This window comes from Ascaphus truei, chromosome 1 (assembly GCF_040206685.1).
Source record: "Ascaphus truei isolate aAscTru1 chromosome 1, aAscTru1.hap1, whole genome shotgun sequence".
NCBI lineage: Eukaryota > Metazoa > Chordata > Amphibia > Anura > Ascaphidae > Ascaphus > Ascaphus truei.
In genome coordinates, this window is record NC_134483.1 from 448,445,619 (window position 1) to 448,517,707 (window position 72,089).

Genomic DNA, 72,089 nt, shown 5'->3' on the forward strand with positions numbered 1-72,089 from the left:
GAAAGATGCCCTAACTCAGACGCTTCAAGCTGCACAGAAAGCTATTGATTGTCTTTATGGACGTTTAGATAAGGAGCAAGAAGCCAAGGCTGCACTACAAAGCTGTCTATCTTCAGCAATTGCTAAATGTGTTCTCCAGGAGAAAGAAAAAGAGCAGTTGGAGAGGGACAGGGTGATCCTGTCAAGCAAGCTAGAGAAGGCCTATGCTGATAATGCCCAGTACCAGAGTTTCATGGCTCAAGTTGGCGCAAAACTGGAAGCCTCTGAGGAGAAGAATTGCCACTTCAACACAGAACTACGTTCTTTGAGAGAGATCTTCGAAGGGTTAAATAGCAGTTTTGAAATGGTAACCCAGGAGTGCAAGAATCTCTATGTCCAAGTCAGTGAAGGAGATAAGAAACTCCATGAATTAGGAGAGGAGAAGAAACAGTTGGCCCAGGAAAAGTTAGACGCGCAGACAGCACTACAGAATGCAGAGAGAGTGCTGCAAGAAGAACGTGTCTCCCTGGAGCGGCGCACACAAGAAGAAAATATGCTGCAGAGTCAGCTGCAAGAACTGCATGGACATCTGCAGGACACCAAGGAGAGATGGGTGAATGCTGAAAAAAAGCAGCGAGTTCTGCAGGAAGAAAGTTTCCAGACTGCCTACAAAATAAAGATGCTGCAAGATTATTTGAGTACCCAGTGTGTCCCCAAAGAACAGCATGAGGAGCTGAAGGCCACACTGAGCATAACCAGAGCCTCGCTGGAGGAAGAGCTAAAGCTAGCAGCTGAACACACATCTCAGCAGCTCACAGCGCTGCAGGCGCAGATCGCTGAGCTCAAGACACAGCTTGCCAAAAAGGAGGAGAAAGAGAAGGTGTCCGTCTGTCAAGTGGCTGGCCTGACAAGGCGCTATGAGGTCAAAATGGCCGATGCCTGCAAATTATTGGACCACACAGCCCGTGATAAGTTCCGGCTGCAGCTGGAGCTGGACAATGCCCGGGAGGAGTACCGGCAGCTGCAGATCAGAAATGAAGAAGATGAAACATATTTAAGCTTTACTCTGAGTCAGCTGGGAGATATGGAGTCGCGACTCAACTCCAAAGAAGCCGAACTGACAACTGCATTGAGTGGGAAAAGAAGTGCAGAAGGACAGCTTCTAGAGCTGAAAAATCAAATAGCTGGTCTTAATGAGAATTTAGGTGATACCACGAAACGGCAGTCACAAAAGGAGACCATGGAGCGTGAATTCTATGTTCCCATTTACCCATGTGAAAAGTCTGCACCCGTCCTTGATGCCCACATTCCTGATATCCATGACTCTGCAATGGAGTTGAACGTATCCATTGGGATGTTCCAGATTCCAAAACTAAAAGAGATATATTGGTCATAAAAAGAGACCACGGAAAGTGAATATGTCCCCTCTGCCGCATGTGAAGAGCCTGATGTATCTGTTCCCGATGCCCCTGCTATGACGTTAGACGGATCCCTGGTGAAGTTCCTTGCTATGCCTAATATTCTTGATGCTGATGCCAACGCTCTTGTGATGAGGATAAATACACCTCTCACAGATTTCCCATCAGCACTTGACGTACAGATTAAGTTGGCCTTCCATCAAGATTTCCCTGAAGAGCCTGGAGGGTTGTCCGGAGTTGTTGCTGATCCCTATGTTCCTGCAAAACATGGAGTGTTGTCTGAAGGCCATCGTGAGTCGGCCTTCCATCAGGGACACCTTGCTAAACCTGGAGGGTTGTCAGGAGGATCTACTGGCTCCTCTGCTCCTGCTGTGAAGACAAGCGCACGTTCTTCCGTTTATCTACGAATATCTGATGCGTCCTCTGCTGAGCCTGTGACCTACTCTGCAAAGTCAAGCTTACTGCTCACAGATTCTCTGGCGTATGGGTTGATGCATCCTGACATTCAAGTGTTCCGAGAGAGAATTGAATTCCTCTGTCGGCTTTCTGATGGACTTTTTCAGTCTGTACCTGTGGAGTACTCTCTGCCCGCTGACAAACCACCAGAGGTGGGTCACCTTGAGTCCACTTTTCATCAAGGCCTCCGGGAAGAGCCTGGAGGATCGTCCAGAGAACGCTTTTGAGAGGGGGGAGTAATGTCAGGGTCTCCTAGACCTCCTGCCTAGCCATAGTTCTTCTTTGCCCACTGGGTGTGCTGCTGTCTTCTGTTTCCTCTGGGTTCCTCTGTCTGCCTGTCTGTCTTCTTGTTGCTCCTGTCTCTGCCCTTTATAGCTTCTGCTTCCTGGTTTGTTCAATTGCCTTTGCTTGAAGTCAGACTCCTAATGCACATGCCTCTGATTCCTGATCTGTTTCTGTACATGTACCTGTATTATAGAAGTCTGTTCACAGTAAAAGCCCTTGCTGGTAATCTGGCTTGTCCCTGTTTGTTCCTGTTCTCAGTCCCTGCCCCCAGACCTGTCATTGCTCCCCTGTCCTGTTCCAGTCTCCTCGTTGCCGACCTCTGCTTGTTACCTGACTTCGCTACCTGCCGCCTGCCTCAGACCTCTGCTTGTTTCCTGACTTCGCTACCTGCCGCCTGCTTCGGACCTCTGCTTGTATCTGACTTTGCTACCTGCCGCCTGCCTCGGACCCCTGCTTGTGACCCCTACTACGCTCATGCTGTTCCGGCCACCGAGATCATACCCGCCACAGGAGTCTCCCGTGACACAGCCAATGCAAATGCCCCAGCCAATGCAAATGCCACATGGAATGTTCGAAGACCTGGCACAGGCCCTGGGACTGGCACACCCAATGCAAGTGCCATATCTACATGAAATGGGAATGCCACAGCAGCCAAATGTACATGCTGAAGCAGCGCCAATGCCACAGCAGCCAAATGTACACGCTGAAGCAGCGCCAATGCCACAGCAGCCAAATGTACACGCTGAAGCAGCGCCAATGCCACAGCAACCATATGTACACGCTGAAGCAGCGCCAATGCCACAGCAACCATATGTACACGCTGAAGCAGCGCCAATGCCACAGCAGCAAAAATTACACACTGAAGCAGCTCCAACCAACCAAACAACTGTTGAGGCCTCACAAATGGAAGGTGTAGCCGAAATCTGTGACACACCAAGCACTTCCACACCTACCCCTGACAATGCCACCAGACAAAGGCACAGCACACGGTCTTCAAACAAAAAGTTGAGCCAAATATAGTCTATCAGATCTTAGTCAATGTCCCATTATATATTCTTTTTGAGCATACAATATTTAAACATGCTGACCCCTTAAATTATGAACTAAGCGTATCCTAAATATCTAATATTAGCTCTATTGTTGTTATTGCGAAGTTTATTACAAACACCTTTAAGGGACTGCATGGTATGATATGTGTAATGAGAACAAACAGTAATTAATCTCCTGATTGAAGCATGTCCTGATTAGGTTTAGTGTATATCAAAATTTGATTTGGTAATATTATTTGTGATACTTCATGTATGACTGATAGCTTTTAAGTGTATACACAGTGAAGTGTTCAATGCTCACTATTTGACACATTAAAGATTCACTTACTTGACAATTGTATCATGCTAAAGACACAATTTATGTCAAATCATTCCATTAAGATTATGTCATATTTCATGTGCACATATGTGAACTAAACAGGATAGCAAGTCATGTCGATGATAATTATGTTGACATGTGCAAGATGTAATGATTCTGAACACAGATAAACATAACCATTTTGGAAGATCATTTTCCATATTTGCTAATACAATATTCTTAGTCAGAAATGTATGTGTCTGAGTTTCTGTGAAAAATTGAATGTGTGTGAGAAATTTAGGCAGTAGCCTGAACACCTGTATGTGGGAGAAGATATCATGGACACTTATTCCTTTGTGTAACGACCTTGGACCGTGTGTAACACATCCCCAGCAAATTTGATACTTTTGCACATAACATTAATTGAAAGTATGATTGCGTTATTTTACACCATTCCATGAGAAAACATGCCGTTAGAAATGTCAACTCTAAAGAAACCTCCATTCTGCTAGGCCTATTTAATATATTGCGCTATTCAATCCCGAACACAGAGAAGAGCTACTGTATCGGACATATTTGATCATATCTCCTCAAATGATCCTTTTTATAAAAATCATCCAATGCCGAAAGTTTGGCACAGTTCGATCAGACAAACTTTATCAACCAATGATTATTTTATTTGGAACCCACCAACTGGCTGAAAAAGGGGTGGCTGTTGGGCAGTGCATGAATCAAGTATGCGTATGATTGCAAGTGGCAATTTAAGAAGAAGAGCCCGAAATCGCAGACACAACTACAATGATATAGGTTCCTGCAGCGGTGCCTTAAATGTTCAGCAAAATGGATCGTATTTTCAACCGGAGGTGTACAACATATACAACAACAATGCCGGAGCTAGCTATGACGCAAACATGCATACTAACTACCTTGCTGAAGCACATGAAATGCCAGAAAGTAATTATCTGTATCCGCCTCAGTACATGACACAATATCCAAACTTTGACGGATTAAGCTGGAAGACCAACGAGATGAACACACAGAACAACCAATTGATTGAAAACACCATCTACCTCGAAAACAGCATTTGCATGGCAGCTCCGAATATGAATGCTATATAATGCAGGTAACTATATACGATTCACTTTTAACAATATGTGATTCTCTTGTTTCACAATGAAACGCATATGTGTTCCACCCATAACGCATGCGCGTACCATTGCGAAAAGTTTTTTTTTTTTGTATTTCTATTTCCGTTTTACCTCTTCTTCGTTATGTGTTCATATTACAGAAATCGTGTCATCAAGCGCAACAGATGTCGGGACATGTTTGTGAAAGAAGGCAAGATACACTTAACGATCTCCGTGCCAGATAGTGAAATGTTCATGGCAATGTCGCTTGCAATTAGAGGTAGTCCTCCATTAAATGTCATGACACAAGGAGTACGCCCCAGTGTTGTAAAGAAAAAAAATTACGAGATTTGCTAAAACAATTCAAGACATGGCATATGTTACCAAATGGTGTATATAGTATTAAGATTTGAGTACTTTGTCTATGTAAACATGAGGATATGTTTGATCCGCTAAATGTGTTAGTCAGTTACATAAATTATGATTAAAGCGCCAGAATCACTGCTAATATGTAACATTCTCACTGGAAATGAATGTGAGCTTGCATTGTGTTTTGATAACTTATGCAGTGTTAGTATATGTGATAGAATGTATTTTTGTACAGGCATACTGTTATTTAAAATTGTTGTAGACTTGCATATTTTTAGGACATAAGGTTAATATGTATTTTTAAGATATTATCTAATTTGCGTAAGATCAAAATGTGTCGTAACACAACTGTTACTAAAAAGTAACACGTATGATGTCTGTTTAGATGCTTGATTAAAAATTATTCTATAACATGTACATTTATAATTAACATTCCATATCTACTTTCACAAATGTTCACATCTCCATTCCAGTGCCATAAAAACATGTGAATGGAAGGATCCAAACACACATAAAGTGAAACCCTTGACATCCTGCAAACATCATGAAACTTTTTTTTTTTTACTTTGTCTCATAGCATAAGTGACACCCTTCACTTGTAGGAAAATTTAGTATTTTACACGGGCAAACATTTATATCATGTGTATTAGAATTAGTTTCACTAAACTATGAACGTTACTTAAACAAATTACAATACATACAAATTACTTCGGTCACTTGTCACAACATTAGAACATTGTGAACATAGTTTATGTGCATTATTTCTGTTCGAGATGATGTTTAACTACGGTGTGTGAACAATTACACAATGTGTTAGCCTCTATATTTAATGTATTCATGAAAGATCAACAAGAGTAAATGTGTCAAGCTTTCACATGTAATATGACTATTGCAGTGTGTGAAATTAACATAAAAATTGTTAGTAACACATAGGACATTCGAGATACAACATATGAACATGTAATTAGCTCACAGTCCTGCAGCTATCTAGAAGTAATGTATGTTGTAATTTTTAATTGTGTCATTTAGCCCATTGAAGTTCATCATGTGAACAATAAAATGTTGAAACATATTTACAAACACAACTCTAAATATTTGACGTGACTTTTTGGGGTGTATTTTTAAGTGTCAATGGTGATAAACATTTAATATGTCAATGTTCAGTACTTGCCAAGTCCAAATCTAACAACACTCTGCATTGCATGATGCACACAAAGGGTGGTTGACATTAATTTGAGATGGAAAAATAAGTTCAACACTCATATACCGTGGTCATGTTACGTTGTGTGAATTCTTGCGACAATGGCCTTTCACATTCATAGAGCAGGATCCTATGATTACATACACACAATAAAATGTGACACACATCATGAGATGAGGATAGATTGTCTTACATGAAAAAAATAATAATACATGTCAATAAGAATCTTACATGTAAAATAAGTGTCAATGACAGATCGGCGGGTCTCCACCCCACTGGCTGTATTCTCCCTAACCCCTGCAGGAGGCACGGGAGGATCCTCCTCTATATCTTGCCTAATGTTGGCAGGAATATTATAATTTATTGCAATGTTGTGCAAAATGCAACAACAAATCACTATGTCTGCAACCTTCTCTGGCGAATACTGAAGAGCCCCCCCCAGATTTATCCATACATCTAAAGCGACTTTTTAACACACCAAATGTCCTCTCAATCACCGAACGTGTGGAGACGTGGGCCGCATTATAACGTTCTTCTGCAACCATTAGCATATTGCCCAGTGGTGTCAGAAGCCAGGCCCGGCTTCCATATCCCGAGTCGCCTATAACACAGTTAAAACACATGAATGTTGAGATAGTACTTGAAGAAACTACAGCACATTGCCTATTGACTTGTAGTACTACATGAACAGGATTCAACTATGTACAACACAACTTCACTATTGTGTGATGAATCATTGAATAAAATGCTAAAGTGCCTAACATGGATTATATTTTGTGTATTGAAAATAGAAAGTGAACATTTGACATATAATTCTTGTAACATGACATGTAAATACCCCAAAAAATACATATGGATGTGACAAAAAACTTTACATATTAGTGCAATTAGTATTACATTGACTGACCCAATAGCCAACCGTCCTCGAATTGGCCTGATTCAAATGCATGGAACACTGACGAATTAAGCAGCATATGTGAATCATGGCAGGCACCTGGGAATAGGGCTACCACACTCATAATTGTCATGTTTGCGTCACATACAATTTGCACATTCAGCGAGTGGTAATGTTTCCTGTTACGGAAATTTTTCTCAACTTCACGTAGCGGGGTCAACTCAACATGTGTGCAATCTATAGCACCCATCACATTGGGTAGCCCTGCTACATTATAAAATGCAGTCTTCAGTGCCTGCCACTCTGTTTGCTCACTAGGAAAATGTATATAATCCCTAGCGCGTCTAGTCAGTGCACATAGAAACTGGCTATGGACCCACGAGAATGTTGGTTGCGAGACCCCGCCTACTATGCCCACAGTTGTCTGAAAAGACGCAGAAGCAAGAAAACGTAATGAGCGCAGCAATTTAACAAGGCCAGGCATTGCATGACTCCTGTCTGTTGTTGGCTCTAAATCTTCTCTTAACACTTCATACAGTTCCAAGATAGCCGCTGAGCTCAATCTATAGTGACGGATGACTTCCTCCTCACTTAACTCTTCTAGGGAGCATCTTTGGCGGAAGTTGCGTGGCACCAATGTCCTCCTTACTGCAAAGTTGCCTCTCCCTCCTCTCTCTCCTCTCTCTCTTCTCTCTCCTCTCTCTCCTCTCTCTCCTCTCTCTCCTCTCCCTCCATTGTAACAGAATCTCGCGCCTTCTCCTCACTTCAAACTCCAGCAGCGTCAAATTGCCAATGACCTCCATTCGACCCACGAAGGGAAGTGATTGACATGTATCCTTTAAATAGGCGGTCAATAACAAATTAGTGTTAACGAGAACACGTGATGTATAGTATGTAGAAAATGTTTCTGTGAATAATACATGCAGACATTTTATTTATATGGAGATATGTCGTTCAAATTGTCAATAATGATGTAATCATCCAAAAGCGATGATGCGAGCCAATATGTAACATTTGTCAGAGAAACGCCATAAGCATGACATTTGTATGTTACATGTTCAGTCATGAAGGTGTTAAATCACAAAAAGTAATTGTTTGTTTCTCTCAAGGTGGGACACAAGCCTTGATTGTAAACACCTGAGTATTGCCTTCACAATGAACACCCTCCTAAGATTTAAGGTTACACATTGAAGTAGGGAAAATAGATGTCATACAATGATTATTAATTTAGAATCATTTACGTGTTCTCCTTCGATTAAATTCATGCGAATGATCTCCATATCTCCTGGGTAAAGATTAATTATTCAGGGGAACACACTATGACATTCAGACACCCGTGGTCACCCCCTGGGGTGCAGTGGGGTGCCTGCGAACACCTAAACTTCTCACAGGGACCTCCCGTACACATATATTAAAATTCGTATGTGCACTAAAATACATCTTTGGTTGATGTGTGGGCACAGGTGTTGTGTGGCTTGTGTATTATTAAAACCAAAATAGAACAGTTTTCATTGTGGTCCGAAGAGGTGGTTAATGGAGTAGGGATCATTAATCCATTAAGTACTATAGCAGTTATTAACCGATAATGTGATTAAGGGTTATGGGATGTTAGAATGTATCTTGTTATTCTTATGTATTGTTTGTAACAACGGAGGATTTTTACGAAGATAAGGATGAGGAGGCCCTTTATCGTGGCAACATAGCAGGGGTAAGTGTAAAATGTATGAAATTATTTCAAGATGCTTATAGTTGTATGTGCAAAGGCTATATTATCTATATCTGTATAAGAGTTATTTTTAAAATTAATGCACTGTATATCTTAGGGGGGAGTGGGGATGTATTAATTAAAAAGATTTTTTGGGGGGTCAAAACACTGTTACAGCAAGGCCGCGGGGACACCCGGACAACTGCGGGGACACCCCTAGTCCCGGGGGGATCACCCGGCGAACCCGGAGACACCAGCGGCCCTATTGTATGGATGTAGTGCCAGCAGAAATGTAAACAAAGAAATATTTTCTAAGTCCAACTCCTTTTGCGCCTGCCTTTAGCTGGCGCGTTTGTTTGGCGTGTTTTTTAAGACCGAATCAGTTAGCGCTGCTTTGTGAATCTCTTGTACTGGCAAAAATCAGCGCAATAGCCTGATCATGTGCATTTTGCGCCGAGAGCTAAAAAAAGCCCTTTTAAGAGCGATAAAGCGCAGTTATCACTGCTTAGTGAATCTCACTGCAGCCTTATCGGGCTTAAAGGGTACTTTGCGCTCTTAAAGCCACTTAACGGAGCTTAGTGAATCGGCCCCAAAATCTCTAACATAGCCATAAGCTTTTAAACCCTGAAAAGCACAGTGAATTATTACAATGAACAAAAGGTTCACTAAATTGAAAAGTGAAAGAATATATTAATGATAAGCAAATAAATATATTAGAGCACAAGCAACATTCATAATAACTCATGATGTCACATCAATGAGGAGATGTATATTAGTATCTACTGTATATAGTGTTGTTATAATGACCTTCACAGAATCAATATAGACAAGTAGTATCATATTCTAATTAGAAAAACAAAGAAAATATTTGAGGTCTGATGGAAAACCCTTCAGGGACTATAGTATCAAGAGAGAAAATCCAATATGTTACTTCATTATAAAGGATATTAGTTCTATCACCTCCCCTGATATGAATATTGATGTGTTCAATGGCAATGCCTTTAAAGTTCTGAAGAGATCCAAGTTGGCATTCATTACAATGTTTAGAGACTGGATGGATTAAGTCTCTTTTAAGGATAAGTCTTAGGTGCTCCATAATTCGGAGCTTAAACATTCTTGTAGTGAGACCAACATATCTCTTATTGCACCCACAAATCAGAATGTATATAACAAACTCAGTGTTACAATTTATAAAAGACACAATGTTATATGATTTACTATCCTCCATATTATTAAAGATTTTTGTTTTTGATACATATTTACAAATCTTACAGCGCCCACAGGGGAAGCATCCAGTACATTTTGGAAAGAATTCCTTTTTTGTAATGTATCAGGTTTAATCATACTTGGAGAAATTATATTTCCCAGGGTCTGTGTTTCTCTAAATACGAATTGAGGATTAGCAGATGTTAAGCCACACAATAATGGAAAGATAGAGAGAATACTACAATGTTGGTTTATGATATGTTTTATTGCATAGGCTTGATTGGTAAACTGAGTAATAAAATATGGAGGGTCCAAATCAGAAGTATATTGTGTCTGACCAACTCTCCTATTCTTTCTATGATGATTAAGGTTTATTCATTCATCTCTTTGTTTTTCCAAGGCATTGAGATAAGCATCTTCAAAAATTGTTCTGTTATATCCTCTGGATATAAACCGATTGGTCAACTCTACTGCCCTGGACTTGAAATTACAACGTAATCGAATATATTGATCAAAGGGTATACCCTTTAATAAACTTTGATTATGTGCACTTTTTTTGCGTGAAGAAGTGTATTTCTGCTGTGTTCCTTTCGAAAAATGTCTGTTTGTACTTTTTGGTCCAATCAAACAAACAGATTTAAATTGACATAGTGAATGTGATGGGAGGGATATTGTGATGTAAAGGAGAGATTAAATGGATTGTCATTAATGTACTGAATAAACAATATAAGGTCATCCTTAGAACCACTCCATATAAGCAAGAGACCGTCTCTACAGCGACGATAAAGGTGAATGTGATGAAAATAAGCGTTTCTATCTCCAAACACGTAGGATGCCCTCCCACCAACACATAAATAGGTTGGCATAGGAGGGTGCAAAGCACGTGCCCATGGCAGTCCCACATGTTTGGAGATAGAAACCCCCAGAAAAAAAAGGAAATAAGTGTGTGGTAAAAGAAAATTAATAGCATCTAAAAGAAAAGTGACATGTGCCTGTGAAAGTGAAGGATCATGTTCCAAGAAATATCTGATGGTTTGGAGACCTTGTGAAATAATAGTGTAAAGAGAAGATACATCCCCGGTGACCCAAAGAAAATAAGGTAACCATAGAAAATCGTGAAACAAAAATAATACATGTGATTATCTAATAAATATGAAGGGAGTGTTAAACAATAGGTTGTAAATAATGATCTATATAAATAGATAAGTGCTCACCCAGTGACCCAATGCTGGAAACAATGGGATGCCCCGGTGGTGAGTGAAGGGACTTGTGTATTTTAGGAAGGTGGTGAAAGATAGGAATTATAGGGTGTGAACAGTGTAAATAATCAAATTCCTTAGTGGACAGAACTTATAGATCTTTGCCTTCATCAAGTAATTCATAGAGTGAAGCTGTTATTTGACAGCCTATTAAAAAAGTTACACAGTATCAAATGTGGTGGGAAGGGCATAATTTAGTTATAAGAACCTCTTTTTTACCGTTGAATCTGAAAAAAAGATATGTTGATCAAGCTAAAAAAAATAACAACACATAACGATGGATTTTAATGATGAATTGCTTCAGAGAAAGGTGTACATTTCGTAACAGTTACTGTTGCATTTCTGACTGTATAGTTCTTTATCAATTTTAACTTTTAGGTGATATAATAGAATATTATGCACATAGAGAAAATTATTTAATAAAAGTGAGATAATTTTGGAATTTGTAAAAGTGGACATGCACAAAGATAGTGATACTGTAGCTTTGAAACATCAGTATTGACAGTGATGGTAGGATTCATAGTTTATGGAGAATAAATATAGTCATATTGTGGATATAATATATCAAACTTGTTTTTGTCCACAGGTTATAATATCCTGATTGAATAACTTTGCAAATCTTACAAATTCTAGTTTAAAAAAAAAAATATATCTTTATCAGAATCTATGATTGTCTTAGTAAAATATAACAGCAGGACTTAGAGCAATATTTAGTTTTGAAATCGTACCAAATGTTTTATTCTTATGGAATCAATGAACAGTAGATCGTGTTACCTAACTGCCTTCTAAATATCCCTTCAAACTAAATTAAAGAAATCTGTCAATTTAGTTCAGGCCTGAAGTGAATCGATGTTATTTTTGGATCTTGTAAACTGATATACAGTACAGTATTCCATGTCCTTCACAAACAGTGTTTCCGTGGAGTTCATTATGCTCTACTGTCAGCTTTCCTCCACTCAACAGCAACTAGCAAATAGCTAGTATCAATCCCGCTGTACCAGTCTCTATAACAATTGCAAAAACTTCTGAGCTTTATAGTAACTCTGATAAATAGTACTGTACATTGGCATTAAATAGTGTGAAACTAATCTATCCAAAAAATGTGCGTGTAGTTAAGATACAACTTTAAAAGCATACACAAACACCTAATGTAAAACCAAATTGTATTATTTATAGAACCGTGTAATTTACCAGGCAGTGGTAATTTGCCCACACCAGGGAAAATTCTTAGGGGCCTATGCAGTAAGCGTTCATAAGCCACTTATCAAGCACTTATCACCCAAAATGCCTACTGCTATTCAGTAAGCGGTGATAAAAGACTGAATCGCTCAAAAAAAATTGCTCATAAAAAAAATCAACGAGGCAGCAGTGATAAACACTTCGGCGTGTTCATAAACTCGTGCAATTCTAGTAGCAGTGATTGGCTATGAGCGCCTATCGCCGCTCTAGAATGGTGATTTTATCACAAAATCCTCACGCCAGAAAAAGTTGGCTTAAAGGTGTTGGAAACGTGCAGAGATGCGGCGAGATGGGACTTAGAAAAAAAATGCATTTTTCCTGCATAGGATTGATGCCGGGAATCTCTAGTGATGGTATCCATTAATATTATCACCAGAGACCCCTGGCATGAACCCTATGCAATAAAAATGCATTTACAGTAAACTTCATTAACATAGCGGAGAGCCTCAGAGACCCCCTACTTCCCGAGATACAGGCCCCGTTATGGGGTGCCGGTATCTCCTATGCATTTAAATGTCCGCGTCACGTGACCATGGGAATAAAATTCATAGGAGATACCGATACCCCATAACGAGGCCTGTATCTCGGGAAGTAGGGGGTCCCTGAGGTTGAAACCAATGCGGTTCAGCTCAGGAGACCCCCGGCTCATCTACACTATTAACACAATTAAAATGTATACACATACATTTCGGGCGAGATTTGCACAGGGAGAGACGGCTCTCTCAGAGCAGCTCTCTCTGCAGCAGATACAACTCGCCGGGTAAGGCCTTTTCAGAGGGTCGTTCATCAGATCACCGGCTTATTACCCGTTTTGTGAATTTTGCTATGACAGGTAACGAAGGCTTTCTGAATACCGTGATAGCAATGCTCATAAAACCGGTGATTTAAATGGTCCAGTGATTTTTTAAATAAACCTTTAGTGCATGAGGCCCTTAATGTTTATGTAGAGAATGTCATTGATACAATGCAGTGCAGAGAGGTAGGTAAGGTAGGTAAGTATTGTCATTGAATAGTAATCATACAGACAAAAATCTGTCTAAATAAATTACAACTTTATTCTCTGAAGAGTAAACAACTCCTGGTCAAATAGTAACAGAAACAGGATGATAGCATTTAAAACATTACCTTTATTCTTACCATTTAACAGTTTTATTTAGAAAACATTGATCTTCATGTTACGACAATCTCCTACCTTATATATAACTCTAGCTCCAGGGTTTTGAATAGATTGGGAGGGAGAATGCTGACAGGAAGAAAAGCAAGGAAGCAGATTATGATTTTAGAGATAATGTAATGCACAGTATTTTAACTTTTGGCTTTTGAGAACTGGGTGGACTACAATGCCTCTAAATCTAATAAATCTCTTAAAAAGTCATAATTAAATTACAAAAGGGAGATTGAATTTTAATAACATTTGAGTTCTCAGTTTTCTGACTGCAAAACATCTCAAATGACTTGACAATTGATGATGGAATCTATTCTCACTCTTCTAGTTATGAAAATATACAGCTGCTAAAAAAACACTTTTTAAAAACCAAAACATCTCCCTTTCAAAACTTGAAGCCTTACTTTATAGGAGAACCCTAAATGCAAGTATGGATGTACAAGTAAATATAACCTTGCAAACCATAGTTTGATAGTGAAAAGAATCCTGCCACTGGAATACAGAACGCATATGTTTACATACAGTTCTGGATTTCCAGCATACCTGGGTCAGTCAGAACCAAGTGTACTGACCTCCTGGATTAAGAGCAGGGTCTGAAACCGTGCATAAAGCAGTGTACCGTATTAGCACTCTATTACTGGCACTAGAAGAAGAGTGATAAATTACACTATCCTGTACAGATGTAGCAGACATTATTAACCCAGCAACCACAGTGCAATAGCAAAAAAGACGGTGTGAAACAGCGCTACAGACAATATAAAAAGTGTACTTAATAGAATATTGAGTAAACAAACACTGGCAGCCAGGTAAATACTGACAATACAGTCAGTCAGGGAGCATGGAAAAAAAAGAGGATACCGACGCCACAATAAATGTAAAGCAAAAAGTCCAAACCATAAAGTGTAAAGTCCAAATGGAGTCCTTAAATGAACTGTTGATGAAGGAAACTCACATCAGAGGGCAGTGCAATATGTGGAAAGAAGAAAAAAACAAATTATGGTGCAGTATGCCAATCACTGTTGACTAAAATCGTATCAGACTAACAACACAACACAAACATAACAGACAAACGTGAACACACTAGCAAGGCTGAAAATATTAAAACAAAGCTAATTTATTAAGACTAATACTGGATTCCTGGAGGATCACTGAAAGCACAAGCATCCGGAGGGGTAAAAGTGAAACCCTACTCACAAGATGCTGGACAATATCAGGCAAAACAGACTGGAATCGCGCAGATGATCTTCAAAGATGGCAACCGGAGCACTCTCACAGGCGTCCCCATGTGACAGGGGTGGAAGGCGAGTCCCACGAACTGTGGGACTTCTGGGCGGATATGACATCATGCCTCACGATACTCCCAGAGAAAACGTTCCTCCTTCACTCCTCTTCTCCCACGGCCTCACCACGGCTTAACCAGCTGTAATACAATGTCCTCCACGGGCCAGATGCAGCTCTAAAACACACAAAAACCTCCCGACGCGTTTCGTGCGCATGCGCGCACTTCTTCAACATTGATTTCGATCTAGGCGTCTTTCTTAAATAATTTAAAAATATATTTTAAAATGTATTTTTATATAAAGTTGAAATAATGGTTTTTAAAATGTTTTTCATAACTATGAGTCTTAATACTATGTTTTTAAAATAAGGTTTTTAATAAATTGAATTTTTAAACATTTTTTAAAATATTATTTGAGTATCTTGTAAAACAATCATTTAAACTCATAACACAATCTCTTAAATCAATTTTAAAAGATGTGTATTTATAATGGTATCAAACAGCATCATCTGTAACTTGTATCTGATAGTGCCATCTAGTTCTTAAAGTGCAAACGTATGTCACATCGATATAGGATGGATCAGTACATTGGCAATATGTCATAACTGTATGTCATAGATATAAGGAAGACAAAAAATCTTTGTCAGTTAGGATATTTAAGGTATGATGTGTCGTTCTATGTTTTTTCGTGTGTTTTTTTCATGTATTATATGTCTGTATTATATGTATGTTAGGCTGCATTTGCACAGAACATGACTGACAGGAGTTCTAACCAATCATGGCCATCAAAAGTTTATTCAAAAAGGCATTTCCCCAACCAATGGTGTTCTCCCTGTCAGTATATAAAGACTCCATGAACTGTGTCAATTAACCCCTGAAGAAGTGCGCATGCGCACGAAACGCGTTGGGCATTTGAGAGTTGCATTTTGGTATTGAACTTTAGAAAGAGCAGACCTCTACAAGAATCCATCGGGCTAGAGCAACAGGAGAAGTGAGTTCCGGGAATTGGTCCCACCCACAGTGACGCGTTTCCGGTCGCGGACGGACGGCATCATGAGAAGCTGCCTGCAGAGACGCACAGCCTGGTATCGATCAGAAGAAGTGCCTGCAGTCTTCCCCGAGCGCCACGTGTCCACCAACAGCTGCCGCCGGACCACGCTCACAACATACACCTGCCTGTACCTTTTGTATTTCTTGTAAGTAGGATTCCGGTTTTACACACCGGATCCCAGACCTGCTCTTCACTGGTTCATTGCATTTTATTGTGTTAATAAATTCTCTGTTATATTAGTCAGCCTATCTGTCATTGTTGTATGTGCATGTTTGTCTATGTCTATGTGTTATATGTCCAGTTCATACCTTATTATGCTATGATTTTCCCTCTTGTCTCCCCTGCACTACTGCACCGACACACTTTATTCGAGCAAATACCCAGTATGTACCTGGCAGATACCTGGAATGTGCCGCTCCTCACCTCTGACAAGCCCCGTTGCGTTTGCCTTCCCAGCCTGGGTTCATGCCTGGCTGATGGGCGGCTTATCTGTTAAATGATAATGATTAGGATTTAATAGGCTGCAATGCTTCGCGTGTCTACCAGATGGCATAAATTCATGAATTGTAATGCAGTATATATATATATACTGTGCAGTATTGCAGCCAGCGGGAATACAATGCTTCAATCCTTGCTGGAAAATAACTCAATGCACTCGGGCAGAAAACAGTCACAAACCTCAATACACCCGGGTATACCCGAATTCGTGGGACTAGCCGAGCTCGAATAAAGTGTGTCGCCAGTGTATATACGATGGTGTCTGCTGTGGAGTCTGCTGTCTAAAGATTGGATCATCCTCCATTGGACACTGCAGCTATTCTTTGGACTCATCTTTGTTCTTTCATTTGGACTTTGAGGCGCCGGTCTGTATTGTTTTTCCCACACAGGCAGTCAGTCACCCACGCAGGCAGTCAGTCAATCACCCATGCAGGCAGTCAGTCAGTCACCCACGTAGGCAGTCAGTCACCCACGCAGGCAGCCATCCATGCAGTCAGTCACCCACACAGGCAGTCAGTCAGTCACACACCCAGACTAGTCGCACACTCGCACACAATTCTTATTAGGAATTCATTCAATTTTTAAAATTAGGAGTGGGGGAGGGGTTAGGGTCGGGGCTAGGTGGCGAGTAGATTTTTTGGTTCGGCGAGTAGATTTTTGGGTGATTTGTCAAGCACTGTATGTAATCCCCTGAGGAAGGTCCCATTCTGTAGGACCGAAACGTTGGGTTTCTGGATGTATTTTTGCTTTCACTAATACACTTTGATTTTCAACATTGAGTGCTGTCTCTTGTTTACCAATCCTTGGAACGGTAACGTATAACTATATATATATATATATATATATATATATTTTTTTTTTTTTAATATGGTAGCATGTTAGAGTGATATTAGTATATTTATTATTGTTGCACTATTGATAGTGATTTTTAGTAATACTGTGCATCTGGAGTATATATTTTCACCTCTTCATGTGTTTTTAATACTGCACTTTCATTTTGGTTACAGGACCTGTTGCTGCTGGTGATGTGACGTCATCATGTTCAAACGGCTCAGTGCCCCTGCTCCCTATTGCAGTCTGCTTCTGCCTACACTCCCATGGTTACAGATGCTTTAGTTGCGTCGCCATGGCAACGGGGGATGCCTTAGAATGACTAGTGTGCTCACTGGCTCCACCCACAGGCGCACATGTGCGGTGTGTCTGGCATTGATAGCTAAGTGTAAACAGAGGAGTGGTGAGGCTGAGCTGCTGCACAGTGATGACAGGGCTCCCATGCGCCTACAGTACTCCCGTTTTTAATTACAATCAGCTGGTTCTTGATTATGCACACAGGTGGGTGATGGGTATATATGGTTTCCTTGGGCAGTGTTCTCCAGCATTTCCCTGAGGAAGGTCCTATACAGGACCGAAACGTTGGATTTATATGTGCCTGCTTTTTTTCAAATACACTTTTGCAATATACCTTGAGTGCTGTTTTTTGTCTCCTTGGTGGGACACCTGGTTTCCTTTATATATATATATATTAGAAAAGAAGAAAAAAAAAAGCACCCGATCCTTGTATAAAATCAGTGATAAAAGGTTTAATTCGCCATGTAACGACAATTGCCAACTCACACTTTCTCAATAAGTTAAAAGCATTTTATGGGACCAGCCCATGCACCAAGCCGACGTCACACTGTCCTAGTTTTCCTCCGTCTGCAAGCGGTTGTAATCTCTGCAACTGGATGTAGATGTTGCCGCTGCTGCCACTCCAAACTCTCTCTGTAGACCCGGATGGAATTCCTCGATCTTACGGCTGCACACGAACTCTCCACCGTCAGAGAGCAGAGAGATCCGGAACTGACGTCCTAGCTCTGGTGTCTGAGCTGATCGACCACCGTAGGTGCCTCTACCACGTCAGCAGCGTCAACATCTACATCCATTTGCAGAGATTACAACCACTTGCAGACGGAGGAAAACTATGACAGTGTGACGTCGGCTTGGTGCATGGGCTGGTCCCATAAAATGTTTTTAACTTATTGAGAAAGTGTGAGTTGGCAATTGTCGTTACATGGCAAAATAAACCTTTTATCACTGATTTTATACAAGGATCGGGCGCTTTTTCTTTTCTTTTTTTCTAATAGGTATCGTGGGAGGTTGGTGAGCCCAAGAGAAAAGCAGCCTGGACTTTATTTTTTTCAGTAAGAAGGACTCATATGGATATTTAAGTATATTTCATTTTTTATTGATTTTTTCATTGATTTTTTATTCATGTTGCATATGTTATTCTATTTTTTTGGAATTTTTTTTTTTTCTAATTTTTTTTTATTGCCATACATTTTTTCTTTTTTGTATATTTTTGGGTAATTAAGCAATATATTTTTCATATATAGATTTGTTATCTTTTATTCTTTATTTTTGGTTCTTAATTATCCACTGTTACCTCACCACAATCCATTTGGATTTTATTTCATCATAAATAGACATCTGTGCTGGGTGTATAATCTTGCTGCATGAGATCAGGTATATAGCAGTTTGGGTGTTACTGACAGGGGCGCTGTCTTATTTTCTTTTTATATATATACTAGCTGAGAGACCCGGCGTTGCCCGGGATGTAATTTTGGGGGGGCGAACGACAGAGTTGGGCTTCCCCCGGGTGACTGGGTGACTGACTGAATGGGTGGGTGACTGGGTGACTGACTGAATGGGTGGGTGACTGAATGGGTGGGTGACTGAATGGGTGGGTAACTGGGTGACTGACTGAATGGGTGAGTGACTGGGTGACTGACTGAATGGGTGGGTGACTGAGTGGGTGGGTGACTGAGTGGGTGGGTGACTGAGTGGGTGGGTGACTGAGTGGGTGGGTGACTGAGTGGGTGGGTAACTGAGTGAGTGGGTGGGTGACTGAGTGAGTGGGTGGATGACTGAGTGGGTGGGTGACTGAGTGGGTGGGTGACTATGTGGGTGGGTGACTGAGTGAGTGGGTGGGTGACTGAGTGAGTGAGTGAGTGGGTGACTGAGTGAGTGGGTGACTGGGTGAAAGTGGGTGACTGGGTGAAAGTGATTGGGTGACTGGGTGGGTGTGTGGGTGACTGGGTGGGTGGGTGTGTGGGTGACTGGATGGGTGGGTGTGTGGGTGACTGAGTGAGTGGGTGGGTGACTAAGTGAGTGGGTGGGTGACTAAGTGAGTGGGTGGGTGACTGAGTGAGTGGGTGGGTGGGTGACTGAGTGAGTGGGTGGGTGACTGAGTGAGTGGGTGGGTGACTGGGTGGGTGACTGGGTGGGTGACTGAGTGGGTGGGTGGGTGACTGAGTGGGTGGGTGAGTGAGTGGGTGACTGGGTGAAAGTGGGTGACTGGGTGAAAGTGACTGGGTGACTGGGTGGGTGTGTGGGTGACTGGGTGGGTGTGTGGGTGACTGGGTGACAGTGCGTGGGTGGGAGATGGTGGGTGACTTACCTTGACCCCGTGGCATCTGGCTGGGGCAGGAGGTGAGTTCGGGCAGCTGGTGGGGGGGGGGGCAAGAGTGGCAGGAGGCCCGCACCGCGCTTACCCTCTGTCTGGGAGCCGGTGCACGTGAGGAGGAGGCCCGGGCCGAGCCGCGATTCCCCTCCGTTCCTCGTTGTGAGCGAGGGGGGAGGAGCCTGGAGTTTGCTGCTGAGCAGGAGGGCCGCGCTTCCCCTCTCCGGGAGCCGGCGCACATAAGGGGGAGTGCAGGAGGCCCGGGCCGCGCCGCGCTTCCCCTCCGTTCCTCGTTGTGAGCGAGGGGGGAGGATCCTGGAGTTTGCTGCTGAGCAGGAGGGCCGCGCTTCCCCTCTCTGGGAGCCGGCGCACATGAGGGGGAGTGCAGGAGGCCCGGGCCGCACCGCACTTTTCCTCGTTGTGAGCGAGGGGGGAGGAGCCTGGAGTTTGCTGCTGAGCAGGAGGGCCGCGCTTCCCCTCTCTGGGAGCGGCGCACGGTGAGGGTGATGGTGCGGCTGGGGATGTTGCGGAGCGTGGGGATTTGGGTGAGGTGGGGAGGGGAAAGAGAGTGAGGGGCACCGGGAGAGGAGGGGCACCTGGAGAGGAGAGGGGGGGTGTGGAAAGTGAACTGCGGTCCAACTGATGGGGGAGAGTGAGGCCAAGCAACAGAGTGTGTGTGTGTGTGTGTCGTCACTCCGCCTCAGGCCAATGAGAGGTGTGGGGGCGGGCGGCCCAAGGGACCAATGAGAATTCCCCTAGGGACACAGGAAGATGCAGACAGGCATACAGTGCTTTCACAAATATATAATAATATATATATATATATATATAGATGTAGCCAGGTCCCCTCTGTCCCGCGACCCCCCCCCTCATTACCTCCGCTGCCGGGGGTCACTCAATAGACCCGCCGGCACTTCTGGAGGGTGGGGGCCATGCAGGGAGCGCTTCGGCGCTCCGGAGGTTTCCGGCGGCTCCTGTGCAGGGTGCCGCCATCTTGAATGAGTCCGCACATGCGCAGTAGGTTCCGGCGGCCCCGACGAGTTGCGCATGTGCAGTGGCAGCCCACAAAACCCTAGCCTACCAGGGAAGGCTCTAAGCAGGTACTACGAGTCCCATGAGCCTTAGAGGACCCCACGTGATGCCAGGAACCCAATAGGGCTTAGGATCTCCCTGCAGAGAGGCTTTTTGGATACATTTCGTGCACTGAGCCCACGTTAGCAGTCCGGACCAGGAAGAGCTATGGGAAGGAGGTGAGTGCAGGGGTCTGTGACCCACTGCATTAGGCCAGCAGCCCCCTAGGCCCCAGTTAGGTCCTGAGCCCCTCACAGCTTGTGGTGCTACAGGGATAGGCCCTAGGTTAGGGACCCTGTCACATTAGTACCAGTGTTAGATAGGGACACAGCGGACGCTGCGCTCCCCGAGAAGAGGCTTGGGCTCAAGCCTATGCCCAAAGAGACAAAGACTATCTCCAGGGTGGGATCGCCCCTTGCGGACCCTCATGCAAGGAAGCACCGTATCACAGACGGGATCACCAAGCGGCGGATCTTTTTCAATGTTGCTTGCAGGCCCGTGTGCAGGAGCGCTCGGCAGGTACCTTCATAAGTGCACCAAAAAAATCACCTATCCATATATATATTCTCACATAGTGGCAGCGCTGACCACAGAACAAAGGGGTTAACTGTGGACACGGTGTGGGGTACACGGTGGTGGTTGGAAGGTACACTCCTAGTGTAGTGAATGACACTTTGGACTGCGTTACATGTTGTGGAGTTACCCCCTAGGGGGAGTAGTATTATAAAGTACACAGTGGTTATTGTTGAAATTGATGTAAAGTGTTATGGTTATTCTGCGTATACAGTAAACTTGTTATATACATCTCAGTGTATGTACTTATTGTGTATGTCGGTCCTGTGTAGGCAACCTTCTACATTCCTAGAACCCTACACAGGTGGAGGTGCTGCAAACCAGATCAATACGGAAGACTCACCCCAGGTTCCCAGTAAGCGGAGGCTCAGGCCTCTTGTGAACCTACAGGTATACGCACCACACCTGGTAACACGTAGGTTTCCCCTCACACACATTATATCTGTGATTGGGATAAGTGAAGTACCCATTACATTTGGAGGCGCTGCTGAGATCAGACCTGGGGTGCCCCTTTCAATTCAGTACTATCAGAGATCAGCAACATGTTAATCCCTTCAAGTCAAGAGGTCCATGCGTGGGCCATCACAGCCCGGGAACCACCTAGTTACGTAGTGGCAGTAGGGAACGTTCCAGCGTTAGTGGTGGAAAGTGACATCTGGGACTCTCTGTGGAAGCTCCTGGGCCTAGATAAAGTATAGTGCTGGGGCAGAGTGTATGACTCTACTGCTCATTGGAGCAGCATACTATTCACCGTACGGCAGGACATATGCCAAGAAACGGACCCGGACATCCTAGTAGCTCCCGAGGCCCCGTCAGAAGGTTACCCCCTTATATACTCAGACTTGCCAGAAGTATGAGCAATGTTTTCATCAAGGGACACTACCCAGTCCCCCCAGGTTCCAGAGGAACCGTCCAACAGTACTTGGCCACCTACTGCACCGGTGTCAAGTACCCCAAACCGGGTAGACCGTTCTCCACATAAAGTCTCCTTTACCCCAAGCTCTCTCACGGGAGCCACCAGTTGGGCTGACAGTCCTCCCCCTTCACCAGCACCCGCTCCCCATGGGCTGAACCCCTGGCCTATCAGAGACAATAGGGTAACTAATGAAGATTCCGTAATGGGGGTGACGCTACCACAATTCGTAGAGGCCATCACCATGGTCTCCCAGTCACAAAGCTACCGGAAACTCAAAGCCTTCTCTGGAGTACTTCCAACACAGGGGGAGGAAGGGATAGACTCTTGGAGGGAGAATGCGTTAAAAGTCATAGAGGAATGGTCGTGCACTGACGCAGTGAAAAGGCAGCGGATCATGGAGTGTCTTAGGCCTCCAGCTTCTACCATTGTAACCATCCACAGGGACCAACACCCCGAATTGACGGCTTTGGAGATGGTGGAATTCCTGCTGGAAGCATACGGGCTAGCAGAAGATGAAGGAGCAATCTGGACGAGGTACTATAATCTTTATCAGAAAGAGGGGGAAGACTTGTCGGCCTTTATACGCTGCCTACAACTGATCTTAGGAATCCTACTCAATCGTAAGTTGATTCCCGCCTCTGGAATGGATGAGGCGCTTTGTAAGCAGTACCTGCAGGGATCAAGCCCCACTCACCCATAGCCAATATGCTCCGCAGCAGACTAATGGAAGGGAGCCCCCCTACGTTCACCGGGTTGCTGCGGCAAGTGAAAATTCATGAAGCACATGCCTTGTTACACTCTCCTGCAAAACCCAAGAGCCCTTCCGTCTCAAAAGGAAAGGGGTCTAGGGAGAAGAAGGATCTCACAGTTCCATGCAAATCAATGACTACACTCAGCTGGGCTGTAACACCTCCCTCCTATCAGGGAGGACTCCTTGCAGTCCTCCAGTCCTGCCCCCTTTTCCCATAGGCCTGCCCAGCCTTATTATGCCTGTGCTGCCCATAACTCGTCGCTCGACATAATTCTGTATGGAAGCATTTGACTACTCTCTCAGTGACTCCTCAGGTATTGACGTGGATTGGACGACTACCCCCTCTGGCTCTCGACTTTGGCTCTACTTGGACTTCGTGACTTCTGGCATCCCTGACACATGGCTTATACCTTCGACCTTCCACAACTCTCCAATCCCTGACCTTGGCAACGGCAATAACTACTCTTCCTCTACTACCGTTACTGGCAAGTATTGTCTTCCTTACTATACCTGGCCTGGCAACACTAACACCACACTCCGGACGTGCTCCCTTTGCTGCGGGTGCGTGTATCCCTACGTCCCACCTCAGCACAGGAGACGTGTCTGGTCTGCGTGCAGCACCGGCGTAACAAAATGTCAGTGGAATTCCTGGATCTCAGGATCTCTCTCAATGGGGATGGATTTATTGAAACAGATATTTTCCGCAAAGTGACTGCTACTAATTCTATTCTTCATGCAAGTAGCAGTCATCCGCCCCATCAGATCAAGGGGATCCCCGTGGGTGAGTTCCTGAGACTCAGGAGAAATTTCTCCACACAAGCAATCTATACTATCAGAGCCAATGAAATGACATCAAGATTCCTACAATGGGGGTACTGCAGGACCTCGATTAAACAAGCTAGGAGAATCAGTGAGGCCAGGCTCCGATCTTCTCTTCTGGTTGCAGAAAAGGACAATCGAATGGCACCGGACAAGAAAATCAGGTTTATTGCCACATACGACAGGAACTGGCAGAGTTATCGCAAGGCTATCCAGAAACATTGGCATTTGTTGCGATCCGATTCGGATCTATGCCAAATTTTAGGACCAAGAGTGGATCTGGTAAGCCGCAGAGTTCTGAACCTAAGGGATAAATTGGTTCGGAGTCATTATAGTGTCAATAAGGCTCCCACTTCCTCTCCAAAAAGATGACCCCGGGATTTCTTGCCTATAACACATGTTCAGCATGCCAATATATGATGAATACATCTTTTTTTCTGAACACACAGAATTCAAGGACATTTAAGATTAAAATGCCTTTAAATTGTAAGAGTAAGGCAGTAATATACTCTCTTTCATGTCCTTGTTCCAAAACATGTATTGGGATGACGACGCGAGAAGTTCGCTTCCGCGTCCTTGAACATGTTAGAAACATAAAAAACGCAGAGCAGGACTTCCTTAGGGGTAAGAAATTAACCACAGTGGCAAGACACATTAAAATCTTTCATGACTCCAATCCAGGCTTATTGTCAGCTTTTGCCTTTGATCATGTTTCACTGGGGTTACGGGGCAGAGACTTAGAGAGACGCCTTTTGCAGAGAGAGTGCCGGTGGATTTTTACATTGGGTACTCTCCTCCCCCATGGCCTTAATGAATATACAGGTTATGCCATGTTTCTGTAATTTACGGAATGTTCTCTCTTTTTCTCCTCATGATGTATCCACCAGGGGGACCGTATATGATTCACATAATTATTTTTTTTGTATGAACTTAATTTTAGTTTATACATTTATGATAAACTAATTTAATTACTATATAATTTATTCACAATTTTATATTTACGGGGTCTTTATTGTTGGAATAGTTATGAATTTTTTTTTATAAATAAATATAATATACCCTTTAAATTTGACACTTATATTAATTCCATTTATGTTCTTTATTATTTATTTTTTATTGTTTCGTTATTATTCATCATTTTTTATTAATTTTCATTCATTTATTATTTTGGGAAGGTATATCTTTTTATATATCTTATCCCTTTTATTTTAATTAACATTATATCAACTTCAATTTCACCATTATACAGTATTAGTCTATATGAATTAGTAACATTAGCATTTATTATATTATATTATATATACTGATATTTAGATTAATAGAACACATTTATCACATATCAAGGGATTTATACTTTTAGTATTATTACACAGTTTGGGTGGTTTAAATTTCATCACATTATTACACATTTTTTGCATCTATACGACCTCATAGCCCCTGTGTGTTCCTCCTCTTTCTATGGCAGTAATATTAGATTTGAGGAATCTGTGCTTATCTGACATTCATTTGTGCAATGGATCTTTTCTGCAGTAATCCCTTTTGTTTATACTGTATTTGCTAATTTGTGCTTTCCCCTATATACCTTCTGACTTAATCCTTTTAGTCAGGCAAACTCTTGTGGAGTGAAAACTTCCATAGAAGATGTTTCTCTTTCCTGGCTGTGATGAGCTGTTCGTTCCACTACCTTGTCCGGGACAGTGATGTATTCACGTGATGTGGACACCGCAAGCTCCATGGTGATAATCGGGCGAATACAGATCAAGCGTGGCTTTGTTTACATTCTGAAATGGAAACCTCGCTTGGATGACAAGAAGGGAGGCGGATACTGTTTTGCAATTACGTGCCTCACCATGCTGACATGCTACAACCTCTATTAGCTCATTACATATTCACTGCTATTGCCGGTCCACTCGCGAGACTTCAAGCAAAATGTAATGTGTGGGCTTCTCGGATTGGAGCAATGCTCGATAATGAACTACTAGGAATCGTGTTCCCATTTTATGCCAGTTAGACCAGCCTACTATTATGCAGTGATAATTTGTATCTTATGAATCAGCTGCTTATGCCCTGTGCTAGCAACCTCATTGGACTACGCTAATTGATTTTGTGTATTTAAACCTCAATTGGACGCTACTTCATTAAGCCCCTAGAAGTAGCAAAGGGTGCAAAATGTCGCGTCGGGCTTGTCTTTGTGAGTACTCCCATTGGATCCCCTGCATCGGCTGTGAACTCTCTCTGCAACAATGTTACAGATTTTTTGCCTTTCATACCATCTTAGGACTTCACAACAAGGACATAATTTTCATGATGATCTGCAAGTATATACTATGACTTTTTCATTTCATCAGTGGTGACCTCATGTTATTTATTTGTTTCCTTGGGGACCTAGGTGGTGCTGTTTTGGCAATTATCATTTTCAGCAGTCAGCATTTCACAGCATACAGCTGAGTTAATAAAAAAAAATTGACCGGCCGGTCTTCACATATCTCAGGAGTTGACTATACATTTTTCCCCCTGAGTAGCAATATCCTGTTCTCATTATATATTTATTTAGGACTACAGTATTGCTTTAATATCTTGTATTTTTTACAGCTGCATGAATTCTTTGGGGATTGTTTTAACTTTGTATCTTTTCAGTGTTTTCAATGTCCATGAATAAACATTTTCTCATTATTATTTTGCTTGAGTGCTTTTAGGGGGACACATTTCTTTTTTCTCTTTTCACCTTTATATATATATATATATATATATATATATATATATATATTAGAAAAAGAAAAGAGAAAAAGCACCCGATCCTTGTGTAAAATCAGATGAACATTTTAATAAATCATGGACAAGACAAATGCACACTTACAATTTGTCTGATTAAAATAAGCATTTTATGGGACCTGCCCATGCACCAATCGAAGACTCCACAGTCACCTCCGCTCTGCAATCTCACGATCAGTTCGAGACCCAGTGGTTGAGAACGCCGTTTTCTCCAAGGTGTATAGATTATCATCCGTCAGGAGCTTCTCAGCAGCGTGCGTCCGCCATTACTCCCACGCATGTGGTACTGGATACCGGAAGGACTTTCCTTGTGGTTACTGTGTCTCTCTCTGGTGTCGAAGGCAGGTCAGCCACCGTAGTTGCAATGCAAACCGTCCCTACGCGTTTCTTCCGCCTTTGCGGATTTCATCAGGGGATGGACACCAAGGGGGCTAGCTGATGTTAAATAGTCCCTCACATCAATGGCTCACAGGTTTATTTAATACCAATGGTGTCATTAAATCAAGTTGATATCTGGTGCAATATAATTGAAAACTCTATTACATTTAAACTTCACAGAATTTGAAACGTTAGTGCATTTAACAACAGCAAACGAGGATACTATTGCTGATGGAATAATTGGCCAATTTATATGCAGATTACATACTAACATGAACAGGATATGAACATAGAAAAGAACTTGTTCCAACATTCATGTACTAAAAAATAAAGAAATGTAAAGAATATATACAGAATATAATTAGATAGAATAAAAAAAAATTATTTCTTACATATGTATATCAGTCATAAACAAATTAATTATCACATATTATATACATATCCTACCTATAACCAATAATATAAATATAATATCTTTAAATTCTATAAACCACATATATATATAATAAATATAAAAAAAAAATATAAAAATAATGAATCCAAATACCGTAATAATATCTAGAATATAATAATTGTTCAGAAAACGAATAGATGCATACTTAAGCTTGAAAAAGAGAAAAATATTTCATATGTCTCTCTATGTGTGAACTTGAAAGAAGAGATGAAACAGTGACTATTGATTGCAAGGGACAAGCCAAAATTTCTATATGGCTATAGATTTATATATCAAATGTAGCCCTTTTGGGTATTTTGAGTCCTAATTGGTCGAGTTACAATTGTTCCCAAATAAATTTATCTATATCCTTGTGAATAAAGGATCCCTATAGATATAATGGGGGCAAAAATTGATCCAGCATATGAGGAAAAGGGGACCTAGATTACAACCACCCCAAAAAGAATATTCTATAAATATATCAGTGTGACGACTAATATTCGTACTAGTTCTAAGTATAATACCTATATAAGGAATGAGAGTGTGTTAATAAATGTCTATTATTGACTAATATATATTGAGTAATAAGAGAAAAAAGCGGAGCTCTATTTTGCTTATGAGAAAGGGAAAGAATTACCAGCAAGCCAAAAAAACAGCAATCCAAGTGAAATGGACTAACTAATATTTGAATAAAATTTGAATTTAAATTTGATGTTTTATATTGTGTCTTGTGTAAACATAATTTATATATTTAATAAGTGAACTTAATTTCTAGTCGTGATTATTACATAGTGACTTATTATGATTCATAAAGAAATGTGATAAAAATAATAATTGTGAATATTGTGTGTTTGTGATGCAGTGCTGACCAAATGTCCCACAGTTACACCAACTAGGACCTCAGAGGGAGCATGCTAAACATGCTCAACCCAGACCTCTGAGATCCTGTCAATGGGAGTGAAATCTATATTACACTATAGTGCTTATATCAATACAGTCGTTTAGACCCCCTGGACTCAATGTCTCTAATTTTGGCTTGTCCCTTGCAATCAATAGTCACTGTTTCATCTCTTCTTTCAAGTTCACACATAGAGAGACATATGAAATATTTTTCTCTTTTTCAAGCTTAAGTATGCATCTATTCGTTTTCTGAACAATTATTATATTCTAGATATTATTACGGTATTTGGATTCATTATTTTTATATTTTTTTTTTATATTTATTATATATATATGTGGTTTATAGAATTTAAAGATATTATATTTATATTATTGGTTATAGGTAGGATATGTATATAATATGTGATAATTAATTTGTTTATGACTGATATACATATGTAAGAAATAATTTTTTTTTATTCTATCTAATTATATTCTGTATATATTCTTTACATTTCTTTATTTTTTAGTACATGAATGTTGGAACAAGTTCTTTTCTATGTTCATATCCTGTTCATGTTAGTATGTAATCTGCATATAAATTGGCCAATTATTCCATCAGCAATAGTATCCTCGTTTGCTGTTGTTAAATGCACTAACGTTTCAAATTCTGTGAAGTTTAAATGTAATAGAGTTTTCAATTATATTGCACCAGATATCAACTTGATTTAATGACACCATTGGTATTAAATACACCTGTGAGCCATTGATGTGAGGGACTATTTAACATCAGCTAGCCCCCTTGGTGTCCATCCCCTGATGAAATCCGCAAAGGCGGAAGAAACGCGTAGGGACGGTTTGCATTGCAACTACGGTGGCTGACCTGCCTTCGACACCAGAGAGAGACACAGTAACCACAAGGAAAGTCCTTCCGGTATCCAGTACCACATGCGTGGGAGTAATGGCGGACGCACGCTGCTGAGAAGCTCCTGACGGATGATAATCTATACACCTTGGAGAAAACGGCGTTCTCAACCACTGGGTCTCGAACTGATCGTTAGATTGCAGAGCGGAGGTGACTGTGGAGTCTTCGATTCGTGCATGGGCAGGTCCCATAAAATGCTTATTTTAATCAGACAAATTGTAAGTGTGCATTTGTCTTGTCCATGATTTATTAAAATGTTCATCTGATTTTACACAAGGATCGGGCGCTTTTTCTCTTTTCTTTTTCTAATAGGCACTATGGGAACTTGGTGAGCCCAAGAAGAAGCAGCCTGGACCTTTGTTTTATTCATTCATGGACTTCATTTGGACTTAAGTATTATTTTTTATAGTTTAATTTTTTGTATTTTTATGCTTTTTTATATGTTCAACAGACCATTTCATTTTTTCATATTTTTTGTACATTTTTTACAATTAGATTTTGTTTGATTCATGTTGCTATAATATATTTTATTCCAATTGTTATAGGTAGGCACTAGTTGGTTCATGTAAACATCATACTCAATTTTGATATTTGGTGCAACATTTTGGCACACGTCACCAGGGGGGCAGCAATTTGGGTGTGTTGAAAAAGGAGCGCTGTCTTTAAAACTGTTCATATATATATATATATATATATATATGAAAAAGCCGCAAGGTGAAACACGTGTAGAGTGGGAGCTGCTGCAGTGAACCTGAGACTCAATTTGGTGACACGTATTCCCTAGTTGACTTTGGGACTTACTACCATTTGGATTCTGATATCTGCCGGAAACTGCTGTCTGGCATCTTTGAGCTATAGTACTGTACTCTTCATCTCAAGGGGGGATGAGCATACCATTTTTTCTTTATTCCCAATGCTACAATCGATGGACTTTACATATTATTTGTTCATTCAGACCTTATGTTATCCTGGATATAATTGGACATTTGTTAATTTTTATGTTAGGATTTTTTGTGACACTTAGATTTCTTTGTGTCATTTTTTCCAACGTTATAATCCATCTTCACATATTTTTTCCTGGATTTCGGCACACTTCCCACCACAGAGGGTTAATTTTGTACCTTTATGGTTTCCATCTTGCTGTGTGTATGATTTATATGTGTATGATATCAGCTTATCCATTAGTGTGTCCCTTAGGTCTTTTTGGTTCATATTGTGACCGGCCGGTCTTATTGATCCAGGGAAATAGTTTCACTGGGATCTCACCTGACATTTTTCTTGCATTAGCTTGATATTCATGTATAGGTTTAGACTTTTTATATGGGCCACAAGTTTTATGTAGTCACTTAGTCCATTTCAGGGTTCTGCTTTGTGTTTGTATCATGTTTTAGTTTGTTACAATTGAGGACATTAAAGTTATATTTTTTGGGGGGGATTTTTTGAGTGCTCATTTTGAGACTTCTTGTGTCTCTGTTGTATTATATATATATATATATATATATATATAAATATATATATATATATATATATATATATATATATATATATATCATAGAAAAAGAACAAAAAGCACTCCATAATAATAGTCACTGGTGTGGGTGCAGATCCTATAATGAAGAATAAGCAAGACGATACTGTTTCGAAACGAAATCAGCAGGCAGCACTCCAGAATTGAACAAACAAATGTATTGAAAATGGGACCTTTGACAAACGTTGGTTTTGTGTTTATTTTTTCAATACACTTGTTTGTTCAATTCTGGAGTGCTGCCTGCTGATTTCGTTTCCAACGGTATCATATTGCTTATATATATATATATATATATATATATATATATATATATATATATATATATATATATATATATATATATATATATATATATATATATCTACAGAAAAAACAAACAAAAAACAGGCGCACTCATAGCGTATTAAGGTTTACAAATTTATATGGGGTACGATGTGTAAAAATGCACACTCACAAACATAAGGGAAATAAAAGCATTCATGAGTTATACTGAATCGCCAGCCCAGGTGCAGTATACAGCCGCTCCAGTACCGTTTGATGTGGAGGAATACAGCGACACTGCAGTTCTACTCCATATACCGGAGCAAGTGGAAAATGTCTCTCTACTTCCAGCCCTTAATACGCTATGAGTGCGCCTGTTTTTTGTTTGTTTTTTCTGTAGATATCTTGGAGGGAGTGGTTACCCCCTGTATTCAGGCTGCAAAGACTCAACTGGACAGCGTTTGGAGTTGGATTTTGATTTGTATTTCTTTTTTATATTTGGACACTATTCATTCATCTATTTTTATTTTTTACATGTGTTTTTTATTACTTAGTTTTTAATAGCATTATATTTCATCATTATTTGCCTTATTATCAATTAGATTTAGGTGGCGCCATATAAACTATATTTCTGCTCTCCTCCTGACAGTAATTCCTGTTAAGGGCAGGTTCGCCAGGAGTAATCATGGATTTTCCCTGCTTCAGACATTGCCCTGAGTCAGTGAAGGTAGGTCACCTGACCCTGTGTCCAATCAAGAAACACAGAGGCGGTGCCAGCTGAAGCTACTTAGAGCACTGTCATTTCCTATTTAGTGGTCGTAATTAGTCATTGTGAGTTAGCTAGTGAGAGGAGTGGCGCTGATAGACCTATAGGGACATAGGTGGACCAAATACCTCCTGCCCTGCCTAGGGGGCAGGGGAAGAGCTAGACCCACTCTGGGTGCGCTAGGCCCAGTATAGTGTAAAACATAAAAACAGACGTGCATGCCCCATAGTGTTATACAGTTATTACATTTACTGGGTTGAAGAAACCTTTAAAATTCACACTCACAAACGTATGTGTTAAGATCACAATTTGAAAAATCTGATTACAGGTGGGGTGTGCTGCTGCTGGAGTCCCAGACTCCAGGTTGGAAATCGGATGGCACTCCTCAATTCCAAGGCTCCAGATCCAGATGGCCTCCGTTGTATTCTGCCGTGGTGGATGTGGGGCAACTCAGAGGTGCAGGGGAACTCCAATGATGCCGTGGAGGGATTCTAACTCAGCGTACCTACTGTAGTATCTGGAGCTGGTTCAGGAGCTTCTCCACTTGCCCTGCGTTTTCCTCCCTTCCAGCCCTGGAATATATCTGTCCCTCCCCCTTAAATTTAAACCACCTTTAGCAATGACTAACACTGTTTGGGACTTTTTCCTCATTAACTTTCTGTGTACGGAGCCTAGGAGAGATAATAACAGGATATATATTATATAATATACATGTATTAGCTGATAAAATGTTGTTTCCTTAAAAATATTAAAATGTACTAACAACTTAATTTTAACTTTGAGTTTTATATCCCACTTTTTCTTACATAAAAACCTCAATGCCATGTCAAATGCCAGTAAATTGTTGAAAAATACTTAATTAAAGCCCTTTCTCATGGAATATATCAAGAACATATCATTTTAATTCTATGAATACTTAACAGTGACTCAAGTTTCTTCAATTGCAGAGTAAACCTGCTAAAGAAGTACTATACCAATGATTACTTGACAGGAAAGGGCACATTGACTAATACACTGTAGCTGTAGTAAATCAACTCAATCAGTCATTTACTGTAGCTAGGTTTTACTGGTAGGAATGCTACAACAAATTTCTTACAAAGCAACCTTCTATATGAAAGATGATATGGAATGCAAATGAAAGTAAAACCACTAAAAAAGATTAAGAAGACCTTGAGAGTGTGCATTTTAGTGGGGATTCTTGTATGAGTTACATTGAAGAAAACAATTTTCTCCTTTTATTGTGTCTGTATTTAAAGTCTAGTCAGCTGTTTTCAAAGTAATATGAAAATAATGGTGATTTAAGAAAGTTCAGACACTTAAAGGTGTAATGCCATCTAGCTGAACAGAAACCAACTTTTTGGAATTAATTTAAAAGACCATTATATATATATATATATATATATATATATATATATATATATATATATATATATATATATATATGAAAGAGAAGAGAGGGCTCACGCCCCATGGCATATAACGTACATTTATTGATTTGATAGGACAAGGGAGGGGGGGAAGAATAGCACTCACAAGGTAAAAGTTAAAATCAGGCAATTGTGAAATTATATCACCCCCAGCCGGATGTCTTCACACCGCCTCCGCAGTTAGAGTGTCACTTCATGGGTTCGCAGAACACCACGGTCTGCAAATATCCTCAATGCATCTGTTTATGGCCTCAGTAAGTCTCCTGGATGTTGAAGCCGAAGATGTGCTCCGCGTGTGCTTCTGGCTCAAACACTCGCTGCGTGATGACGTAGTGTAGTGCGCGCAGTGACGCTCCCTGACGCGTTTCATCACACACGGGCGGCTTTCTCAAAGGGAAGTATAGTGAGTCCACTGGCTGATTATTTATGCCACATTCGTATCATAGCAACCCGTTACTCACTCTCTCATTGGTGAAGTATGTGGACAGACAAATTGTAGCACCAATCGGTGCATTCAATAGCTTGATTATTGTACCTAGATGGTAAACTGCGATATTAACCATAGAAAGAGAGTGGGCAAATGCTAACTAAAATAAACACACAAGATAAATAATTAATAATACCTAGGAACATAAACTCTTAGAAATTTTTAACTGTTAAAATAATTCCTGGCAGTGTATGTTGCACTCCAAATGTATATAAATATATATATATTGCTAAATTCATCAATCCTATATCAATACTAAGTGGAGTGCAACCTATACACTACAAGAAATGGAGCAAGCATGATACATAAGGTAAAAAATTAATTAATAATTAGTTATGGGATCTAATAAGTCCCATTAAATTGAATAAAAAAATATGAATTCAATTTATATTAATAAAACCAGACATATATTTGTTAAACAATACACCTCAAAGATATTGATATTTAAACTGACATACTGTACAGTACCAGAACCCAATAGAGATACTAGTGTATCATATGTAATGTGCATAGATCACAATCAATTCAACTATAATTCCATATATTTACACGAATCCTAAGACATACAGAGAGGGAGAAGGATGTAGAAAAAGGCTAAATGCATTACTAATCCATGATATGTATTATAGAATAATAAAAGGTACATATAATATTGCAATCTAAAAATTCTATAGATGTTAATTTAGAGAACCAATGTTCAAATTGCAATACAAATTGAATCCAATTGAAACTGGATCCAATTATAACTAAATTCAGATTAGGAGCAGGGAGAGTCATAGAAGAGTACCAGAACTATACAAGAGTGCTTGTATCTAAACACTCATTGAGTCCACCGGGGGCAAGAGTGCCCAACCGGTGGATCCAGAAGGTTTCTTGACGGCTGTATATATACAGTCATGTGAAAAAGAAAGTACACCCTCTTAGAATTCCATGGTTTTACATATCAGGACATAATAACAATCATCTGTTCCTTACCAGGTCTAAGAATTAAGTAAATACAACCTCTGATGAACAAAACACATGACATATTACACCGTGTCATGATTTATTTAACAAAAATAATGCCAAAATGGAGAAGCCATGTTTATCTCACATAGGAAGAAGGAAATGGTTCTACATATATATAAAAGCCGGTGGGTGTTGTGTCTGGTAAGCTTATGCCACAGCTAACGAGAGTCAGATAGTTATAAAGTTTAGACATAAAGCAGACAAAGAAAGAGAGTATGTCTATTGACACATGATGAGAAAGCAAGTAAAAAGAAAGAGAGAGAGAGAGGCATACATATTTGGTGACATCAGAAGGGATTAAAGGAAAGACATGCGAGGGAGATATGAGGGGGAAAAGAAAGAAGGGAGGGAAATAGAAGAATGGAGTGGGGATAGAAAATGTAGTAAAGGAGGGGTGAAGGTGGAAGAGAGGAGGGGTGAAGAGAGGCAGGAGGAAGGAGGAGGACAGAGAGGAGAGGAGGGAAGAGGAGAAAGGGGGAGAGGATAGGGCAGATAAGGTGGGGGAAAGAGAGAGAAGGTGGCAAAGAGTGAGACAGAAGATGGGGAGAGAGAGAAGGGGGAGGAAGAAAAAAGTAGCAGAGGTAAAAGCATGTTGACACTATACTAAATACTATATATATGCTGTGTGTGAATATATATATATATACAGCTGCGACCACCTTTATCCTAAGGTGGCCATAGCTGAGCCGCTCTGATAACCGCAGGCCAGACGCGATCTGTTTTCTTTTTTTCCGGAGCGGTTTTCGATATGTTAGCGCTCGGATTTTTAGCGCTGTCTGCAATACTGCAATACCATCTAAAAACTCAGGTGAGCGTTCGCGAGCTGTTGTCTTAAAAGTCTAATATCAATTCAACCTACAGTACAGCCGTACATTTTCTGCAAGTCTGTGTGTACGTGTGCAGTAATTGTAAATTTGAAGATTTATACAGTATTTCAAAAATATAACTTTTTGTGTCTTCTTCGAATATAAAATTATCACATTTCTACAGTATATGTATTATTTAGTAATCAATACTTTTACTTCTTTTCATACTGTTTATTTTATGCGCATGCGTGTACTGTACAGTATGTCTAATTTGAACATTGTTGAAACGCATAGGCGTGTTACAGTATCACATTTCGGCACATTAAACATTATGATGGCGTTTTGAAAATATTTATTTGAACTGATAATCCATCATACAGCGCTCTCCCCCACGCACACACACAAGGCTCAAGGATATCAACTTCTTATCTACACCTCTCCCACACCACTAATTTGTAATGGATGGCTTTCTGGCTTGAATCTTCCCGAGGGTGGCACCACATTTCTGCGCATGCGTGTATGACTTCCCATTCATTTAGAAGTTAGTTCAAGTTTTAAAAAAATATATATTTTTTTTACGGTTATCGGCATGGGCTTGCATAACAAATCTGGATATTATGCGAATCAAGTTTAAAAATATATACTTTTTTCGGTTATAGACATGGGCTTGCATAACAATTCTGGATATTATGAGAATCCATTTTTAAAAATATATATTTTTTCGGTTATTGACATGGGCTTGCATAACAATTCTGGATATTCTGAGAAAAAAGTTTTTATTTTTTGTTATTTTTTTTTGTTTCTCGATATGTGCTGTGCCTGCATAACAATATTTTGATATTCTGATTATTAATCAGTACTGTAGCTTTTTAATTCTACACTAGTCATGCACATGCTTTATGACGTGGGTGGCATACTGTGATTTTAATTTGGGGGTGTGGGGATCAAAACATTATGATGACTGTAGGCAGACGCTCACAGAGGTATGCAAGGGAGACTGATTATAGTGAAATTAAATAAGCCTTTTATTGCGCCTTTTCCTTAACATCAGGAAACCATCCAAACAAGGGGTAAACAAAGCTTCTATTCACTTGGGAACAAAGAAAAACCTGGCGCCAAAAGTTCATTGGATAATCCTGTACTCCTCAGGGGATCAGCACACTTGCTTGACAGGCCATATAGGGGAAAAAACACAAACAGACACAGATCATAGTGCAACACTGTAGGGTTAAAACAGGTCTACACTAATACACACACTGCACATATAACATAGAGACTCCTAGTGACTATAAAAACTATTTATTAAATAAAAAGAACTATGCCATAAAATGGTTTGGACAAATGAGAACACCGCTGGTCATCCAGATATGAAAAATCAGAGCCCTACTTACAAGTAGCAAGGCAAATACAGGCAATGCAACAAAGAGTCTTCCGGCTGCTGCTGATGTCTTTGCAGAGATGTGATTCCTGCTGCACCGTGACTCTCGTGCTGACTCTCCCTCCAGGGGTTAACAGGAACAGTGGCAGTGTTGGAGGCCTGCTTGTGGGGCTCACAGCTCTCCTCCACGTGAGGCTGCTCTCCTCACTTCCTCCTCCGGTTACACAGGCTGTCTCAGCGTGCCTGCACGCGAGTGTGCACGTGCCCTTAAAGGGACAGTACAAACGTCCTGTATGCCAAGAACTAACGGCTGCAATGGGGCTCAAATGTGACCAAGTGTCCCAAAAAGTCCAATACCAAGCTCAAAGTGACTGTGTCACCTGCCCTACGCGTTTAGTGGATGTTACTCCACTTCCTCAGGGGCTACAAAGACTGACACTGAATGACATGTACATATACCCTAACCAATTAAAAATTAATTGCCCAATTAGGCTGTATAGCCTGCATGTCATTAATATCAAATCACTACGTCTCTAACAACATAATACACATACAATACATTAAACAACATTAAAAACATTCAGATATCAACTGATAACCATATATCCCAAAATTGAGGCCAGATGTAATATCATAATAGGCATTGATATATACCAAAATGCCAAATTGTGGCCAAAGGATAAACAAACCTGCTTAAGCCACTTAGTATGCTACTGCTGGTACAGAGTCAAATGGATAAGGTGTCATCCATTAAGTAATGGTTGCATTTAACTAATGTTTGTTTGAGCCATTTCATCTACCTAAAAAGGAGCCCAATTCAAAATCAATATTGAGCCCATATGGGGATAGAGTCTTAAGTTCATAGATCCAAAAGGCCTCCCTCCTATTGATGTGTTGAATGTTATTACCACCTCTCCAATTGGGTGTACACAATTCAATAGGTTGACAGATAAGGCCCTTTGGATTTTTGCCATGATGTACCAAAAAGTGGTGGGACACACTGTGTGATGTTAAACCCTTTTTGATGTTGTAGATATGTTCATATATACGTCTTTGAAACGTACGACCAGTGCGACCCACATATTGCAGGCCACAAGGACACTTCAACATATAAATGACAAACTCTGACTTACATGAAATATGTGACATGATTTTGTAGTTTTTGGCGGTGACATTAGATTTGAATTCTGTGCTACAACAGCTGTACTTACAGGCTATACATTTACTGCATGGTTTAAACCCATTTTTAACCTGATTGATGTACATTTTTATTTCACCTTGGTTTAAAGGGTAACTAGGTGCCAGTTTGTTCCTAAAGTTACCAGCTTTCTTAAAAACAATAGATGGCTGTGTTGATAGTATATGTGACAAAGTTGCATCCTGTAACAATATAGGCCAATGTTTGGCAAAAATATTCCTTATTTTGGGGGCCATAGCGTTATATTGTGTTATAAAGGAAATATTATTTTTCCCTTGGCTGTCCCCTTTGTCCTTATATTCCAGGAGTTTGTTCCTGTCCATATCTTGAACTAAAGAGATAGTATTCTCTAGTTCGTCTAAGGGATAGTTCCGATCTAGAAACTTATTTTTGAGTTCACCCGCCTGCTCTACAAAAGATTCCAACCTGGAGCAGTTGCGCCTAAGTCGGATGAATTGTCCTTTTGGAATATTCCTAATCCATTGCGGATTGTGATGGCTGTTGGCCATAACATAATTGTTGGCCTGTACAGGCTTAAAAAATGTTTGTGTATGAATGTGGTCATCAACAATACTAATATTTAAATCCAAAAAGTTAATGGTGGTTTTATCATATTGGCATATTAGTTTCAAATTTCTGTTATTGTCATTAAGGTACAAAATGAATTGATCTAATAAATCCAGTTCCCCATCCCAAATAAAAATAACGTCATCTATGTAGCGCCGCCATAGCATGGGATTAGATTTATATTAACACACAATTATTTTTGTTATAATTTACAGTATTATTTGCAGATATGTGGTACCGCCATGGGCACGAGGTTTGCCCCAAGTTATGCGAACCTTTTTATGGGGCAATGGGAGAAGGAGGCCATTTGGAACAACTGCCCATTTGGTGCAAGCCTCGTGCTATGGCGGCGCTACATAGATGACGTTATTTTTATTTGGGATGGGGAACTGGATTTATTAGATCAATTCATTTTGTACCTTAATGACAATAACAGAAATTTGAAACTAATATGCCAATATGATAAAACCACCATTAACTTTTTGGATTTAAATATTAGTATTGTTGATGACACATTCATACACAAACATTTTTTAAGCCTGTACAGGCCAACAATTATGTTATGGCCAACAGCCATCACAATCCGCAATGGATTAGGAATATTCCAAAAGGACAATTCATCCGACTTAGGCGCAACTGCTCCAGGTTGGAATCTTTTGTAGAGCAGGCGGGTGAGCTCAAAAATAAGTTTCTAGATCGGAACTATCCCTTAGACGAACTAGAGAATACTATCTCTTTAGTTCAAGATATGGACAAGAACAAACTCCTGGAATATAAGGACAAAGGGGACAGCCAAGGGAAAAATAATATTTCCTTTATAACACAATATAACGCTATGGCCCCCAAAATAAGGAATATTTTTGCCAAACATTGGCCTATATTGTTACAGGATGCAACTTTGTCACATATACTAACACCACAGCCATCTATTGTTTTTAAGAAAGCTGGTAACTTTAGGAACAAACTGGCACCTAGTTACCCTTTAAACCAAGGTGAAATAAAAATGAACATCAATCAGGTTAAAAATGGGTTTAAACCATGCAGTAAATGTATAGCCTGTAAGTACAGCTGTTGTAGCACAGAATTCAAATCTAATGTCACCGCCAAAAACTACAAAATCATGTCACATATTTCATGTAAGTCAGAGTTTGTCATTTATATGTTGAAGTGTCCTTGTGGCCTGCAATATGTGGGTCGCACTGGTCGTACGTTTCAAAGACGTATATATGAACATATCTACAACATCAAAAAGGGTTTAACATCACACAGTGTGTCCCACCACTTTTTGGTACATCATGGCAAAAATCCAAAGGGCCTTATCTGTCAACCTATTGAATTGTGTACACCCAATTGGAGAGGTGGTAATAACATTCAACACATCAATAGGAGGGAGGCCTTTTGGATCTATGAACTTAAAACTCTATCCCCATATGGGCTCAATATTGATTTTGAATTGGGCTCCTTTTTAGGTAGATGAAATGGCTCAAACAAACATTAGTTAAATGCAACCATTACTTAATGGATGACACCTTATCCATTTGACTCTGTACCAGCAGTAGCATACTAAGTGGCTTAAGCAGGTTTGTTTATCCTTTGGCCACAATTTGGCATTTTGGTATATATCAATGCCTATTATGATATTACATCTGGCCTCAATTTTGGGATATATGGTTATCAGTTGATATCTGAATGTTTTTAATGTTGTTTAATGTATTGTATGTGTATTATGTTGTTAGAGACGTAGTGATTTGATATTAATGACATGCAGGCTATACAGCCTAATTGGGCAAATAATTTTTAATTGGTTAGGGTATATGTACATGTCATTCAGTGTCAGTCTTTGTAGCCCCTGAGGAAGTGGAGTAACATCCACGAAACGCGTAGGGCAGGTGACACAGTCACTTTGAGCTTGGTATTGGACTTTTTGGGACACTTGGTCACATTTGAGCCCCATTGCAGCCGTTAGTTCTTGGCATACAGGACGTTTGTACTGTCCCTTTAAGGGCACGTGCACACTCGCGTGCAGGCACGCTGAGACAGCCTGTGTAACCGGAGGAGGAAGTGAGGAGAGCAGCCTCACATGGAGGAGAGCTGTGAGCCCCACAAGCAGGCCTCCAACACTGCCACTGTTCCTGTTAACCCCTGGAGGGAGAGTCAGCACGAGAGTCACGGTGCAGCAGGAATCACATCTCTGCAAAGACATCAGCAGCAGCCGGAAGACTCTTTGTTGCATTGCCTGTATTTGCCTTGCTGCTTGTAAGTAGGGCTCTGATTTTTCATATCTGGATGACCAGCGGTGTTCTCATTTGTCCAAACCATTTTATGGCATAGTTCTTTTTATTTAATAAATAGTTTTTATAGTCACTAGGAGTCTCTATGTTATATGTGCAGTGTGTGTATTAGTGTAGACCTGTTTTAACCCTACAGTGTTGCACTATAATCTGTGTCTGTTTGTGTTTTTTCCCCTATATGGCCTGTCAAGCAAGTGTGCTGATCCCCTGAGGAGTACAGGATTATCCAATGAACTTTTGGCGCCAGGTTTTTCTTTGTTTTCACTTTCACTTTCTCTGTCAGTACTGACAGTATTACTAGGCAGCCTTTATATATTTATATTTTGCAATTGTCACACTGGTGTTTTAGTCTTTAGCGCTTGTGCACATTTTTTCTTTTTCACATTCTATTCACTTGGGAGTATTTCTAGTGAAATACTATGCAGTTCACAACTCCCTTAGATAAGCATGTCTCCCAGCCCCAAACATATAGCATGAATTAAGCAGGTATAAGAAGTATCATAAATGAAAGTCTTATCTGTTCCTTGTGGTATGGAGGGAAAATCTTCTCTTTCCCTGGTTCAGCTCCCTTTTCCTCAGGGTGTGTCAGCGTTCAGGTTTAGAAGTTTCCCCTGTACCTTGAAAGCAGCTCTGCTGTTTCTTCTGGCAGGGCTCAAGACTGTTTGTCTCCAAGTTTAGCTCAGGTGTGAGCTAAGGAGTCTCTCTTCCTGTCTCAAAAGACAGGCTTTTCAAAGAGTCTAATGAGGCAGGTGGTGTTTGTTAATTGACTACCAGCAGTTAACCATCACACTGCTGGATTAGAGGCACATTACCTGAACAGGGATAACTCCCCTGTTACATACCTCCCCTGTTTGTGGGAAGCTCGGGCTTGCCACGGCCAAAGCCCATCCTTCAACTTTCATTCTAGATATCTCTGTGACTTGAATGAGAGTGGATGGAGGAAGAGAACCCTCAGTCCTGCTGGGATTGGAGCCCTTTCTCCAGTTTATTCGTGTCTCCTCCTGAAGGTGCTTGAGATCAGCACTCCTCAGTCGCTCGAGGAGGACTTTTTCTAAGTATAGTCTTTTTTCTACGTGCGCGGTCATGAAATTTCCCTCACGTCGGGTGCTCGTCTTATTGTAGGCATACTGTGTGGCAGCAGTTGCAGAGCGTTTCAAAACAGCCCTTTGAGTTTTCCGCTCTTGAAGCTGTCTCTCTGCCCTTTTCCCACTCAATGGGGTTGCTAGTTCAGCCTCTTTGGGGTTAAGTTGCAATTCCACACCCACTTCCAGAGAATGTCCCATCTTTTCAGCTTCATCAGCTAAGGATTCTTCTGGTTTTGATTCAGCACGTGTACCTTCTTTTGTTGCCTGTTGGGTGGCTGAAGGTTTTGCTAGTGCTTGTTTAGGTGGTTCAAATTTTGCAACCTTGTCTTTCAGATGAGCGGTATTCCAAGCTCTCATGTCTTCATGGGTTTTTGAGGCTGTGGGATACTGACACTTAGTCAGGGTCAATACTTGTCTTTGTAGGACTGTAATCTCATCCGCGAGAGATCCCTGTTTTTTGAGTGCGTCTTGCAAGTCTCTTCTCAGGGAATTTATCTGCACGCTTTGCTTTCTCTGAGCTTGCTTCCACATTTTTATTGCATTGTGAAGCACTATGAATTTCTTTGCTCGGGCCACAGTTACTTGTTTTAGTTTCTGGACCTTCTTGTGCTCCCTTTTGAGCCGGGTCACCTGAGTTCTAAGCTTGGCCTCTGGCGATGCTTTGGTGACACTCAGGGTAGCCTTCAGTTTCTCATGCTGCTTTGCGGGGACATACTGGGTCATCAGACGTTCCTGCAGCAATTGAATTTCTTTATCAGCCTGCAGATTTTCTTCCTGCAGAGTTCGCTGCTTCTATTCGGCCTTCTCGAGGTGCGTACGCAGACCTTGCAGTTGGTTCTGCAGTCGGTGCTCTGCTTCAAACTTCTCACCTTCCAAAAGTCTATTTATTTCCTTAAGCTCGTGTAGCTTTTCATTCTTTTCCTTGACTTCGTCTGTCAACTGAAAATTTTCTTCTTTCAGTTTTAAGTTTTCTCTTTTTAATCTTGAATTTTCTCCTTTTTCAGTCTCTGCACTATTCAGGGCCTCTTTGCAGTCCTCCTTCCATTTACGCACATCGGCTTTGAGAATGACAGTCTCCTGGCGTAAGACTTTCTTCTCTAGGTTGAGGGTCTGAAGCTCCTTCTGAGAGACTTTGAGATCTGTATCAAGATTGACAATAGTTTCTTTAGATATGTCCAGCTCCTCAGTGAGACTGTGTAGTTCCTTTCTGGAAACTTCCAGATCTGTGCGGCAGCTGTTGATCTTATGATGTGAGGCATCCAGTGCTCTGCGGGTTGTCTGAAACTCTATCTGAGATACATCCACCTCTGTCCGGACATTGTTGACCTCCTGTTGTGAGGCATTCAGCTCTACGCGAAGAGTGTGAACCTCTTGCTGAAAGACTGTCATCTGCTTTAGTGCCTCCTCATACTTCCGCTTCAGCTTAGTCATAATTTTATCAGGTTGGCTTTTCTTGTCATCCATGCCGGAAATAGTAGCGTTTGCGGTATCTAGCTCAGTCTTGAGATCGTCCAATCCTGTTCCAGATTCAGAGTACATTGCAAGCACCGTCTTCTGTAACTCAGCATTACACTGGCGACACGTTTTATTGAAGCACAGCTAGCACCGCAAGCCGGGGGATGCCCCGGCGTGCTAGCCGCACTCCCTCAGCGTGCCGCGCATCACCGATGCGCGGTCACGCGTCATCTGGAGCCTGCGCCCCCTGCACGCGCGTCCAGGGCTCCCCGAGGGAGCCCTGGTGTCCCGCGATGTGGGGGACGGTGGCAGGGGGTTTCGGGGGACCCGGTGGACCCGGCAGCGGGAGGAAGAAAGCCCCGATCGGAGGGCGCTCCTCCGCTGCTTCGGCGCGCGCCCGGCACCCTCCGGCGTGCGCCAGGTTACTGCTGCGGCCGAGAACGGGCATATGCTCGAATAAACTCGGCCGCAGCAGTATCTTCTCTCTCAAGTTTCAATTGTTCTCGAAGTAGATCACAGTCACGCCTGGCAATTTTCAGGGCGTCTTCAGGGCTGGTCAAGGGATCGTCACTCACTGGTTCCAGCTCCGCTTCTCTGGGATGACTGGTTGAGGGTTCCTCACTGTTGGCACCGGACAGACACTTCTTTGGGGTACACGACTTCTGCCTTGGGCCCTCTGGATATTCGGTTATCCGCGGGACAAATTCTCCATTTTCTCTAGGCTGCAGGTCATCTCGGTCCTCCATTTTCTCCACAGGATCTGCGGACGTGTCTGTTCCTTCCACGGTACATGAAGAACCGCTTTTCTTTTTCTTTTTTCGCCTTTTGTTTTTGGATGACACCATCCCTTCAGGGATACTGGGGTCTCCATCTTCATTTGAAAATGTTTTTTTTCAACTTTGTCTTTATTAGTTTTTTGTGCATACATACATGGGAGAAAGTAATGTCGATAACTGTCCACAGTAGACACAGAACTGTCTGAGACGTACCACACAGAACATACACGTGATGGGGAGAGAACATGACAACACAGCCACAAACCCAGGACGACAATGGAGAGAGGGGGGGGGGGGAAGGTGGGGGGGAGGTGGGGAAGGTGGGGGGGAGGGGGGGGAAGTTCAGGCGATGAGTATCCATCTTTGCATTCTTGAGCCACGTCCATCAGACACTAGCTCCATCCATAGTGCAACACCCTATTATCTGCACGAGCAATACTGCGTCCACTCTTTTAGCAATACCCAGAGGGATCTACCTAGGGGGGTGGGTCCTCCCTAAAGTCAGCCCGTCCTGTCTGGCTCCCAATCACCCATCAACGGAGAACTCATTTACTTCAATCAAAGCCAGATTGTGGCATCATTCACCCCCTGGATATCTGTCTGGGCCAACCAAGGCAACCAGACCTTTTGGAATTTATCACCCGAATCGTTAACTAGGCTTGTTAACTTTTCCATGCGGCATATGAACCAAATTCTGTTCCTGATCTTTGCTAATGAAGGAATTGCGTTCTGATTCCACAGTGCTGCAGTCTCGCACCTCATAGCTGTAGAAAAGTGCGATTAATTTGTTTCCCGAGCGTGAAACCTCATTTGTGGGTTTGCCTAACAAGAATAGCCATGGGTCAAGCTGAATTTGGAGGCCCAAAAAGATCCTCTGTAGCCAATCTCGAATCTGGGCCCAGATAGGCACTATCTTCGGGCAAGACCACAGCATGTGTACCAAATCCCCCTGTTCCCCGCACCGCCTGGGGCAGAGCGGGGAAGAGCCCGGGATAAATTTTGCCAGTCTAACTGGGGTGAGATACCAACGTAACATTACCTTATATGAGTTCTGCTTTAATGTTGTGCATATGGAGCTGCTAGCTGCGGCCTTAAAAACCGCTGACCAGTCCTCGTCCTCTAGTGTGCCCTGTAAGTCCGCTTTCCACTGAACCATGAATCTGGGTTTGTCAGTCTCGTCTTTGTCGATACCAACCACCTCTCTGTAGAAGGTAGAAATCAGTCCCCGCGTGTCTGCCCCTCTCACGCAGAGCTTTTCAAAATTTGTCAACGATGGTCTCACCGGGTGTGCGTTATAATATGCCCGAACCTGGAGGTACCTAATAAATTCTGTGTTGGGTATGTCCGTTTCTGACTTTAAAAGCTCAAAGGATTTAATCTTGTCACTGCCCTCCAGGTCCTTCAACCGTCTAATCCCCAATTTGCGCCACAACGGAAAACTCTTGCTTGCTAGGCCCGGAGCAAAATCTGGGTTGCCGTATAAGGGAGCCATCAGTGTATGTTTGGAGGTTAGCAAGCGACTACTTTTAGATGCCTCCCAGATCGAGATCGAGCTGAGTACAGAGGTTAGTGGATTGAGTATATCCTTTACCCGTGTCCTCGGGTACCAGATTAGGTCCCTGAGCTCAAGCAGGGCACACATCTCCCTCTCCAGCGCCACCCACCGCCTGAGCTCCGGGTCCCCATGCCATTGCATGATTTGGCACAATTGCGCCACTTTGTAATAGGATATAATGTTCGGGACAGCTAGCTAGACCCCCTGCCTCCTTAGGCTTCTGCAACATTTTGGCTTTAATCCGTGGTTTTTTACCATTCCAAATAAAGTTTGAGATTGACTTTTGAAGCCCTTTAATGTCTGCTCGTACCACGGGTATCGGAAGAGTTTGAAATAGATATAAAATACGGGGAAGGATGTTCATCTTGACGCTACAGATCCTACCCATCCATGAGATATCATATGCCGCCCAGTCTTGTAATTCTTTTTTAAGAGTCTTCAATAGACTGGGATAATTTGCGTGATTCAAGGAACCTATCTTTTTTGTGATATGCACCCCTAGGTACCTTATGGATGTAGGTCGCCACTTAAACTCAAAGTTGAGTTCAATCAGCTTCTCCGTATCTCGTGGGATGTTGAGGCTTAGAGCCTCCGATTTTGTCTGATTTATTTTAAACCCCGAGATCTGGGCAAAACGCTCTAGAAGCTCGAACAGGTTAGGTAGCGAGATGAGCGGCTTAGTAAGGGTCAGAATAATGTCATCTGCATACAAGGCCACTTTGTGTTCCTGCGAGTGGATTTGTACTCCAGAGATATCAGCGTTACTTCGAATTTGTGCTGCTAGTGGCTCGATACATAAGGCAAATAGCAAGGGCGAAAGCGGGCATCCTTGCCTCGTGCCACTTTTAATTTGAAACAGCTCTGAGGGGAACCCCTGGTGAACCACCCTCGCTGCTGGCGCGTTGTACAACGCTTTTACTGCCCGAAGAAATATGCTTCCGAACCCAAATGCCCCAAGCGTGGACTCCAAGTATGGCCAGTCAATCCTGTCGAAGGCCTTTTCCGCATCTAAGCCTAAAACTACGCCCCGGATCCCATTGGCTCCTACGAAATCTATTATATCTATAATCCGTCTGGTATTGTCGGCCGCTTGTCTATTTCTAACAAAGCCAACTTGATCCGGATGGATTAACCTCGGCAGGATGACACTTAAACGGTTGGCCAGCAATTTGGAATAGATTTTAACATCTGTATTAATCAATGATATCGGCCTATAACTTTGACAATTTGTGGGGTCCTTGTCCCCTTTATGAATCAAGGAAATCGACGCCTGGAGCATCTGCTCCGCGAATGGCTCTCCTGCTAATACTCCGTTAAACAACCGGAGCATATGTGGAGCTAGGACTCCTATAAATTTTTTATAATACAAGTTAGAGAACCCATCCGGGCCGGGGGCTTTAGATGACTTTAAACTTTTGACCACTGCTGCTAGTTCGTCCCCTGTGAAGTCGCGTTGGATTGCCTCTCGCTCCAATCTGTTCAGTTGTGGCAGAGCTGCGTCCGCTAAGAATTTCCGCAGATTACTGCTTGTCTTAGCGTTATGGACCACCTTCTCCCCATTGCATAGCTGCGCATAAAACTTTTCAAACTCCCCCACTATAACTTTAGGGTTGGAGGAGACCCGCCCCCCCACGGTCCTGATAGAATGTATATTAAAATTTGGCTTCCTGTTGCGGAGTCTGGTGGCTAGCATAGTGTCCGGTTTATTAGCCTTCTCAAAGAACTTCCTCTGCGTCCAACTCAGGTCTTTCTCGGCCCTGGAGGTGAGGAGGAGGTTAAGCTCAATCCTGACATCCTTCAGCTCCTGTAAAGTGTCCCCTCTACCTGTATGGCTATGTAGTGTAGAGAGCTCGTGTAACCTCTGGTAAAGCTGGGTCAATTTGGCCTCCCTTTGCTTTTTCCTACCGGCAGCTATACCTATTAGTACCCCCTGCATCGTGGCCTTGTGAGCCTCCCACAACGTAGAGTGGGATTCCACACTGCCTAGGTTAGTCAGAAAATATCTTAAGATTTCATCTTTGACTAGCTGCTTGATATCTGGTATTTTAATTAAAGCCTCATTTAGCTTCCAATTTGCTCCTGACGTAACAGTCCCAATTTGTATGCATCGTAGCTCTACTGATGCATGATCCGACCATGTAATGTCATGTATATTGGTGTCGGAAATCTGTGGGACCATTCTACCAGAGACAAAAAAGTGGTCAATCCTACTGTAGCTGTCATGAGGGTGGGAATAAAAAGTGTAACTACGGTCCCCTTGGTGTTATTCTCTCCATATGTCTACAAGACCTAATTGCCTTAATCCCTTCAGTAAGGGGCCATTCCCTTCCATCCTCAGGGACTGCTGGGGTGTGGAACTATCTACCCGCGGGTCCATTACTTTATTGAAGTCCCCTGCTAAGACTACGTGTCCTTCTGCCCAACGCTGGAGCGTCTGGAAAAATGCTTCGAAGAACTGGGTTTGACCCTCGCTGGGTGCGTACATGCAGGCCAGAGTCAGTCTACTTTGTTTGAGGAGGCCTACTAAGATAAGAAATCTCCCCTTTGGGTCTCGTTTTATCTTCTCGACTTGAAAGGGAGTTTTATTATGAAACAATATAGCTACACCTTTTTTTTTTTTTCCCCGCCGAGGACAGATATACTTGCCTAAAGTGCTTGTCTAGAAACTTTGGGCTACTACGGGAGCTGAAGTGGGTCTCTTGTAGGAAGACCACGTCTGCCCTTCTACGTTTAAATTCCGAAAAGGCAACTTTCCTCTTGTTTGGGCTATTGAACCCCTTGGCATTCTGGGATAAAAAAGTTACCGCCATATCTTAGAGTGGATTGTGCTGATATGCTTACAGTAGATCTCGTGCTTACCTAGGGGAAGAGCAACTTGAGGCCTCTTGGACTGTGATGATGGCTCCTGCGGACCTTCTCTCTCTCGCCTTGGAGGGCTGGGACGGGGGATGGGAAGAACATAAGGGAAAAACACAGACACATGTAGCCTTTTTTCTGACACGCTAAAGCGACTACGGGTAACTGCACGCACCTGCGGCTCCAGGAGATCTGAGCCTCCGCTAGCTGGGAGCCTGGGGTAACACTTATAACGCAGCGCCTCCACTTACCCAGGATCCCCGTGATGTGAGATTCCCCTGGGCAAGAAACATATACACACACACATGTATGATGCAACCAACTTTACTATATGCACATAACCTTAGCACTCTATCATATTAATACACATGCAGCATATAACTCAACACATAACCTATAATACAATATAACCTTAACGCAGCTAAATGATAATGTCCTTATAACGTGAGTGGCTCGGCCACGCTCTTAATGAGTATTGTCCTGTACAGTAGTGGCTCAGCCACGCTCTTAATGAGTATGTCCGGGTCCCGCCACCGCGTGCCCCACACACCGTGTCCTTGCGCTAGTAGTTAGAATAACTCAGTGCATTAGGCCTTTGGTCACTCACTAGTGTCCTCAAAGAGTTACGCCTAAGGCAGGATCAGCGCCTGTTGACCGGTGTTGGTGCACTTTACGTAAATACCTTCCGGTCACAGCGGTGACCGGTAATGCTTCGAATGGATCAGCCGAATCCTTGCTTGTCTTTGATGTCTGCAGTGCAGCTGTCTGGTCCCAAGCAGCTCACCAGCAAACCTGCTTCACACGCTTGTCCCTAACTGTCTATACAGTAAGGTGACTGATTGCTACCACTATGGGCGTCCCTGCAGCACAGCAACCTACTGTGACTCAGGGGTTTCTCATAAGGGCCTGTGGGGTAAAGCTAGCCTATGCAGGCGGGTCACAGACCCCCTGCATGCATACACCCTCCTCCTTTACCTTCCAGACCCCCTCTGTCTAACTTGACCTCTCCCCCACGCTTCCCTTTCCTGTCCCTGTCATCCTAGCCTTCTGATTGGTTCTTCACATCAGGTGACTGCCCAGGAGCTCATGGGAATTGTAGTTTCTCCACGGAGCCTCTCTGCCTAATCTGCACAGACACACAACTCAGCTATTGCATCACACTGCCTGTCTCACTCTGCTAGGGCACACTGCAACACTGTTGCAAACACTCCACAAGCTTCTCCCTGAACAGAGGCAGCACAACAACAGGAGACACACTGAACACACATATGAGGTTCCTACCACATCCTTACACACAGAAATCACACATAAACAAAAAGAACCGTGTTGGTCCCACCGGACCTCGGGTTCGTCGCCCGGGAGAGACTCTCCCTATCTGGACCCCCCTCATTCCTGATCCAGCTCCATGGCCCACGACTCCAGCCATGAATACCCGGGACTTTGCCGGGGATGCAGGCTAGGCCCACATCCCCCCGTGCCGACGCGCATGCCTACGGGTAGAGTGGCAACCAACTCCCTCCCACCGACAGCCGCATGTAATGAAAACCAAAACTCCAACTGCAAAAATATCTATAACTACATCTACAACTACCCTCCCCCCTCTTAATACCTGCCCTTACTAAAACTCAGCTCTAATCCCCAGGAAACTACTACGAAGCCCCCTCGCTCCCTATTGATGGATAGGATACACCTAAACAGACAAGCCACCTTTTCTTCTGGCCACATTTTTTAGAGTCCACTATGCACCCTGCAGTCTCTGCCTTTTTCCCACCTGATTTCCTCCACCTGAGCAGTAGGCCGCTGCTAACCACCTCCCCTCCTCCCTCCTCTGCCTAAATCCCTGACCTAAGCTGGGGTTCCAGCACAAATATCCTGCCGCGAGAGTTCAACATTAGTCCCAGACAACATTCTCCCCCTCGCTCCCTCCCGGCTCCTCCTTACACGTCTCCCCAGCGGTGGAGTTCGTGCACCCCCACCAGGGAGTTGTTGCCCCCGGACCGCCGCGTTCCACGGGCCACCTTCCTGGTTTCCGCTGTTCCCGGCGTGCCTCTCGTCCTCGCGAGACCCGGCCAGGTGACGTCATCTAGCTGGGCGAGGCGGACTCAGTCGGTGGCTGATCCTCGAGGGAAGAGGGTTTATTTATTTATTTATTTATTTATTTATAAAATATTTTACCAGGAAGTAATACATTGAGAGTTACCTCTCGTTTTCAAGTATGTCCTGGGCACAGAGTAAAACAAAATAATATATGGTTACAAATACAGTTACATAAATGAACAAGGTATACATTATATACAAGACATTGCATGCACAGTTAAAGAAAATATATATTACGAGCGTATGAAACAGTTACAGACCAGATTAAAGTGTGAGACAGCCTTAGATTTGAAAGAACTTAAGCTGGTGGTGGATATGAGAGTCTCTGGTAGGTTGTTCCAGTTTTGGGGTGCACGGAAGGAGAAGGAGGAACGTCCGGATACTTTGTTGAGTCTTGGGACCATGAATAGTCTTTTGGAGTCTGATCTCAGGTGATAGGTACTGCATGTGGTAGGGGTGAGGAGCTTGTTCAGGTAGCTGGGTAGCTTGCCCAGAAAGTATTTGAGGGTGAGACAGGAAAGGTGAACTTTGCGCCTAGACTCTAGTGATGACAATCTAGTTCTTTGAGCATTTCGCAGTGATGTGTGTTGTAGTTGCATTGGAGAACAAAACGACAAATTGAATTGTAGAGGGTGTCAAGTTTGCTAAGGTGGGTTTGAGGAGCCGAGCCATATACTATGACTCCGTAGTCAATAATTGGCATTAGCATCTGCTGTGCAATACGCTTTCTGACCAGGAGACTTAGGGAGGATTTGTTCCTGTAAAGTACCCCTAGTTTGGCATAGGTCTTGGTTGTCAGGGTATCAATGTGCATCCCGAATGTTAAGTGGGAGTCAAACCATAAGCCCAGGTATTTAAAACTAGTGACAGGTGTTAGGGTGGTGTTAGCGTTGGTTCTAATCAGGAGCTCAGTCACTGGAAGCTTTACAAATTTAGTCTTGGTCCTAAATACCATTGTTACAGTCTTGTCAGTGTTTAAAAACAGTTTTTTTTGGGAAATCCAGTTTTCTAGCCTCAAAAAGTCAGACTGAAGTATGTGTTGAAGGTCAGAGAGGCTATGGCTGTGTGCATACAGGATTGTGTCATCTGCATACATGTGTATTGAGGCTTCCTTACAAGCTGTGGGAAGATCATTAATGAACACTGAGAAGAGTAGGGGCCCCAGAACAGAGCCTTGCGGGACACCACAGGTGATAGCCAGGGGGTTGGAGTTAGAGCCTGAGATGGACACATGTTGGGATCTTCCTGATAGGTAGGACTGAAACCAGTTTAAAGCATGCTTCCCTATTCCAGAGCTCTGGAGTTTGTTAAGCAGGATAACATGATCAACTGTGTCAAAAGCCTTTGCAAAATCTAGGAATACTGCACCAGTGAGTTGTCCCCGTTCCATTCCACACTGGATTTCATTGCAAACTTTTAGCAGGGTAGTTACGGTGGAGTGTTTGGGACGAAACCCAGACTGGAATTGGCTAGGGAAATTTGTCTTGGTGTAGAAATCGCTTAATTGGGAGTGGACACATTTTTCCATGACTTTGGATAGAATTGGGAGAAGTGAGATTGGCCTGTAGTTTTGAGACAGTGTTTTTGTCCCCACTTTTGAAGATTGGGACAACTCTGGCAGTTTTCCAGGTCTTAGGGATATGGCCTGCAGACAGGATAGAGTTGACTATGGACGCAATTGGTTTGGCAATGGCTGGGGCACCAAGTCGTAGGAACCTAGATTGTAGTAAGTCGGGTCCACATTGGCTGCTTAGTTTTAGTTTGAGGAGCGCTTGTGTAATCGCCTCTTCAGATACTGGGCTAAATTGAAAATTGTGGGCAGTGTTGGGAGGGGGTGGGACTATAGGGGTACTCCCAGGATGAGATTTGGGTTTGGGGTTTGTGCTGCGTTTCGCTAATAAGTTAGTGGCACACCCCACAAAGTAATCATTGAATGCATTTGCAATGTCAGTGGGGTTTGTCAGAGTAATATCCCCCTTAGTGATATTACTTGGTTGTTGATGGTTAGGAGCCTGGAATATATTGTTGATAACCTTCCAGAAGTTAGCTGGGTTTGATGTATTTTGGTGGAGATTGTCAGAGTAATATTGTGCTTTTGCATACCTTGTTTGCCTTGTGCACACGTTCCGTAGGCATCTTGGTGGACCTGTAGGCAGATCAGTGGGCAAGCTGAGACAGCGGAGCATTTACTCACACCAAAAAACCTGCCGCCATGAAGTTCTGCGCGCCCTTTCTGCTTCTTCATCTTTCCACAGTAAGTCTGAAGCGGCCATTTTAGGGTCAGGTACTCAGGGAAAGTGGCATAAGGGATATCCAAAGTTCCTGTCCATATGTTCGTGCCATAGGAGTACCAGGGTAACCCACATCGGGGGTTATAACTTGTGGAATACAGGGGTTGAACCGGGAAAGGCTTTATTAACCAACTTTGACGGCATCGTGCCGCAACTTCAGCATCTAGGAGGCTTAGGGGCTTTTGTCACCTCCTTCTCCCTTCTCCTTTCTTTTGTCCTTTGGGGAGGAGGATCCCGACCGTCCCAGTGCCTCACCCGACGGGCCCGTCTCCTGGATCACCGGTAGAGCCGTGTCTGAAGCCCCCTTTATCCCCAGCTTCTTTAGGAAGGCCGTACTTTCGGAGGGGTGCTTCAACACGTGTGAGCGACCATTTTTCAGCACTACCAGGGCAAAAGGAAAGGCCCACCTGTACCGTATTTCTTGGTCCCTTAGTACTTCGGTAACGTGAAGCACTGCTCTCCTGCGGGCAAGGGTAAGGGGGGGGATATCCTGAAATACTGTAAGGGTGATCCCCTCAAAGGTGATGTGAAAGGTGGCCCTCGCAATCCTGCTCACCTCCTCCTTAGTTTTAAAATAATGTAGCCGGAGAATGATGTCTCTGGGGGGGTTTGTAGGCAGAGGCCTTGACCTTAGGGCCCTGTGGCACCGGTTCATCAATAGATCTGATTCCGACTTGCCCGGTAGAATGGACGACATCCACCGGCTCAACAGGGCCTCCGGATCCAGAATCTCTTCAGGTATTCGCCGGACGCGTAAGTTGTTGCGCCGGTCCCTGTTCTCGCAGTTTTCCTGCCGTGACTCTAATTCAGCGATCCTCCCCTCTAGTTCTCCCATCCGTGTGTTTGTCTCCTGATGGCACTTGGAACTTTCCTCCATACGATCCTCCAGCTCGCTTGTGCGGTTCCCAATCTGCAGGATATCCCTCCTGAGCCCCTCCACCTCCCCTCTGAAAAAGGCCTTTAAATCCACAAGAAGCCGTGCAATTTCCTTTTTTATTATTTTGGAGTGGCCCGCTGTAGCTCCCTCCGGTTCCTGGGCTGAGTCCGAATCTGAGACCGCTGAGAGCTCCGCTGTTCCGGCCCTGCCCGAGCCTGTAAAATAGGAGCGCACATCAGATTTGCGCCGGGTCTTCTGCCGCGTTGCTGCCATGGCTCCACCGGTAAAGTTTTATGATCTGATGAGTATCGGAGGCCTCTAGAGAGTATTTTGGAGTCTTGGAGATCAGTTTAATATTGCTTTATTTGCTTTAAACTGCCGACGGTTGGCGGAGCTGTAAAGTTACACCACCATCTCCATCCCGTCGCACATGCGCATTTCATTTGAAATTTTAGCAGCTTCACTGGATCCACCTGCCTTTTCTTGCAACTGTAATAGCTGACGGAAATATTCAGTGATCCACTGCTCCCGCTCTTTCTCCTGCTGATCATATTCGTCAAAGGGAGCGATCTTTTCGGTTCGTGCCGAGTTCAGGCACCCACACCATTCTTGGGGTGTTTTGTCGCTGTGACTCGGTTCGGGTTCCCCGTAAGAGATGTCTTCCTCTTTATTGGACTGGAAGGGCCACTCTTCCGTGGGGTAGGGTTCATTACAGGAACGCTGCATCTTGTCCTCCATTTTTAGGCTATCAGGTGTAATTTTCTTCCTGACCTCAGGAGGCGCTATTTCAGCTGTTGCCACTGTATTTGCTAGAACCCCCAATTGTGGTAGTCCTACAGGTGGGCATATTTTGCTTGTAGAGGTCGTAGCTCTCACAGGCATCTCTGTAGACTTTTTCTTTCTTGGGTAAGTTTTACAATATTTGCAGTCGTGTGCATGCATTTTCTCTCATCAGGTATACAAGATGTGCAGTTGCTAGGTAAAAACGTCTATTTGCTTTACACCATTTACTTGCTAGGTTTAATCTCTCATTAGGTATGCTGAATGTGTAGTTGCTAGGTAAAAACTTCTTTTTTCTTTACACCATTTACTTGCTAGGTGAAATCTCTCTGTTTCAGCCAAATAATGTGGTTTTCTGCTTGAGTTCAGTCTCAACTTTGGGTATTATGACATTCACTCTTCACACTTTGGGATACCTTTTACACCGTTCAGCAATTCCTTTTTTTCTAGTAGGCAATTTTACCCTCAGCACTTGTTTACTGAAAATTCCCCTGCTTCAGCACAGTCTTGCATCAATTTTCACATTTTTCTGCATATACTCCATTCACAACTGGTAGTATGCGGTGTGGCAGCCTTTACTTGCAGAATCAGTACCGCTCATGGGTCACATCTGTATTCACTGCTTCAGCTAAACGTTTGAAAATAACAAATGACTATCCCTTTCAAGGGCTAACTCACTTCTTGAACCCTGACTATGGCTGGAAGGCAAACCCCCTATTTCAATGACCATATTACACTTTATTGTGATAGGCAAATAAGGTTTTACCTGCTTCAGCAGTCTCTCTCTCTCTCTCTCCTCTTGGGATTGGGGAAAAGAGTCCATCTGTGGTTTTGTAAGTTTCAATGCAGTGGTGTGTATCACTTTAACTCTGATCTCTGCTGCATGAGATTTATTTTTTTTAAAAGTTGCTCAGACTGTTTGTAGTCAAAAAGCATTAAAAAAAATTCACAGAACAAATCTCCGGTCCTTTCTAACTTCAAAGACCACCTCTCGTCCCACTTCGGACACCATATGTAGGCGGACGCTCACAGAGGTACACTGGCGACACACTTTATTCGAGCTCGGCTAGTCCCACGAATTCGGGTATACCCGGGTGTATTGAGGTTTGTGACTGTTTTCTGCCCGAGTGCATTGAGGTATTTTCCAAGCAGGGATTGAAGCATTTTATTCCCGCTGGCTGCAATACTGCACAGTATATATATATATATATACCGCATTACAATTCATGAATTTATGCCATCTGGTAGACACGCGAAGCATTGCAGCCTATTAAATCCTAATCATTATCATTTAACAGATCAGCCGCCCGTCAGCCAGGCATGAACCCAGGCTGGGAAGGCAAACACAACGGGGCTTGTCAGAGGTGAGGAGCGGCGCATTCCAGGTATCTGCCAGGTACATACTGGGTATTTGCTCAAATAAAGTGTGTCGGTGCAGTATGTAAGGGAGACTGATTATAGTGAAATGAACTAAGCCTTTTATTGCGCCTTTTCCTTAACATCAGGAAACCAACCAAACAAGGGGTAACAAAGCTTCTATTCACTTGGGAGTATTTCTAGTGAAATACTATACAGTTCACAACTTCCTTAGATAAGCATGTCTCCCAGCCCCAAACATATAGCATGAATTAAGCAGATATAAGAAGTCTCATACATGAAAGTCTTATCTGTTCCTTGTGGTTTGGAGGGAAAATCTTCTCTGTCCCTGGTTCAGCTCCCTTTTCCTCAGGGTGTGTCAGCGTTCAGGTTTAGAAGTTTCCCCTGTGTCTTGAAAGCAGCTTTGCTGTTTCTTCTGGCAGGGCTCAAGACTGTTTGTTTCCAAGTTCAGCTCAGGTGTGAGCTAAGGAGTCTCTCTTCCTGTCTCAAAAGACAGGCTTTTCTAAGCATCTAATGAGGCAGGTGGTGTTTGTTAATTGACTTCCAGCAGTTAACCACCACACTGCTGGATTAGAGGCACATTACCTGAACAGGGATAACTCCCCTGTTACAATGACCTATTGAAAATATTTCTTTGAACTACAGGTAATACATCATACAGCTTTAACACACACACACACGGCTCAAGGATTTCAACTTCTTATCGACACCTCTCAGATACCATTCATTTTCAAATGGTTGGCTTTGTGGCTGTAATCTTCCCGAGCAAGCCTGATCTCACATTTCTGCGCCTGCGAGTAATTCTCTTTGGGTGGGACCTTGTTGATTATTAATGCGCACGAGTGATAATCCCTTCTCAAATTTATTATGTTAATATGATTAGCCCTTTTTAGCCCTTCAACCTTTCCCCCCCAACCACTTCACACACAAGCCTTACAACATGAATAGAAATGTTTATCCACACCCGAATTTAATATGTAAATCTGATAAGGGGGGGGGTGAGGTGCTTCAATGATTATGATTATCGTGAATGTAAAGAAATATTTATTTTATTTTATCAGGAATAAAAAATACAAATAATCATGAATAATACAAATGTCAGTCTTAATCTTCTTTATACAAGTACTGTAGTTCTTCTGTCAGTTGAAAATTAAGGGCCGGTGAATAATCATGGAAGAATGGAAAATACAAATAATCATGAATAATGCAAATTTATAATAATAAAAACAGTAATACAAATGTTCAGTCTTTCTCTTCTTCGTCATGGCCACATTGCATTCTGTAGTTCATTGAGCGAGGGGGGGGGGTAGTGTAAATCATGACTGTAGATACACTATACACACAGTTCACAAAATTTACACATGATACACATGACATCCTTCCCCCGCCTTTCTTTTTTTAGTGTAGATCTCTCTGAAAAGGAAAGATAAAATGAGTGCAGTTAAGTGGATATAATGGTATTATATACAGTATAACTATTGTACTCCATATTGGACTATGCAGTTACTACTGTCACACTACTGTATACTGGAAATCATTATACATTCTAACTACTGTATAACTACTGTAAAATAATTTGTAACAAGATTGGTAGTGCCGCTCTCTCTGAAAAGAAAAAAATAGTGCAGTTAAGTGCAAATAATGGCATTGTGTACAGTATAACTACTTCATATTGGACTATGTAGTTACTACTGCCAAACTACTGAATACTGGAACTCATTATACATTATAACTACCGTATAACCAATGTAAAATACTTTGTAACAAGATTGGTAGTGCAGCTCTCTCTGAAAATAAAAAAATAGTGCAGTTAAGTGAATACTGTATACTGTAAAACAATCTGTGCCATACTTACCTGTATCATACTGTACTTGGTGTGCCTGTACTTACCGTACTACAGTACAGTACTGTACCATACTACCTTCCTGATGCATGCCCATTACGCTCTATCACAATGGGCAACACAGTCACAATATAGTCGATATATTTATTACATCGTTCGACGGTGAGTACATTGTTCCAACAACTCAGTATGCCATTCGCCAACTCATCCTTTTTTGAGGGTTTCACCACTTTTTGGATATGATCCTTCAGCTGATGCCAGACCATTTCGATGGGATTGAAGTCTGGCGATCTGTCATTGGAGGGGGGGAAAAAGGAGAATTCGTTAAAGAGATACACAGTAAACAGTGGGAAAAAATGAGACACGGTTACCATACTTACTCCACTGGCGTCTTCACCCAGTTGATACCGCAGGCAAGAATATGCGCAGTTGACACGGTGTGTTTGGGATCGTTGTTCTGGTAGAAACGGTGACCATCTGGGAATTCACGTGTGATGTATTCCACAATCTCAGGCACTATTTGCTCTTCAAAAAATACTTTATTCATGATTCCTGTAACAAGAAAATAAAATTGCTCAAAATAATGCACACTACAGTAGTACAGTATAGTGATAAGGCTACAGCATGTGACTTTGTGCATTATTTTACCATCAAAGATGACGATGCATCCTGGTCCACGCCTAGAGATGGCACCCCACACATGCATCTTCACTGGGTGTTTTGGACGCGGCTTCATAGATATGAGTTTTTTTTTGTGGAATGCAAAGGTGGCAAATCTCTCCAGCGATACAGTAGACTCGTCAGTAAAGATGCAATCCTGAAAAGTTTTGCCACTGTCGATCCATGCCTGTGCCTGGACCACTCTCTTGATCTTGTTGACGTCTCTCTTACCGCTCTGTAATGACAAGGAATAATTTTATAGTTACAGTACAGTTTCTTAAACCACACTTTTACCTCCTGTACTGTCCATTACTAACCTCACACGTCCATATTTCCATCCAATTCTGCGTCTCATCTTCTTGATGCTGGTCTCTGATACGGATATATTGTGAGTTTTCTGCATAGTGTCTTTGACCCTTGTGGCACTCTTCTCATCATTCTCTTCACTTATTTGGTCAACCAGAAGAGTTGTCTCCATACAGTGTAAAGGAAAAGCAACAATATGCTACAGTAGGGCACAAGTACAGTACATCATTTATGCTCAGGCCTAAAGTATGGCTAAATATATATATAATACTATATACTGTAGTTATATAAATATACAGCGATATAAATTATATACTGTATATATATATATATATATATATATATATATATATATATACAGTAATATAGTTATATAAATATATAGTGATATAAATAATAATAGATATATATACAGTAATATAATTATATAAATATACAGCGATATAAATTATATATTTATATATATATATATATATATATATATATATATATATATATATATATACAGGTACAGTAATATAGTTATATAAATATACAGCGATAGCAATAATAATAGATAGATATATAATATAGTTATATAAATATACAGCGATAACAATTATAATATAAAATTACTGGTACTTTATGTGTGTGTATCATACTGTTTACAGTAAACTGTGTACTGAAATGGGGGGTTGTGAGTGCGTGAGTCATAATGAGTAATAATGAAGTGAGTGATAATTAAAGAAAGAGGTGCAACTCACTTTGAAATACTGTAGAAATGGAATTGATTATAACAATGTAAGAATGTAATTATGATAATTGAGGAAGGAGGTGCAACAAAGAAACAAAATGTACAGTACAGTATATCTAATAATTGCTAGGAAAATGGTTCTGTTCAAAACAATAAGCCATCTAACCAATAAAAGTGCTATTGCAGTACTGCAAGGTTAAAAAAACATATTCAAAATACTTTACTTACGCGGTAGTTACCGTTGGTGTCTTCTTGAATTTTTTGGTCTTACCGTGGGCATGATAGCTCACGGTGGCTGCTGGTACAACAAGGGCAGAAGTACTTAACCAGCGTTGAATATCTGAGATCCTTAGAAATCTTTTCAACAGGCATCGCTGCGTGTAGAAAGAAATACAAGCACAAGAATGTATATTCTATGTTGAGTCGATGTGTATTCAATGTGCAGTGAATCAACAAAATGGATGGTGTATTTATACTTTAATGGGTCTCATTACAGTACGCCCACTTTTAACACCTGCACCTTGTTGCCATGCACGTGAATTTTTTTTGTAGTGCACATTAGAGTACGCCCACTTTTAACAACTGCACCTCAATCATAACAGGGACACAGTGTATAAAAGGTGACTCAAATTGCATAGCTCTGATCTGTATCTCAACTTGCTCTTGTCCAGTTACTGCATTGTGCTTTATACCATTTTCATCCATGGATCAACCCCGATTCTACGGACGAAGGAACCCACTCTCTTCTGCCGTGCCTGCCGTGCCAAAAAAGCAAAAGGCGGGAGACTTTTCCAAGCCACATACAAAGCGAAAGGCCAAGGCTAATAAAGAAAACCTTCTGACGACTCCAAAGGCTAAGGCTTTTAAGAAGAAATTGGCTGATATATCATTAAAGCAAAACATACACTGGCGACACACTTTATTCGAGCTCGGCTAGTCCCACGAATTCGGGTATACTCGGGTGTATTGAGGTTTGTGACTGTTTTCTGCCCGAGTGCATTGCGTTATTTTCCAGGCAGGGATTGAAGCATTTTATTCCCGCTGGCTGCAATACTGCACAGTATATACACTACCGACACACTTTATTGAAGTGTGGTCGGTACCGCAATCCGGGAAATCTCCCGGCTTGCTAGTGGCCGCCCCTCGGCGTGCCGCGCGTCATAGACGCGCGGTCACGCGTCATCGGGAGCGTGCGCCCCCTGCACGCGTGTCCAGGGGCTCCCCGAGGGAGCCCTGGTGTCCCGCGATCGCGGGACAGCGGCAGGGGGTTCCGGGGGACCTGGCGGACCCGGCAGCGGTAGGGAGAGCGCCCCGATCGGAGGGCGCTCTTCCGCTGCTTCGGCGCGCGCCCGTCACACTCGGGCGCGCGCCAGGCTACTGCTGCGGCACAGAACGGGCAAATGCTCGAATAAACTGTGCCGCAGCAGTATATATATATATATATATATATATATATATATATATATATATATATATACTGCATTACAATTCATGAATTTATGCCATCTGGTAGACACGCGAAGCATTGCAGCCTATTAAATCCTAATCATTATCATTTAACAGATCAGCCGCCCGTCAGCCAGGCATGAACCATGGCTGGGAAGGCAAACACAACGGGGCTTGTCAGAGGTGAGGAGCAGCGCATTCCAGGTATCTGCCAGGTACATACTGGGTATTTGCTCGAATAAAGTGTGTCGCAGCAGTATGGGAGCCACCCATCGACGCTGCCGCTGCTCTCTCGGGAACCCACATTTCACCTTCTACTGCACTCCTCGACGACGCTGCCGCTTCTCTCCAGGGAACCCCCAGGACACCTTCTCCTGCACTCCATGCGGCCGCTGCTCTCCCGGGAACCCACATTTCACCTTCTCCTGCACTCCTCGACGACGCTGCCGCTTCTCTCCAGGGAACCCCCAGGACACCTTCTCCTGCTCTCCACGCTGCCGCTGCTCTCCCAGGAACCCACATTTCACCTTCTCCTGCACTCCTCGACGACGCTGCCGCTTCTCTCCAGGGAACCCCCAGGACACCTTCTCCTGCTCTCCATGCTGCCACTGCTCTCCCAGGAACCCACATTTCACCTTCTCCTGCACTCCTCGATGACGCTGCCGCTTCTTTCCAGGGAACCCCCAGGACACCTTCTCCTGCACTCCACACTGCCGCTTCTCTCCAGGGAAACCCTATCTCACTCACTCCAGCACCCATCTACTCAGATGTCCACAGCATCCCATGCACAAGATCCAGCTTGTTAGACCGCATGCTGAATCGGTTAAGTGTCGATATCCCTGAGAACTCTGTGCTGGTAAAGATAGATCTTCTTTTAGAGACCATGCTAAATACAGTAGGGATCAACGGATGGAGAAGATGGATAAGCAGAAGGAGAAGATGGATAAGCGCGTGGAGAAGATAGAGACTAACATAGCGGAGATACATAATTTGCTTGGAGTTCCTGCCCCTGTATCTCGGACACAGGAGCAGGAGGGTGGCAGGGATGGGATGGATGGGACCTTCAACCTTCCATCACCAAGCGACCCCCTCCATCAGAAGAATATGTGTTCATGTATGCCGTTGACGAGGATGACATGACAACACCGTCAAAACCACGCCAGGAGACAACACAGACAAGGCAACTAAGACAGGAGGAAGGCATCCTCCCAGACCACCTACCCTCGCCCGCTGCCACAAGCACACCCACTCACAGAATCCCACCAACACACGTTTGCATTGAGATGGTGCCCGACATCATCTTGCACGACCTGTCTCAGCAACTCAGGGAGAAGTATAGGTTTGCAAGTGGTGGTATAGCACCACGTGAGCTTCAAGTTGTACTGCGGGTGGGCCCACAATGTCAATTACGAAGGGAGTCGCGTCAAAAAGGCCCTTCCTGAAAATTTAAGAAAGACTATTGTGGAGGAAATGTGGCACTATCATTCCATTACAGATCATTTAATGAAAATCATGAGAGACTCCATAAATTGCATTTTGCGGCATACAAGGCATCGTCCCTTGAAGGACAGACTGGTGGGGATCGAATTCGCCACGTGATTGGTCGTCTGTTCCCATGTTGATTCATTTTTGACTTACAGTACTCCACCAATAAAAAAAATGTTGATTGTTTTAAATTGTATTAATAAATAAATGTTTTTACTAACACCTATAAATGTTTTGACTTACTGTACTGCAATAAAAAAAGGTTGATTGTTTTCATTTCTATTAATACATAAATGTTTTTATTTACACCATACACCTGTAAATGTTTTGACTTAGCGTACTCCAATAAAAAAAATGTTGATTGTTCAAATTGTATTAATAAATAAATGTCTTTACTTACACCATACACCTGTGAATGTTTTGACTTACCGTACTCCAATAAAAAAAATGTTGATTGTTTTAAATTGTTTAATTGTGTCTCCTTTTACAACAAAATACAGTGTTTCTAGAACATACAGTATTGTACAGTAAGTAATGGTTGGTTAATTAATGTACAGTAGTAAACACAAGAATCTTGCGTATCAACAAGGTTCCATGAGGCATACTGTACAGTACTGTACTGTATACTATAGGCAAGCACATTACATCAAAACAGTATTAAAACAATACATCCTGTATGAGTATAGAATACACATACTGTAATACATGTAGAATAAATGCATACTTTTTATTTTTGGGGTTTATTTTACAGTACAGTATGTAAAAAAGTATTGTATAATGTATGAAAAAAACAGCATACTGTTTCAGGTTTTCTATAAAGCTCACAGTTATTCTATCTTAATCCATAAAAATGGCACTGCCACTAGATTGTTGCCTCTGGTATGTGGATTTTTAAATCAGATTCAGCAATGTGCAAGCATCGTTACAAAAAGCGACATTATTCATCGAAATCCCTCCATTTGCCATTCTCCGCCTGATGACAAAGTTTATTTTCTGAGGAAAAATAAAAGAATTACTGTAATGGTTGGTTCAAATTAGTCAGTCCCCTAAAGAAGTTCCCACAGTCAGTCCCCACAGTACCTTCGGTCAGTCCCAACAATAATTTTCTCGGGGGGCGTCTCTTGTTCACATACAGTACACACATGTGCCTAGCTGTGATGACACGCATATGCGTTTCAACGAGGTCTCAATGAGACATACAGTAGGCGCATGCGCCTAGCTGTCCACCAATTGTTCAGTAACTACAGTAGAAGCTGCTCAGCCAATGATATTGCTGGACTACATTTTCACGAATTGTGACAAAAAAATTAGAACTAAATAACCATAAGAAAAGCGATTGATTACAAGAGAATCGCTTGACTGTGCATTGATATTGATATTTCAAAAAAAGAATAAAATACGGCAGCCGTACTCACCATAGACTTTGCCAATCAGTTGGCGCAAAGCCACTGCCACCAGTCCCGTATTCTTGATTATACACGTAGTTGATAGGTGACAGCAGGCCTGCAACACCTGTAGTGGACAGCTGATGAAGCAGGATATCTTTCTGGTACAAGCAAGTTTGCTTGTATCTGTACGTGAAATCCTGCTCTGGCTGCATGTATCCAGGAGGGGAAAGACAGCAAGGGTTGCCGGTCAGCAGGTTTTCACTGACGGTCGGACCGTTATTGGAAGCCGGTGCTGGCGCTGGTGCTGGCGCATTGCTTGCCTGAGACTGACGATTCGTAGTTGGTTTTACCAGAACCTTTCGCCTTTTGAATTCTCCATGATCAAAGATACTGGAAAAATCTGGCACAACACACCAATACCCTCCTCTAACTCCGAGTGCGGGATCAATACGAAAAAAACACGGATTGATACATAACTTTTCCTTATTGCACGCTTCCACACACGAGCATCTGGTGAAAATTTGTAAAAGTCATAATTTTCGATAAAATATTAATACATTTGGCCAACTGTGGCCATCTTATCATCTGCTGCATGAATTGCGGACCATATTAAATAAGCGTACGTTATGTCGGGCTTTTGAACACGTACTGCAGTAGTGTACTCATCTCGGAAATCTCTGGACAATAGAACACAAGACACTGTGCATTGAGTTTTTAATATCAAACGCCTAAATTCGGGTTTTTGGAACACGGACTGCGGTGGTGCACTCATGTCGGGACTCTCAGGACAATAAACACCAGACACTGTGCATGTATTTGTTAATACTGTATGAAAAGCCTAAATTGATACATTATTGTAACTTCTTCAGTACCAAGGTCAATTCACGATGGACCACTGTGGTATTTTTTAAACACCTGCAAGTCGACTCATTACTGAAGCACATGTACAGTACTGTATTGTACACATTAGAATTCATTACAATTCATGAATATCTGCCACCTGGCGGATACGCGAAGTATCGCACCCAATTAAATCCGAACCATTATCATTAAACAGATCAAGCACGGGTGACAGCCGGCATGAATGCGGCATGAATACAGCATGAATGTGGCATGAACGTGGTGAAGCACGTGGCATTCTGAAAAAGTCACGGGAAAATAACCGAGAAATGTTAATTAAAATAAAAGCGGCCGTAGCTGTATATATATACATTTCCCAGAATCCCTTGCTGCAGTGGAAGTGCTGTATGCTGGGTGATAATGGGGAAAGGCGGGGTTGCAGACCTGCCTAAGACATGCAGATGAGCATACAGCTATATTTGCATATTTGCTTTCCTGTGGAGGGTTTTTGTCACTTTTTTTACTCACCATAACTTAACTCAGTATTATGGTTTGGCCTATCCCATAAGCCTCTCTTGCATTCCCAGTAGAATCAACCCCACACTGATGAGACCCATCAAGGTCGAAACAGCTGTCTGTGGGTGGTTTTCTGGGTATGCACCTTAACCCTGGCTGTGCTCAAAGCTGTGACCATGCAGCAAGCTTAAGCCTATAGGGAACCATGTTAAAAATGGTTATTGAGGCAAAAAGTGACACTGTGTGCTCATTTGCATGTCATTTCCCAGAATCCCTTGCTGCAGTGGAAGTGCTGTATGCTGGGTGATAATGGGGAAAGGCGGGGTTGCAGACCTGCCTAAGACATGCAGATGAGCATACAGCTATATTTGCATATTTGCTTTCCTGTGGAGGGTTTTTGTCACTTTTTTTACTCACCATAACTTAACTCAGTATTATATATATATATATATATATATTACACTGTATACAGAACAAGTGATATTGCGAACTCTATTTGTACGTGAAAATTAATAATTTGTTAAATGTTATATTTATGTAATTACATGATTCATTTTCTAATTTCTGTTTTTATTATACCCACAGATATGGCTATACTTTTGAACAGTGTTTCTAATGTTTTAGATTAGCATTATCATATTTAAATCCGTTTTATTAAGTTTATTATGTTAGCTTATTTTATATGGATTTTTGGACTCCTAGCATGTTTTGCATGGAGATTTTACTATTATGTGGCTCTCATTATTGTGTTCCTACAAAGCTTATCTGACAATACATTGTATTTAACATTTATATAATAACACGACCCTCGCTATTTGGTTACTTTATTCAGACACTTTGTATTGGTCTACCATCAACCAATGAATAGTCTAGATGAGGAATTTAAAGCGCTAGTAATCAATCAATCAATGACACTCCTGATGAAACCTTCGTTAAGGTGAAACGCATAGAGTATATCCAAAACCCAGTGAAGATCGATTGGGAGGATCCACGCAGTGTTACCTGCTCGTCCATAGCCATTTCAAGTCTTACATCCGAGGATCCAACCCAGAAGTGCAGGGGACGGACAGTGCGAGTGCCACGGTGTATTGTGAGCAGAGAGATCACTCCACAGCTTCTTCTGTCGGCATTGATCATTTGATCTAAATGCGCATTTTGTTCTAATACCATTTGAGTGCATTTTACTAATTTTACTGCAGATAAAAGTTTTTTTAGCTGTCTATACTATGTCCGCCTTTCTTGTTACATGTTACGAGGATTCCCATACATTCTGTTCCTATATGTGATGACATCACTGATGCCATACAACTGCATTATAAAGAAACCTTTACATGCACCATAATACAGAGAAATTTGTGAGTACAAATTTTATTGGAATATTGAAGATATTCATTCATTAGATTCACGTCAAGACATATTGCACAATTGTCTGTGTTTTCTTGTTAAATTTTTTCGCGCTCCCTGAACTACCTGGGCATCTAAGAATTACGTGGATTGGGAAAGCAATCCATACTAAGGGTTGATCTGCATTTTACTGAGTTGTTTGTATTTGAATTTTACTTATTTATCACTCATCACTTAATCACTATTAAATAATCTATTTAAGCACTAAATGGATATTATATATATATATATATATATATATATATATATATATATATATATATATATATATATATATATATACAGTGTTCGACAAACCTATACATTTGCTCGCCCCGGGCGAGTGGATTTAAACCCCCGGGCGAGTAAATATTGGCCCAAGCAGCACACGTTTGGTACTAGGTGGCAAGTAGATTTTCTTGTGATTTGTCAACCACTATATATATATATATATATATATATATATATATATACCCATGTAGAGGTATCAGTACCGTGTTAGCCGAGCTTCAATAATCAAAAAATAAATAGATGATATCGTTCTGTGGCTAACGAAATGCTTTTATTTGTGCGAGCTTTCGAGATACACTGATCTCTTCTTCCGGCGATGTTACAATGAATGAGCTTGCTTCATTCATTGTAACATCGCTGGAAGAAGAGATCAGTGTATCTCGAAAGCTCGCACAAATAAAAGCATTTTGTTAGCCACAGAACGGTATCATCTATTTATTTTTTCATTTTATATATATATATATATCACTTTTTTGTTAAAGAGACTATATTGGTCACATCCATATTTAAAGGAATATCCCTTTATTAGATTTAAGCGCTATTTGATAACACTTTTTGTTTTTCACAGTTTGTACTTTCACGAGTTATCACAGCTGCACTTATCTAATTGTTCATTGTATTTATACAGTCATGTCGGTATATGATGTCTTTTCAAAAAGACAGGAAAGACAGGTTGATTTGGAATCAATTTTACAATCAGACAAGGTTGTTGAAATAGATGATAAGGAACACAGAAACTATCTTTAAGAAACTAAAACACCTACTAATAAGTGACACTAGGAAATAGTGGGATTTAGTTGTTTTGGAAAAGTAGGTGGAATGTAAAAGAGTACTAGTATTAAAAAACACCCTTATTTTGACCTCAAAGGTGAGGATTTTATTTCTAATTGGAATTTAATTTTGGACAAATGTTCATTAAATCTAATGTGACTGATTATTATACAACATCAAAAACATCTAAGTACTATAGACAAAGAGATTGAAGAAGTCAAAATAGATCTGGGACCATTTGATAAAATTAAAGATCTTGATATTAGAGACGCTGGTCTACAAAAGAAAATTGATTCATTAAAAGAAGAGATTATCTCTGTGAAATCTAAAAAATTTAAACGAGATCAAAACATTTACGTCAATGGTATTAAGAGAAGTTGGAATAAGAATAAAAATAAATCTGATTCCAGACTGAATAGAAGCTTTCCTTTTGATCACAATAGAAGTTCTCTCTCTGATCACTAAGAGAAAAAATGTCATGGTGATACATCTTATAGAGGTTTCTATGCAGACAATTACCCCCCAAAAAACCGTGTAGACTTTATGTCACCTGTTATTGTGAGAAAGAATAGTTAGACTAACTCAAAAATTCCTGGAGGTAAAGCGAAAGAAAAAAACAAAACATTTGGAGCAACCATTAAATAAAATTTGGTTAAGGAAAAGGAAACAATATCCTTTCCCAGTACGTCTCTGCAAATTCCAAAAGGGAATGAGACTTTAAAAAGGAGCGAGAATTTTTTAGGCCAGACAGGGTTTTCAGGTTTATGGGAGACCAGAAACAGGTTTCAACCCTGTGACAGAGTCATAGACTCTGTATACATTAGTAGGGGATGGCAGTATGCCTGCTTTCCAGTATACAAGGAGTTAACTCAGCTGATTAAGCAGTCCACAGGTGATCCTAATTAGTAAGCTCACCTGCCTTTTAAAAAAAAGCAAAAACAATATCAAATTTTGTGTCACTTAGTTTATTTGCCTCACCCTCAATTAAAACTAGAGGTTTTGTGGCACCATTAGGTTTCTACAAATGCGGTCACTGCAAAATATGCACGTATGCAAAATCTATTAAAACTATACGTACTATAAAACCTAAAGATAAAATCAAGCTGAGGAGTTTCATAACATGTGATACGAAATTCGTTATATATATGTTGACATGTGGATGCGGGAAGAAATACATTGGGAGAACTATACGCCCACTGAAAACTCGCATCATTGAGCACATTAGTTCTATAAAAAACAAAGACACAAAACTCCCAGTAGCGAGACATTTCACTGAATGTGAGAGTGGTAAATTAAATCTACTCACATTCAGTGGAATTGAACATGTACCACCTCCTATCAGACGAGGTGATCGCCAAGGCATTCTCAATAAAAAAGAGATGTTTTGGATTTATTCATTGGACAGTTTACATCCCCATGGCATGAATGTCGATTGGGAGATAAAACATTTCCTCCAATGAATATATGTATTTCTTTCCTCATCCACAGATGATCACAATATGGTGAGATCACAATATGGTGAGACCTTGACTGATCGTTAATATATTCTCTAACATTGCTTTGCTCTTTTGCAATGTTGTCCTCTAGGGTCCTCCTGGTTATTATCCCTAATATCTTGTTTTCTTAACATATATCTTTAAAAGCATGTTCTCTTCAAATGTTATTTTCTAAAGTCTGTTTTAGAAAATATTTGTGGGAAAGATTCTAATTAGAACTCTCTTCAGAACTTTTCTAGAGCTTTCTTCAGAGCTTTTTTATATAGATTTTTTGCATAGATCCATTTTTCAAAGGTTGTTTCAACATCTTGCAGATATTTTGTGATTCCTTTGGATTGATTATCACCCATTGGGATACTCCAGTAGTCATAATTAATAAGATTATTATTACCTTTCATTTACATATCATGTGTGTAGGTTCCTTTAAGGTATTTAGAGACATATGTGTGTTATTTATTTATATATGTATTATTCATCATTTATGTTTGTGTTCAAGTATTTTAAATGTATACAGATATATTATTTCATTTTTCATTTTTCATTTGTTATAATGCATATATTGTTTACTACCATTATCGTTTTTCACATATATAATTTTTATTATTTTCCTTTTTTATGGTTATTTATTTATATATATTTTCTATATATACATATATTTTTTTGTCCCCTTTAGCATTTACTTGTTTTTAATATTATCCATTATTATCATTATTTTTAAACATAAAACATTACTTGTCATGATTCATCATGAATTTGTTGCATATAGAGGAACATTGCTATTTGGTGTTCTTACACATATGTTTATACATGTGGGTGAGCATAATTACCAATAGAGCCCTATCATTTATTTATTTTCTTCTTTTTTACTTTAATCATCACTCTTTACACATGTTCCCTTTCTCTGTGATAGACTCTTTGACAAAGTCCCTGTGCGGACGAAACGCGTCAGAGCGCTGAGGGGGGACTTCTTCTCCCCTTTTTATCCATGTTTGCCGGGAACCAATAAAGGCTTTTATATTTTTTGCACAGTCCAGCCTTCTTGCCATTTTTTGTCCAAGCAGTGTCCTCTGATTACTTTCCTATGGAGAGGATATCCGGTTAGGGAAAAGGAAAAGGAAACAATGTCCTGTCCCAGTACGTTTCTGCAAATTCCAAAAGGGAATGAGACTTTAAAAAGGAGCGAGAATTTTTTAGGCCAGATGGGGTTTTCAGGTTTATGGGAGACCAGAAACAGGTTTCAACCCTGTGACAGAGTCATAGACTCTATATACATTAGTAGGAGATGGTAGTATGCCTGCTTTCCAGTATACGAGGAGTTAACTCAGCTGATTAAGCAGTCCACAGGTGATCCTAATTAGTAAGCTCACCTGCCTTTAAAAAGAGGAAGAGGAAATGCCTCTAGGCAGCAGTCGCTCTCAGACACAGAGAGGACCGCTGACAAACAGACACAGGCGCCACAGACTTATACTTTCCCAATGGAATAAAGCTCCCAGGTAAGGAGCCAAGTGCTGTTACCAAATATTGTTGGTCTGGTCTAGCTTAGCTAACCAGCCGGGTAGATAGGCTTAACCTAGTTTAGTTAGCTTCCCTAACGGGGATAGGCTTTTGTTTATGTTTTATTTTACTTAAAGGGACAGAGCAGCCATTGTTTTTGTTATATTTTTGGAAAAATAAATCCACCAGCTAATTATTTCACCAGAAGAATTGTGTTGTCTCCTCACTAACCACGGTCATCTTGCCACAACCCCTAGCAGAAAGGGATTCCCCTTAAAGTCACTTACAAAAAAGGCAAATGTCAGAGGGAAACGAGGAAGAAGAAAGAGGCAAAACAAGAAGAATTCAAAGATCAAAAATAAGAATAAAAATATTTTTAATTTGAGTGAGAAAATTCTCACTACTAATCAAAATGAAGTAATTGCAAAGGGGCTGACATTTTCCCCTACATTAGGACACAATAAATGTAATCTTTATTTAGATGCACATAAATATCTAAGAACTCTCACCCTGGAAAGATTTTTTCTAAATAAAGACACAGAAGTGAGAAATTGGTTGAATCCAATTGTGGAGGGAAATAACAGAGAAAACGTTGGAACTAATCCTGAAAGTATAGATTAGATACATTCTAAATTTAAACCTAGATCAATTTTTTCCCCAACATTTTCAAAGGGTAATCACCTTGATGTAGTTTTCCAACTAATTACAAAAGATTTTGAAGTACTTGCAAACAAAAAAAGTAAAAAACGTCATAATTTGTATAAAATAGAAAAAGAAGAATTGGAAGAATTAGCATCTGAGAAAGTATAGTAATAATGCAGGCTGATAAAGGGGGCATTGTGGTGATTATGGACCGTAGCTATTATATGAAAGAAGCTAAACGCATTTTAGGTGATCCTATTACATATAGAAAACTAGGCTCAAACCCCACTGAAACTTTTAAGAAAGAACTCAAACTACTATTAGAAGAGAGCAGGAAAAAGGGAATATTAGATGAGAATGAATTTAAATTCCTATTGGTAGAAAATCCCAAATTTCCTGTCTTCTACTTCCTGCCCAAAGTACTGTACATAAGGATAGTTTGAACCCACCTGGAAGGCCGATAATATCAGGCATAGGTTCTATGACATCAAACC